Source organism: Juglans regia, chromosome 4 (genome assembly GCF_001411555.2).
Source record: "Juglans regia cultivar Chandler chromosome 4, Walnut 2.0, whole genome shotgun sequence".
NCBI classification, from domain to species: domain Eukaryota; kingdom Viridiplantae; phylum Streptophyta; class Magnoliopsida; order Fagales; family Juglandaceae; genus Juglans; species Juglans regia.
The window spans coordinates 27456269-27517216 of record NC_049904.1 but is presented as its reverse complement, the minus strand read 5'-3'; the positions used below and the strand labels follow the sequence as shown (position 1 = coordinate 27517216).

At 36.6% G+C, this 60948-nt stretch overlaps 6 protein-coding genes across 6 annotated transcripts; 4 read left to right on the top strand and 2 right to left on the bottom strand.

The window, feature by feature from the left end:
* Nucleotides 1-402: 402 nt before the first annotated feature.
* Nucleotides 403-1703, bottom strand: LOC108995278. The gene is made up of 3 exons (XM_035689273.1): nt 1561-1703; nt 1122-1457; nt 403-1014 (listed from the first exon to the last, which is right to left on the bottom strand). The coding sequence occupies exons 2-3, from the start codon at nt 1446-1448 to the stop codon at nt 403-405; spliced, it is 939 nt and encodes a 312-aa protein (XP_035545166.1). The 5' UTR covers nt 1449-1457; nt 1561-1703.
* Nucleotides 1704-6316: 4613 nt separating this feature from the next.
* Nucleotides 6317-10626, top strand: LOC109019985 (L-ascorbate oxidase homolog). The gene is made up of 8 exons (XM_019002367.2): nt 6317-6606; nt 6784-6893; nt 8141-8411; nt 8534-8636; nt 8749-9094; nt 9572-9937; nt 10017-10095; nt 10178-10626. Exons 1-8 carry the CDS (start codon nt 6466-6468, stop codon nt 10397-10399), a joined length of 1638 nt encoding a protein of 545 aa, XP_018857912.1. The 5' UTR covers nt 6317-6465; the 3' UTR covers nt 10400-10626.
* A 15847-nt stretch (nt 10627-26473) lies between these two features.
* LOC109012570 lies at nt 26474-29395 on the top strand. The gene is made up of 6 exons (XM_018994275.2): nt 26474-26718; nt 26886-26962; nt 27067-27103; nt 28196-28412; nt 28904-29048; nt 29180-29395. The coding sequence occupies exons 1-6, from the start codon at nt 26481-26483 to the stop codon at nt 29393-29395; spliced, it is 930 nt and encodes a 309-aa protein (XP_018849820.1). The 5' UTR covers nt 26474-26480.
* Nucleotides 29396-46796: 17401 nt separating this feature from the next.
* Nucleotides 46797-47219, top strand: LOC109012565 (glycine-rich protein 23-like). Its single transcript, XM_018994271.1, has one exon. The coding sequence runs from the start codon at nt 46797-46799 to the stop codon at nt 47217-47219; it is 423 nt and encodes a 140-aa protein (XP_018849816.1).
* A 6525-nt stretch (nt 47220-53744) lies between these two features.
* LOC109012567 (glycine-rich cell wall structural protein 1-like) lies at nt 53745-54929 on the top strand. Its single transcript, XM_035689272.1, has one exon. It carries the CDS (start codon nt 53745-53747, stop codon nt 54927-54929), a length of 1185 nt encoding a protein of 394 aa, XP_035545165.1.
* Nucleotides 54930-55997: 1068 nt separating this feature from the next.
* LOC118348225 lies at nt 55998-57974 on the bottom strand. The gene is made up of 6 exons (XM_035689271.1): nt 57970-57974; nt 57594-57690; nt 57353-57511; nt 56856-57028; nt 56315-56418; nt 55998-56029 (listed from the first exon to the last, which is right to left on the bottom strand). Exons 1-6 carry the CDS (start codon nt 57972-57974, stop codon nt 55998-56000), a joined length of 570 nt encoding a protein of 189 aa, XP_035545164.1.
* Between the last annotated feature and the right edge of the window lie 2974 nt (nt 57975-60948).

The following is a 60948-nucleotide window of genomic DNA, read 5'->3' as shown; positions in this document are numbered from 1 at the left end:
TGTCTCAAGATCCTCAGTTGCAAGGTCATCTTCACTACTATCAGTCAAACACACATTAGGGAACGTATCATCTGAATCTCGATTCACGTTCATCGAGTACCTTCCGGCTGACCAATTCCCAGTGTGCACAGTGGGTTAATTCGTACTATTTTAAGAAAACAACCATTGTAAATAATCTGTCACAAGTTAACAAAATAATAAGGAGGTACTACGATCTTAATATAATATATTAAACATAATCCAATATAATCATACAGAACCCGAACATAGCCTAAAACAGGTCCTCCATAATCCGTCCTCATTTCAATCAGATTACAACAAAGGAATACGAATAGTCTCATGAAAAATAAAGGGTGACAATGCCATCGAAAATATAGCCTAAGAATTAAAAATGAGCCTACTTTAACAATTACGGGCCCAATCGTCCCTCCTTGCAGCATCCAAGGACAAGAAAAACAATCGCATCTCTGGGTTCAGTAATCTCTCGATTGCGCGAACAAGTTGGGATGGCTCCAACGGAGGGGAAAGCTCGCTGAGCAACGTCGCACAATGACTAATCGGATCATACCCCGCATTGGTCCCATCACTAGGCACTGTCTCTTTGCTGCGCTTCGATGATGCCACAGCTTCTGCATCCTCATATCGTTTACGCCTCGCTCTCTGCGTCAGTTTAACCTCCTCGACGGCCTCAGAAAGCTGCACCTCAAAATCGCTCTTTTTTCTTGGCTTCGGCCTGCGTGATGACCCAGTCACGGCATCCTCTGATGGTGACCCGATCCCCATCAAGTCAATAAAGTCATCATTGCCAATGGGCAAGTCCTGTCGATGGCCTAGTGCGGGAGGGCGTCGAGCTCGCATCTCCTCATCCAGGCGCCGCTCGTCGTCGCTATTTGCGGTTAGCTGTGTTGATGCGTGTTGCATAGTCCCGTATGCAACGGACGCGCCAAATATGGTGCACAGCTCCTCGTACTTTGGGCAGCCAAAAGTACGAAACCTCCCCCATTTCGATTTAACCTAACAATTATAGAAGAAACATACGCAGTTAATAATCAAACATCAAGTGCTCAAACAACAAATTTGAGCGGTGCAATAAAGATGGTTAACTTTAATTAAAATTTTACCCTAATGGCATTCTCCCAGCACTCGTCACTCGCGACAACTGTCTTTGTGTCGGGATCCCAACCCATACCAGTTTGGCTCAACAAATCGGTAAACAAGCGCTGCATCCCCTTCAACCTCGTCAATTTTCCACGAACCTGGTTCCCGTCAAACACTTTCTTCCCAACAGCAGTGAGTCGCTGTGCATAAACTCCATGCTCTCTAAACGTTATCTTTCCGCCCTTTAATCTACCTTGAAGCGCGTCCTGGTAGAGCATGTCGATGAATATCTCCTCCATGGCATCGCCCCAAAGCACATTATCCCGGCTCGTATCTTCGGGGTCATCCATTTCGAATAGCTAAAATGGTCATATAAGGAAAAAAAAAAAAGATTTTGCATGTCAACTAAGCAACAATATGCGTTAATATGAGTAACGACCCGGAATTATTTATGACCCATACCTGTTGATACGGCTGATGTCTAGCAGATGAGCGTAAGGAGTATCGCTATGGGAACATGGATGACGGAAGTTTATTAATCCCCATATATATTTATTAAATATAAGTACACAACAGTAGTAGAGGAAAATTGACAAAAATCTAAACATCCCACTACCACATTCAACCACATGCGTACCACAATAACAACCCAAGAAACATAACATTAATAAATACACAGGGCCATGATAGAAATTAACATATTTGGAAGCATTGCAGATTTTTTGGTTATTTTATTAATGGTCAGTGTGTATAAAAATAAGAATTTAAACAGATGCTTGTAAAAAACACATTAGGGAACAAATACCCGAGCCCCAATACCCGAGCTCTGTAGCACTCAAAAGTCTCAATATAGATGGTCTATCACTGCGACTAATTGGCTCCAATACCCGAGCCAAGTAGCACTCAAAAGTCTCAAATTTTGTTCATACAAACTACAACCCCTCAAAACAGTGTGAAGTTGGAGAAATGCACAGGAAATATGTGATCAGTGCAGCAACTTCACGCGGAGCAGCAGTGAAGTGCCAAGCCCCGAACACACCGAAGGTGGTTACGGTGGATTCGAGTTCTTGAGGTTGGGTTTGAAATCAATATGGATTGGGTATAGAATGAAAAGTGCCAATTTTTCTATTCATAATTCATGGATGGATTTGAGTCATAATATTAAGCCTAATCATTCCCAACAATTTATAAAACAAGCGATTTGTTCAAGTAAAATACCCTCAAAGTTCAAATCCATCACATGTATTACTTCTCTTCAGGGCCGTGTAAATACGCAAGAGGTTTTTGGTCTATCCAACTCTGATTTAGTCCCAGGAAAATATGAAGGTTTGTTAGAATTCTTCCTTCTTTGCTTCATTTTAACTTGTATTTTTTGTAGTAACTGTTATTTAAATGTAGTTTTCGTATTCATAACTGAACTATTTTGACATCATTGTAATGCACATATTGACATAATTGTGGATACATGTGCTTGCTTTTGGGGTACAGGGGGACTGAAGTTATGGGAAGGTTCACTGGATCTAGTTAAAGCCCTTTGCTCAGAAGTAAAAAATGGCAATTTGTCATTCTGCGGAAAGCGAGTTTTAGAGGTGGGCTCCTAATTTACAGGTGATTCTGTACTGTTCAAAAATGCTTACACATGCTGATACTTGGGATGATAGATCTCATTGCTTTTCATCTTTAACTGAAAATGGAACTGCAATCCCATTGGCCTTTATGACTACTTTTTGATGCAGCAGCTAAATTTCATCATTGATTGCTATTATTTACAACTTACATTTTCCCTTCTAAATGCCCGTGCTCATGTTACATAGCAAGGAAATTCATGTTGGTTTTGTTCATCTAAATGATTCCAGTGGCATGGATGGTTGTTATTGAAGGAATAAGTCTATTGTTTCTATATGATATACTCTCTAATAATACCCAACGTAGTGATCATATTTTCAATTTTTATGAGCTTGTGTGCTGAAATGATTAGATGTAGGCTGTAGGCCAAAGTTATAAAACCTCTCTTTTGATGCTCTAGATGTCAAGATAAGTTGGTTGGAAAGAGAATTTGAGGAGAGGTTGTGGTGCAAGCCCTAAATTGTGATAATGCCCCATGGCCTAATGGATTATTCTCTTTTGGTTTTTTTTTTTTTTTCCAAACTTGTCGGGAAGTTGTAAAAGAAGATGTTATGAAGCTATTTCAAGCTTTCCATGCTAATGGTAAATAGATTAGAATCCTCAAATCAACCTTTCTCACTTTTATTAAAAAAAGAAGAAAAACTATGGGCTATGGATATGAGATTTTAGTCTTATTAGTCTAGTAGGAAGGGTCTACAATTTTATTTAAAATGCTTGCTAATATAGACTTACAAATGCTGTTGGACAAGATAATATTCAGGCCCCAAAGTACTTTCACTAGGGAACAAAAAAATTGGATTCACTCCTCATTGCAAATGAGGGTCTTGATTCAAGACGTGTTTCAAGTGGGTCAAGTGATGTAATACCTCAGTCCCACATTGGGAACATGAATAACTCACATTGAGTGGATAGGTTATAAAGGTAGTTATAGGAGCTAAGTCCCATATTGGCTACTTACTAGGTGAATTTGGGCGTTATAAATTATTTTATGAAAGTTTCAAACTAACTAGTCCTTTTGGGGTTATTGCCCTGTACCTAGTGGTATCTTTGGATCATTATATATTCAGCTTAGATTGTAAAACCAGCCATTAGAAACTAGAGCATTTCATGACTTGGCTTGAGAAGGTTGTCAGGAATTTAAGATGGGGACGCATCCACAGAGATTTGTGAGCAACCAAACATGAAACATTCATCTAATCTAAGGATAACATCCATTCTATTATTCATAATAATCTCGGTCAATAACCACAAGCCGAACCAAATTAGGCTCAAATTCATGTTCAAAAAACAAGAGTAATGCCCAGAAAAATTTACACATTTCGCATAAGGGACACGGCAGTAGATGCATTGAGATGAGATACACATACTTGGAAGGATCGTGTCCTTGGAGCCGTGGTGGTGATACGGGTACCCCGAAGGTGGTTACGGTGGATTCGAGTTCTTGAGGTTGGGTGTTTGGTGGTTTTCGGAATTGTGGCCTTCATTGAGTGGGGGACACAATGAATTTGTAATGTAAAATCCCACGGGAACCGACCCCTAAATCTACCCTGTTTGATGGGAATCTATCATGAAAACCCTAGACAAAGGGTCGCAGCGTTTGGGTCAGGGGCAGGGGAATCTCTGTAATGGAAGAGGGACGTGATTGGGTATGGTGTACAGGAATGGAAGAGCAACTGATTCTCGGTTGCTTGGACTGAGATGTGTACGGGCTGACCTCCCTGGGTTGCCTCTGGAAGCGGAGTCTTTTCGCCCAGTCTCAGTGAGTCGCCTTCGAACACGCCAAGTTGGGCTGATTCCAGATGAGAGGCATTCGGTCTGGTGTTGATGATGGCAGGGAATATGACTACGAAGCGTTGAGACGAGCTCTGCGCGGAGCCATAGCTGAGCCTGAGGAGCTTCGGTGAGGGCGATTCGTGTCTTGCACCAGGAGTCTGCGTGAACCGAATGGGTGAAGGGTGGGTGGGAGGGCCTTGAAGAGCCATTACACCCTCTCTGTCTTGCCCAGTCAAAAGGCATAAAGCAACGGTCATAAAAGGCTGGGCACGTCTCCTTTGTCTTATGCGAAAGTTTCTTGACATGAGACCGCTTGGACAGACAACTTGTACCGTACGAAATCAACTTCAAATATTCGAAATCATCTTCATATATTCGAAGTCACATTCGAATCCAAACGAGGGCTAAGAGTGTTAGAATTCTAGAGAATATGATATTTCTATATATATTCTCATTAAGTGTGTGGAGGGACAAAATATCATAGTCCATAATTGGACCCAGCCCACCACTAAAATAAGAAGACAAACAATTAGAAAGAAACAATGAGAGATATGAGAACATATAAGTGTCAGATGAATCAAAAGGAAAGTAAGAAGATAAGGGAAACTGACACACGCAAAAGAAACCAACACCTCATGGCATGCTAGCATGTACAGTGAAGGGTCAGACATGCAACTATCAATAGTTGCAGGAAGATGATCATATAAAAGGCGATGCCCAAATAACTTCAACTGGGGTGGGATCATATCATCTTCTTCTTCAGCAAACCTCTTGAAGAAGATAATATCTCCAACAAGAAGAGGTCCAACCTTCTTTGTACAATGAGATATGAGGAACCATGAGATTGTAAACAAATATATTATAATGAAAACTCTCTTCTTCAAACCTTGTGGACATAAGCCAATTGCCAAACCACGTAAATTTTAGTGTCCATCTATCTTTACTTTCTCTGCACTTATTTTCTATTCACCGCCATAAACGTACGCATCGCTATCATACAGTTGCACCAAAACACTACTGGGGATTCCAAACAACACCGATTGAGACCCAGTCGACTTACTGTGTAAGAAATGAATCTTTCTTTCCTTCCGACTAATTGTGCGCTTTTTCCGGCATCAACAAAGTGTATGATTATTCCATACAAAATGTTTAAAAACTCAATATAAATAACAAAACATAAAAAGTAGATATTAGTTTTATTTTTCTTTCATTTTCCAAGATATAAATAGTATATAATGTATAAATATTCTTATGTCTAACAAAATAAAACCTGTTCATTACAAAATCAAATAATTTTTAATGTTTCAAATAAATACAAACTAAGTAGTTAAAGAATAATCGAATGCATGTTTAACCATTTAAAAAACACATTCCTAAAGGTGATGGAAATGTGGAAAAGGAACAAAATTAACTTTATGACCTTATCCTCCTTTTTATTTATTATTTATTTTTGAGAACTTTGACCTTATGGACTTGTGAGTAGTTGTGACTGCGAGTCTAGGACTAGATTAGAGTCGTATAATCGAAAGTCCTTAATTAATCAATGAATAAAACTATATATTTATGTTTTTAGGTAGCAATAGGACTATAAAATATAAATATCCACCGAATTTTACTGATAGCAGCAAGTGGGAAGAGGATAGGATGTGGGGGAGAATCTCTGCATTAATCTCACTCGCCTCTGAGGACAACCCAACAGCCTGCACGTGAAAGGAGTTAACCCTGACAGCTCACAAGCCCATCTTGCTCTGCTCTTTTGCTTGTCACAAAAAAAAAAAAAAAAACTACAAAACTGAGCTCTGCTCAAGGAGAGCACAACCAAACATAAAGTTGAGAAAGTGCTAGATATATATATATATATATATAGAGAGAGAGAGAGAGAGAGAGAGAGAGAGATTCTAGTCTGATTTGGAGTGAGTACTGGGAGACCCAGAAAGCTCCATCTGATTAGAAACAGAAACAAGAACAATGAGGGAATGCAGGGTCCTTTGTTTTCTCACTGCTTTGGTTCTTGTTGCTGTTCATGGCGTTAATGGTGAAGACCCGTATAGATTCCTCACGTGGAAAGTCACCTACGGTGATATCTACCCTCTTGGAGTTAAGCAACAGGTGCTTGAACTTGTTCATTTTACTTGCTCTGCCTTTGCAACCCTGTTTCTTTGCTTGGCTGCTCTTTGCAAAATGCTTTTCTTTTCTTGTTTGGAAGCAAGGAAAGTTGCTCTCTCTCTCTCTCTCTCTCTCTCTCGGTATTTTTGGGTTGCGTGGTGATAGAGAGAAATGTTGCAGGGAATATTGATAAATGGGCAATTCCCAGGACCTCAGATCGACGCTGTTACGAATGATAACTTGGTCATCAATGTGTTCAACTACCTGAGGGAGCCATTCCTCATCTCATGGTAAAATGCGTCGAATTTCCGTTAGCATTACTTTATGTTCTTTAGATCTGGGAAAATGCAAGAAAATGAAAACGGAGAGCAAAATGTTAAAGCGTATTATTTTATCAGTAACCCAGTAAGGAGCTAAGCTTCCACTAATAGCAGTTCAGAGTCGTATTCTTCTTTCTTAAAATACTGGATAATCTCTAGCCAACATACACTCTCTAGTGAAAGTTAATTTGGGGAACTTTTGGGGCTCCTTTGGAGAGTGTTTTTTTCACGAGAATGAATCTAAGAAAAGTATGTTTTGCCTTTACAGTCACTTTTGTCGGGCTGGGTCTTGTTAAGTCACATCTAACATATTCCTTTTCAAATGGTTGGATCTTATGTTCTGAGTCAACACACCTCTCCTATCAGGACTCTCTCATTGATTGGCTATTTAAAATCTATGATATTAAAAAATTGCCCTTTTAGCAGCTGGCATCATATGACTAATTTCTATTTCCACATGCAAGATCTGTGCATGCCGACATCTACTTTGCATTACTTTATTAATTACAATGGTTTTGTGCTTTGTTTCAGAGTAAAATGGATAAACTAGAGTTGATTCATAACCCTTTTAAGATCAAGTCAACATCTGGTCTTGAATCTTGGCCGATTTACTAAATGGGCTATTCCGGAGTGTCATGGGTGCATTATGATATGGATGGTTTAGCATCATTCATTAAGCTCCATTATTTATTTGTTTTTTTTTAAAGCAAGCTCCATTAGTACTTGTAGTCAGATAGCCCAGATCTATTATTTAATGAGAATATTTACGGATTAGAAGGGACATGTTTCTTAGTTACTTAACAAAGGAAAAAAAAAAAAACAGAGACATCTTTATCAGTTGGATGTGTCAATTTTTTGCTTCTGGGAAAGCTTCATAGTCTTTCCGGTTGCAGAGGTGTGGTAGCCTCCACGCTGAAGGTGATTAAGCGAATTTAAACTTGTAAGGAAACCATGACACGCTTATCTTCTGACTCATGGATTTGTTGTATATGGTAATGTGTAAAAAGTTCCTCTCACCTTTAAGCAGGATAATTATCCGCTCGAATGATTTCTCAAGGCCACTTTATTTTGGTAAACTTGCATTGAAGAAATCAGCCAAGATGGCATATGAGCCATTTCTTTTCAGCAGTTGATTGTGTGCACATTTGTGACGGCTGATATGGATGCTGAGCAACTGATATTGAGTTTATCTACTTTGTGTTATCGTTTAAAAACAGGAATGGCATACAGCAGAGGAGGAACTCATGGCAAGATGGAGTGTATGGTACTAACTGTCCAATCCGACCAGGAAAGAATTTCACTTATATTCTCCAAGTGAAGGACCAGATTGGTAGCTATTTCTACTTCCCATCATTTGGATTTCAAAAAGCTGCTGGAGGCTTCGGTGGCTTCAGAATCTGGAGCCGCCCAGGGATTCCTGTTCCTTTCCCTTCTCCTGCTGGGGACTTCACCCTACTAGCTGGGGACTGGTTCAAGACAAACCACTACGTAAGTATCTCAACATAGGCATGTTCAGGGGAAACAGAACAGAACCTTGATGTTATCCCACTTTCTTGTTTTACATATCTTGTAAGCCTTAGTATTTATTGTGGTATCCCTTTGGTTTATAGGTACTGAGACGACTCTTGGACAGCGGTCGCAACCTTCCTTTCCCTGATGGGCTTCTCATCAATGGTCGTGGCTGGAATGGTTACACATTTACTGTTGATCAAGGTATCTGTCTATTAATGTACTTTTCTGTCTCTCTGGCTGCAAATTCTCTTAACCATTGAAACTTATAGTGACTATTGCCCTTGTCCCCATTGCTATCCACATTTTTTTTCAGGTAAGACGTATAGGTTCAGGATATCAAATGTGGGGCTTACAACTTCGATCAATTTCAGAATTCAGGGGCACAGTATGAAGCTGGTAGAGGTAGAAGGGTCTCACACGCTCCAAAATACCTACACTTCCCTTGATATTCATCTTGGGCAGTCATATTCTGTCCTGGTCACAGCTGATCAGCCTGTCCAGGATTACTACATTGTAGTTTCTTCACGCTTCACCACTCGGGTATTGACAACAACAGCCATTCTTCACTACAGCTATTCAAGCAAGGGAGTTTCTGGTCCTGTCCCAATTGGGCCTACCACTCAGATTGCTTCATCCCTTAGCCAAGCCCGATCTATTCGGTATGTGCGTGTGTATAATACTTAATTTCTTTCAGAATCTTACTTTTCTGGCTTCATTTTCAATGACTTGTAAAGCCAAAATCGTCATCTTGCAGTCGTGAAAAACTTCTGGATTTCTGTTTTTTCCAAATGTACTACAATTAATAAGAAGGAACCACGCTACAAATTAGCATTAAGATCATTCTGCCCAAGCTTATTTTTCTAACATGCCAAAAGCTCCATCAATAATCTGGACATACGTCAGTCAACTCCAAACATATTAGGGACCATATACCACACCATCCTCTTGCCGAACTACCATATTTCCTATCAATCCCCTGTTGCCAGAAAAGGCTCAGCTCCTATATCCAAGTTTCATTTCCTCCCATAACATTCTTTCTATAAAAAATGTTGCAGCAGAATATTGCCTGCCGTGCATGTTTTGATGCAGTGTTTGATTATTTGACATATATACGTATGTTAATTGTTTCTGCTCAGTTGGAACCTGACTGCGAGTGGGCCGAGACCCAATCCCCAAGGCTCTTATCACTATGGAATGATCAAAACTAGCCGCACAATCATGCTTGCGAACTCTGCTCCTTATATTAATGGCAAGCAGAGATACGCAGTAAATAGCGTCTCATTTGTCCCGGCAGACACCCCACTAAAACTTGCTGACTACTTCAAGATCCCTGGAGTTTTTAGTGTTGGAACCATTTCTAGTGTTCCCACAGGGGGAAATGCCTACCTCCAGACCTCTGTTATGGGTGCTAATTTCCGAGAATATGTTGAGATTGTGTTCCAAAATTGGGAAGACACTGTGCAGTCATGGCATATTGATGGCTATTCTTTCTTTGTCATGGGGTAAGCATCTCTTTCTCTCAGTAGTAATTATATACTTGCCAAAGTATGTCAATATATTGGCAATTTGTTGGATGATCAGGATGGATGGAGGGCAATGGACACCTGCAAGTAGAACACGCTACAATTTGAGAGACACTGTTGCCCGTTACACCATTCAGGTATAACAAAAGTTTGTACTTTGAGGGAAATTTCATAGTACTCATTTACTGTCGTGTGGATGTGCATGACTATTGAATGCAGGTGTATCCTAGAGCATGGACTGCAATATACATGGCTTTGGACAACGTGGGAATGTGGAACATAAGATCAGAGAACTGGGCTAGGCAGTACTTGGGTCAGCAGTTCTATCTCCGGGTCTTCTCCCCTTCAAACTCTTGGAGAGATGAAAATCCAATCCCAAAGAATGCTCTTCTTTGTGGTCGGGCAAGAGGTCGCCGCACACGACCTCTTCGAGCCAAATAGACATAAACTACTGTCTGTCTGGAGAGGATCATGATGACATGATTCTTGGGGGGAGAAGTAGACTGTTCTTTGCGGTAAATCAATGCAAGAGCTCAACTTGAGCTCTGAATTTTTTGTAGAATTTACTCGGGTGTCTTCACCGTTCTTCTGAACAGTGAACACCATTATTGGTTGAATTCAGAACCTTGTTGTTGGTAAGAATAATATCTGGTTGAATCTCTTCAGTATGACCATGATTAAAAAAAAAAAAAAAAAAAGGCTGCCTCCGGTACTGCCCCAAAGCTTGATAGATCCCTTTGAGTTCTTTAAAAATGCACTTCATAAATCATGAAAGGATTCCAAATATAAATATTCTTTGGGGATAAGTGTTCCAAAAAGCAAATTATAAATTAGATTTATATGTTTCAAGCGAATATTTATTTATTTATTTAGTTATATTCTTTCATATTTGGTTTCAAGATGATCTCCTCCAATGTTTGAAAAAGAACCATTAAATACCCAAAAATTCTACCGCAGAAAAACGTGAAACAAATGTGATTGCACGATGCACATTGAAGGTGTGATCTGCAATAGTAAAAAATAGAAAAAGTATTGGTATCAGTCGGAAGTTGCCGCACACTCAACGTAATGAATGAAAATATATATATATATATATATATATATATATATATATATATATATATACCCGTGAGGTGTGCTGCGGCTTCCGGCTGATGCGCAGCATACCTCTAAAAAATAATGCCACGGAACCCACTACTAAGTAAAAAATAATTACATTTATACTGTTATGGTAAAATGAGCTACAGTGTAAACTACGGCCCGATTTGGATTAAAAATTCATTCAATCTCATTTTATTTTATTATTATATATTTTTTTTAAATTTGTATATAAAACATAATAAATAATTTAATTTTTTTAAATACTAAAAAAATAATAATATTAAAAAATAATATTTTATTTAACTTTTACCTTTTTATCTAAAATCATCTTATTTCATTTTACTATCCAAACCCACCTAAAAACCACTAAAATTGAAAGATTTGAAGAAACCCACTATGTTACTATGGAAGAAAGAAAGAGAATATCTGACAAAGACATAGAGTTGATTGGATATAAAATAAGAAAAATGTTACTTTGTCTATTTCATTTGCCCCTCATGTATTTTTTTTTCTTTATTTAATGGTTAAATAGTGTATTGATACTTTTTTATATATTTTTTAAAAATGTTATAAAATGATAAAAAAAGTATAAATAAAAAAATTGAAGAAAAATAAAATAAAAATTTTGAACTAGCGATAAAAATGAGCGGTACACTTTGAGTGGCAGAATAGCACCGCCAATGAAATAAGGAGGTAAGATAAAATTGAAGGAATGAGATATAAAACAAGGAAATAGACTAGAAGTGGATGGCCGAGAGTTTGCAGAAGAGATAAGATTCATGACTTCATTTGAGAAAAGGAGGAAAGGGAATAATAAGATAACTCCGAGATCATTTTTCTTAGAGGAAACTCCATGGTAACAATTGTAGAGAGCTTGAATAGCGAGGATGGAGATATTCTATCAAACTCTATTTGTAGTGAATTTACATCCTAGACCTGTGGATGTAGGTTTTAGTGTTGTTAGTGTTGAACTTTACAGTGGCGGAATTAGGAATTTGTTATTGGGGGTCGAGCAAAGCTAAAACTATAATAAAATATTTTTTATTCTATTTCTAGATTAAAATCATCTGTAAGATTAAAATAATTTTATAAAGAGAGCCAAGATAATTTAGACAACACAAGATAAAATTAATATAATCTTATTAAATCAAGTCATGAATGAACATCTCAAACATACTACTATCACGAATAATCGCGTGAAAGTAATTAAAGAGTCATTTAATCATACTGCTGAAACTAGAAAATGCACCAATATATCCTTTTGTATATGTTTGTTCATTTGAAATTTTAAAACCATATTAAGCAGTTTAATTTTGATGGTATGCTCCGTTTAGATCTAATATTCGAATCTTCTTGAGTGTAAATAATTCCTAGCGGAATTATCTGTTAAATTATCTGATGTGCATTTGCAAAAAACTGATCTTTACCAATAGCCTATACACTCTCAAAATTAATCAAGAAGCTGTTCTTGAACATTGGATGCCAATAAAAAAAAAGCTAATACCATCGTCACCCTTTGAAAATCTGTATTGCTATCACTACTAACTTCATAGGTGTAGATCACCAAGGCCATTTTCGACGTCTCGTTTTTGTTACCAAAATCATTTCAGATTTATCTTTCTCTTCAACATTGCTGGTGGAATTTCATATATATTTTCTACATCTTATCATGAAAAGTGTGATATATCATATATGGTGTCGGCCACCGACCCTTCAACCAATGTTTATACCGATCGGTAGAAATACACAGAAAATTACCAATAAAAAAATTATACTATTCGATAAGCATTTTTTTTTTCCAAATATTTTTTAAACATTTTAATCATTTTTAAAAATAAAAAAAATCACAAACTCATTAAAATTAACTATTAAGTAAAAATAAATAAATAAATAAATAATTCAATATAAAATGTCGGTGGATTTACCATTTCTCATCATATGTATATATATGAATAATTTATTTATTTATTTAAAGAGTAATGCTACATACAGTTGTAGAATGTACAAGTGTCGTGCTTTCGCTTTGAAAAAGAGTAGAGTATATTATTAAAAAATTAATTTTTTTCACGTGGATCTCGTATTTATTCACTTTTTTCAAAGTGATTGCACATTGCTTGTACAATTACAACTACAATTAGCATTTCTTTTATTTGAAAATCCTTACTTCATATATTATTCAGGTAGTATAATTTGATTTGAAACATAAAATTTAAAATTTAAAATTTAAAATCTTATAAATTAAATTATGATATGTGAATAATGTGTATTAGTACACGTTCACCTTTTAGTATATTATATATGTACAAGTTGACAACTCTCCTCTCTGTGTTTTAGTATTCCACGTTCACTTTTGTTCTTCCTCTATAGCCATATATCACAATAACACAATTGAGTTTTTGTGACAGTTTTTTATTTGTGACAGTCTTGAAATCGTCACAAAAAATTATTTTCTGTTACGGTTTCAGGAAACTGTCACTAGAGGTGGACGAGAAGTGGTTATACGTTCAAACTATATTAATGTTTCGTTCGAACGTAACTCAGACGATGTTGTTTTCAAATGAGTACATGCGAACATATAAAATGTTACATTCGAATGATTCATGTATAACAATAAGCCCACTTCCGTGTGAACGTATAAGTTATTAATTCGAACATTCGAACGATAGCCATTAACGTTCAAACGTAAATTGTTTTAAAATTAAAAATGGAATTTCAAATTAAAAAATATTGAGAATTGAAATACAAAAACACTAGATATATTAAATGATATTGTTCATTACATAAAGTCTACAAAAATAATTAATATATTAAAATAGAAATATAAAATACGATAAAAGTGCAAAACACTTCGAATGAGTTGTTTACAAATGCATGAAATTCCCCAGTCAATGTGTTGACCTTTTCATTTAGAATATTTAAACGATGGACAACTTCGGTGACACTCTGTTGTATTGACGCGATTTTTTGATAGATGTGTGTAGTAATATTCGAGACCATCATATCAACCCAAGCAGCGAGCATCCCCTGCAAATGTACCTATTGATTGCAGACTAGTACTCCCACTATGGGGAGCAACTCCGGCCCTAGGCTGGGTCGAGGAACAAGATTTGGTGTAGGCCCAGGCTTAGCCGAGCACGCCCCCTTACTTGTCCAATGCTCTGACGATGTGAGATCATGTCTAGGGAGTTCATCTACTCAGTCAACCACTCCTCTGCTTAGGGTGGCACTCTCCCGCCTAGTAATAGCTGAGTAATGATTACCTCATATGATAAGTTGTCAGTGGAGATGATGCTCGCCTTGTAACGGATCATCTCAAATATTCACAGTAGTGGCAAGTCGATGGGCTCTCCACGTGTCACTCGTATGAGGAATTGTGCACGAGTCTGACTGAAGGTGGCCTTATGTGCCACAGGATCCACGTTTGTTGTAGCTATGAGATGCAACATACAAAGAAATGGTAGCAGCAATGTCTGAGAGAATGCTTCTTCTTATCGGACGGTGTGTGGTATCTCCCAGTGAGGACGAAGAAATCCTCATTGTGGTCGTCATCTTGAGGCTGATCAGTCCTCTCGCCCTCTGGCTGGTCTACATCTCTGGCCAGACTCGATTGAGCCAGTAGATGATGCAGATGTGCCTACATTTGGTGCATCCTCAACTGTAATCACGCCCTTCATCTGGTGCGTCCTCAGCTGCAATCACGTTCGTAGTAGATGATATGTGTAGGTATTCACGTTTGAACCTTAGGAGTCAAAAGACCTACGAAACGTTATATTCAAACATTTCATGTAATACGTTTGAACGTGTGAGTGTATTCAAACGTATTTAACTTAACGTTTAAGGCTGTAAATGGACCAGTCTGTTTGATAGCCCGCTCGGTACTCGTTCGGTTAAACTCAAATCGAACTGGACTTGTGAAAAAAAAAGCTCGTTCATGAAAGTAAATACCCGCTCGATTTGTAAATGATACATACTCGACAAAATTTGACTCGACTCGGCTAAGGCTCGCTCGTTTATGCTCGAGTCGACTCGTTAGCTCGACTCGATTAAAACTCATTCATATATTGATAAATATATACATACATCTATGTATATATATATATATGTATTAGCTAATAATATAAGCATACCACTTTTATAATTAAATATATAATATGTAATCTAATTAGTCATGTCTATATAGTGAATATACTTTATAGTTATATTTTATAATTTGTATAATAATTAATCGATAAAATTTAATAATTTCATATACTAGTATGTGAGAACCATATATGAAATAGATATATGCTATCATATTAAGTATATGTATTAATAATATATGTATGCATATAATATATTATTATTTTGGATAAATATCAACTAGTTAGATATTTTAATTATTTATAAATTTTTTAAGATTTTATAATTCAATAGAGGTTCTACTTGTTAGTTGTATAAATTCAATATTAGATCTTTTATTTATTTATTATTAAATCTTACTCAAAAAAAAAAAAAAACAATTCGAGCTCGAGCTCGTCTAAACTCGTTTGTGGGACGAGCTCGAGCTCGAGTTCGAGTTGAGAGTTTAGCTTATTGAGTCGAGCTCGAACAAAAAAAAAAAAAAATCTCGAGTTCATGTATTTTGAGTCAAGCCGAGCTCGACAAGCTAAAAGCCGGTTTGGCTAGGCTCGATTACAGCCCTAGCCGTGATCATTAATTTAATCATAGCGTCATCATTTGCATATTGATCATACATCCTTTGGAACTCAGTGACTCAGAAGTCGATGCAAATTATGGTCTTGAGTTAGTGCAGTGAGTGGACTCGGTCCTACATACATGTGTGTGTGTATGGCTTCATTTACTCATACCATTCTAATACCAATTAAATAAAATCATATTTTGCAAGAAATTAATAAATTAACGTTCGAACTTATGCAATTCTACGTTCAAACGATAGGACTAAAATGTCCCACGAGACTTTACATTCGAACGTTTGATGTATACAGTTCGAACGTAAATATAAACGTTCAAACTATAGAAATGTTACGTTTGAACGTTAGGATTCAAATGGCCAGGAAAACTTTGCATTCGAACTTAGATTAACATACGTCGGAGTACAGATCATAGTTCTAACGTTGCCAATAGGACGCTCGGACGTTTAAACCTAGAAATGGCTGAGTCGACTCAGTTATTTTCGATTTCCTTAAATAGGATGTTTATCTTGAATTGGTCACCGTAGAAATGAAATATATATTGAGCGTAGACTATCTACGGTGGCCATTTGGCCATTGGCCACTTATGGTGGCTGGAAAATCAAATTACAAATCTGGCTCCGAATGAGTTTCGGTTCATACCGAAACCCCATAAGAAGGTTAAAAAAAATACAATAAAATGGAGAGAGATGTACACTAACTTTTTCTGTGACGGTTGTGGTGGTGATTGATAGCGGTGTGTGACAAATTCGATGGTTGAGTGTGACGGTTCGAATTTTGGATGTGGGTGGAAATGCCGTTCGACGTTTGGATACACAACATATATACAAGTAACGTGCGAACGTTACAACTATTATGTTCGAATGTTACGTTATTTCCCGCACCTTATGAACGTGTGTTGTAAATGTTCGAATATAAAATGAATGAATTTTTTATATATAGTATATTTATATGTAAATATTATAGATAGTATATTTTTCCAAATATAGATCAACTGGAAAAATACTATATGGAGTTAGTATATAGAGTAATATAGTAATATATACTATATATATATTATTTTAATATTGTAGTATATAGTAATACAATATATAGTAATATATATAGTAATTTGTATAGTTTTATAGATTACTATACTAACTATATAGATTAACTATATATACGATATACTAGATTATTAACTACATAGATTACTATATACTATCTAATTTAATATAGTAACTATATAGATTAATATATACTATATAGATTACTATACTTACCATATATATACTATATGTAAGGGTCAAATTAGTAGCCTATAATTTAGTTTCGAAATAAGATAAAAAATCAAGTTAAGAGATAAATCCAATAAGAGACAGGTCAAGTGGACTCAGACTCCTAAAAGGAAGTGAACTCAAGCTCCTAAAAAGAAAGTGATTCAGACTCCTAAAAGGAAAATATTTCACAAGGTAGTCAGTCTAAGGAAATAGACCTCTCTCTCTATATCTATATATATGAGGAGATATCCCACAAAATGAACAGACTCTCCACAGACTTTCTACACAAAAGCTTCCTATGCCCAAACTCTACGACACATAGTGACTTCAAAGGATCTTCTCTAAATTTCTCTATTGTATTGTGTGATATGTGATATCATGAGAGATTGTAAAAATACTTATTATAGTAGATTTTGCTCCCTAACAACCGATAGACGTAGGCTTTATGCCGAACTACGTAAATCTTTATGTCTCTCTATATTTATTTCTATTTGCTTATTTACTATTTATTTCATGGATGAATGCGAAGTGCACTGTATTGAATCCCGAATTACCAACGTGGGCTAGAGATAATTCTTTCCTCCATTCCGACCTGTTATACGAATTTAGGCATTAACTGCTAGCGCCGTCTGTAGGATCGACAATATCTTCTAGACTAGAATTGGGAGAAGGACATTCTCCTACTCATGAGATCTTCTCCAAAAAAACTCAGATAAGTTCCTAAACCTTGCACCTATTATTTTATTTCATAGAACAAATTAATATATATTTATATATGGAGGGACCCACAAAATGTGGTGTGCACTGAGAATGTGCACCGAGCACTGGGCGACATATGCCATGCACGTTACGTGCTCGTGCATGGCACAGAGCACCTCCACGGCCCCTTTAAGGATCGCCGTGCATGGCAGACTTGTTGCCCACCGACTCCATTTGTGGCGCGGCACAGTCCCGGCTACTATGCTGAGAACCAGGACAGAGCCGACGGGGGTTTCCCTGCAGGTATCTCACTACCAAGAAATCAAACATTGACGAGAAGCTACCCTCTAACTGCTTAGATACTATTAGGGTCGCTGGATGCCACGTGCCGATGTTGCCTGTTGTCGAAAGTGTTTCCCTCCTGTTGGCATGCCCAAATCCGACGAAAGGAGACGGACAGAGGATTTGTGCGTGATGCACACTGCAGGCAGCTTCACCCGCTGGCAACATGCTTGCCAACGACCACCACCTGCCTCTATCACAAGCTCAAGGGTCCTCTACCCCGTAGCTCCGCCCATCGTAGCACTCCACAAGCAATTGGCGAGCTTAACTGCACCATGCACGCTGTAGAAGGCCTAGAAGCGAAGTTTTCGTGTGTCAACAACCACCACCTGCATCGCCGGCATTTTTGGCCGTCGGCAAAGGAGGTCTTAGACCACATAAGAATTGTTGGCTGGTTTCTCCTCGCCGGATGACCACCGTCAAAGTTCTAGTGCTCGCCACTGAGTTCCTTGCCACCCGTGCTCGCCATTAAGTTCCTCACCACCAGTGTTCACTACTGAAATTCCCTCGCCACCAAAGTTCTAGTTCCTCGCTAGTGCTAGCCCACGGAAGCTCCCCTGCCCACGGAGACAATATCGAGCAGTTCACATGGCGAGCGACGTTGCACGGCAGGCAACAACTTACGACAATCTCCCTTGGCGAGCACTTATCCTCCGAGCAACTAGGCCAACGTTTCTGCCAAACTCTACTCTAAGTCACAGACTCACAACCAATGAAGACAAAATTACCACTGAGAGGCACACAACTTGAACACCCACACTTAACTTTGCCATGAGCAACGCATTTGTACAAAATGACTATGAATCAAATAGTTTGATTGAAGATAGAGGAATTGATGAACAATGCAACTTGGTCTCATGTCAACCACGAGTCCTGAAGAATAGAAAGCGATAGCTAAATTGCTTTGGTTTGTCTCAAACTTGATATTTTTTTTTTACTATCGAATTTGATTTTTGGAAGAATTTCCTTGCAAAGCTCCTCGAGATTCCACAAGAAACATAGTGATTGTACACCCTGAGAATATAATTCGTTGGGAATCACTTGCGTGGCACGAACCACCGACTACGAAGGCCCTCTCAAGCATTGCACGCCATCTTAATTTGTTGTCATCAGAACAGACCATTCGGTATTGTGGGCATCCCGTGTCCTCATCATTGGCAAAGCATGGTAGACTTAGACTCTTAAAAGGAAAGAGACTCAAACTTCTAAAAGGAAAAAGGCTTCACAAGGCAATCACTTTAAGGAAATAGACCTCTATATATATGAGGAGATCCCCCACAAAACGAACAGACTCTCCACAAGCTATCTACACAAAAGCTCCATACGCCCAAACTCCACCACACACAGTGACTCAAAAGGATCTTCCCTAAATTTCTCTATTGTATTGTGCGATATGTGAGGCCATGAGAGATTGTAAAAGCACCCATTATAATGGATTTCACCCCCAAACAACCAATGGGCATAGGATTTATGCCAAATCACGTAAAGTTTTGTCTCTCTTTATTTATTTCTATTTGCTTATTTGTTATTTATTTCATGGATGAATGCGAAGAGCACCATATTGAAGCCTGAATCACCAACGTGGGCCAGAGATAATTCTTTCCTCCAGTCCTAGTCTGTTATGCGAATTTAGGTATTAACACTATATACTAAATTACTCTATATACCATATACTAGATTACTATATTATACTATACCATATACTAGATTACTATATTATACTATATATACCACATACTAGATTTATATATATATACTATATACTGGATTACTAACTAACTATATAGATTACTATACTATATTATATGTAATATATACTATATACATTACTATACTATATATTTATATTATATATACTATATAACTATATAATATATACTAAGATTAAAACAAATAACTAATTAATAATATATACTAAGATTAAAAAAATAAGTAATTAATAATCTATACTAAGGTTAAAACAAATAAGTAATTAATAATCTATACTAAGGTTAAAACAGATAAGTAATTAATAATCTATACCAAGATTAAAACAAATAAGTAATTAATAATATATACTTAGATTAAGAAAAATAAGTAATTAATAATATAAAACACAACTTACATATCTAATTTAAATCTACATCTTAGATTGATAAGTAACTATATGAATTTAATTAATGGTAATATTTAAATGTTAGGAAATTAAAACAATAACCAATAAAACAAATAACGAGCTCCACATACTATACTTAGGAAAAAACATACTGAACTTCTTCGAATCCCTCAGTTAAGACCCAACAATGAATTATTTACTGAGGGTTTTGATGAAGTTCAGTATGAATATATACATTATTTAAATTTATAACCTTATCTATTTGGAATCAAATTCACATTAAACACAACTCACATATATATAATTTAAATCTACATCTTAGACTGATATATAATTATATCTAACTTAATTAATGATAATTTTAAAATTCTAGGAAATTATAACAATAACAAATAACCAACTCCACATACTATACTTAGAAAAAAACATACTAAACTTCTTCGGAATCCTCAGTTAAGACCCAACAATTGATTTTTTATTGAGGATTTTGAAGAAATTTAGTATGAATATACATTACTTATATGTTATAACTTGTGTTATAGCTATATGTTATATGCTATAGCTTGTGTGTGTGACATTAGATGAATAACTTTAGACTCGTTTAGGAATTAGTGTATATTAGGGTGTTCACTAATTCCTAAATTATCTAGTGTGGACAGTTTGAGATTATATTTTCTATATTGTACATTTTCATTACTCTTTCTTTACAAGTCCATGATGGAAATTTCGGTGTTTTCTTCATTTGTTCTTCGGGTATATGGTTTGCAGGGTGACAATCCCTCTCTGCGACCATGTACACTTGGAGAATTATGGAGATGTGCTGCTGAAATTTTTACTGACATGCAGAGTACAAGAGTGACGAAACTTGTGCAATATAGATGATATAATTTGATGGGAGAGTGAAAGACAGAATTACTCCAAATGAGTTGTCTGGAGATGAGATAGTGGAACAATTAATGGAACTTGGAGCGAACAATTTTGGCAAAGGTCGGGGAAAGAACAAGAGAAAACGAGGTGCAACGGAATTAAATTGGACAAAGTGGAGTATTTTATTTTTTACTTTCCATATTGGTCGTCATACATGTTGTGACATAATTTGGATGCACTGCATATAAAGAAGAATATTTGTGATAATATACTGGGGACATTGATGAACATTAACAAAAAGATAAATTGCAAGATTAAGACGAGGAAAGATCTTGAGATCTTGAGAGAATGAGAATTAAACATAATTTTCATTTGCAGGTGAAAGACAATAGGGTTGTTATGTCGCATGCATGTTTTACGATGACAACGGATGAGAGGATGGACTTTTACAAATGGTTGCAAAGTGTGAAGTTGTCAAACGGTTAAATCTCAGTAGATGCGTGAGCCCTGATGAATGAAAAATATGTAGATTGAAAAGTCATAATTGTCACGTATTTTTGCAGAAATTGTTATCGGTAGGAATTTGTAAGAAGCTGACTTCTAATGCATGCGTCACCATAATTGGTACGAAGATGATACTGCATGTACGTGTCTCCATACCGGTGGTCGGGTATCGATACATAGTGATAGCCACTTTTCGAGTGTAAATACTACATGTAAATGGTACGAAGATGCTCCGTTCATATTGGCTTGTCAAGCGACCCAAGTCTATTACTTGATTGATCCAATGAAAGAGGCTGATGAAGCTAGTAGAGAGATAACTTGGCAAGTTGCACATAACTTTTTTCCTCAAAATATTTATGATGCATGATTGGTAGTAGATCACGATTATATTAGAAATGAAGATGACACTTCGATTATAGAGGCCTACTAGAAAAATGGAAAGGGTATTAATTTATTTGTTAACCTTGGTGCACTTGAACTAATCCCCTTATTTAGAGATGACATCTCACCTGTACATCTTAACCCGTTTGTATTAAATGATCGTTGAGTTGAAGATTTTGACGAATAAGAAGAATCAAAACAAGGAGAAGAAGAAGAAGAGGAAGAAGAAGTCGATGAAGAAGACGAAGAAGAAAATGATGATAAAGAAGGAGATTACAAAGATGTTATTGAAGGATATTCTGCAACAAATATGGAAAATACATCTGGAGATGAAGATTAAAAGTACTAAATATTTTATTTACATAAATTAGGCTATTACATTTTTCATAATTATTTCTAAACTAGTTCATTGAAAAAAATAATGCTTTTCAAGGATGCCACCAAAATGACAACAAAGAAATATGCCTCCTCCGCCAAGTCCCGAATCGTTGAGGACTCCCCAACTGAGAACTTTGCTCCTGATCAAGTTGATACGCAAGAAGCAGACGGCCAGTCCACACCTACCAGTAAGTAAATTCTTGTTGATAATTAATTATATTTGAATACTTGGGGATACTGGTTTTAATAATTTTAAATATTTTATCTGATGCATTGTCACGTCGCGATCGTGACTTAACACGTGGTCTGGCTTTGGGAAAAAATAGAAGGTACTAGAAAATCAAGGTCACATCCACAATAACTCCACTGGGAGTGTGGATGATAGTGTGACATTGCTTTCCTCTTATGTTAGAACAATACTAGTCCGAGCTTATGCGTCATTTTATGTGTGGTCATGGCAAGATTTTCTAAATGAGGTTAATGATCATATTCAGAGTCGTGTACTGGTGATTCTATATACCCTAGTTTTTTTTATAGATGTTTTAATTTCATATTTTTGACGTAATTCATTTCTTAGGATGAATTTGACCTAAATTTTGACCGTAGCGAAGAAGTACGAACTATGAATGAGTTGATGACTGCATTATTTCGGCGTCACAAGGGACGATGTCATGATCACTTCAAGAAATTTGAGATGTTGGAAGAGGCTGCCTAGTCCCTTTTTCAAAAAATGGAGTTAGAAGATTGAATGAAGTATTGTGATCTTTTCACAAGTCCAGATTATCAGGTATTTTAGATTTTCCCCTATAACTTATTTATATCTATATTGGTTTCATAGGTTATATTTAACATTGTCAATTTTTCCTGCAGCACTTAAGTTGTATCAATGCACAGAGTAGAACGTCTTTGACAATCCACCATCGCGCCGGTTCAAGGTCGTTCCAGCGCCTTGCTGATAAAATGATAATTACTTATTAAAATTCAATCATTTTTATCATATTTTTTTATTTAAGTACTAACATGATTTATTTAAAATTACTATTATGGCTTTGTTAGAAACGCGATAATCCTGAAAATTTCTCTCATTCATGTTTATGTTGCTACTCACACTGATGGGCATAACAAGTAGATTGATCATGTCGCTAAAGATGATTATGTAAGTGAAATCATTTTGTGTGAATAAATTATGCCAACATGTGAATATATATGATTTTTTCTTACTATTTCTTTGAATATGTTAGTTATTGTGTGCTTTCTTCCTAATTGTAGGAAAAAATGATTGAGATGCAGTCAGCCTCTTAAGAATCTTTTTCTAGTGACATGAACATATTTACGCAAGTCTTCTGGACGAAGTCTGGTTTGGTAAGAGGTTTGGGATGGTTCATCCTCCACGACCTCGACTTCAGAAGTTAATAATTTTACTAAGGATTTGGATGCTGCACCCTAAGAAATTGAGCAGATGAACTCAAGACAATAGGAGTTGGAGGCTCTCTTATCGCGACAGTACGATCTAGATATGCGTTTGTAGGAGCGGCAAAGAGACCAGAAGGAAAGAATACGCATTGAAGTTCAAGAACAAGTATAGAGGAAGATGTTGATCTAGATGGAACATGTTATATCATTGCAGTAGGATCGCGATAGGGGAGGAAAGAAGAAGAAATAAACTCTATCATTGTTCAAAACTTTTGTTATCTAATTTTGCAACTCTCTAAAACATTTTCATGAGATGATACTATTTGTGGTGTAATATAATACATTTTTTATGCTTTTTAATTTTATGAAATTATTAGTTTTGACCAATACGTTCGAATGTAAACAAAGAACGTTCGAACATTGCTTTACATTCGAATTAACGTTCAAACATAATTATATAGACGTGCGATATATATGTTCGAACGTATATACTTCACAAACGTTCGAACTTATTCTGTTACGATCGAACAAATATTTCTTAATATTCGAACATATTTATTAACCTTTTGAACTTTTAATCTTTGGTGTTCGAACAATTGTCAAATAACGTGCGAATGTAAAATTCAAACGTCACATCACAAATGTTTGAACGTGTGTACGTTCGAATGTAAAAATCAAACGTTCGAATATTATTTGATACGTTTGAATGTACTTTCTGTGACAAAACTCGACTTTCACAAAATCTCTTTACGTTCGAATATTGTATCTCACGACAGACTTCTAACCATCACAAAAAAAAAAAAAAAAAACTTTTAATAATAGTCGTACAATAAACCGTTATAAAATACTTTTTATGATGCCTTTTTAGTGACAGTTTTAAATTTGTCACCAAAAAATTTTTGTGACGATTTTCTTATTTTTTGTGATGAATAAATGAAATCTGTTATAGTATATATTAGCCATAGCTTACGATATCACAGAACACTTGTCCATGCTTCTGGCATTCCTTCCAGAGAATATTCCCCCAATTCGAAACCGCCCCCTCTCTCACTCTCTCTCTGCATTTCTGCTACTTCTGTCAGCAAAGGATGCAATATGGCCATGGAAGGCCACGCCCCGACATGCAAGTTTGGCTTTCTCCAGATCACTAACTTCGATTGCGTGCAACCAGATAAAACATATGCGCTTAAAACTACGTACGTACATGGCCACCAATGGAAGATCCCCGTGACGCTTCGAATGCTGACGTGTCCCCGTGAGAAGGAAGCCCGACATGCGAAGCATGTCTACGTGGCAACTCGTGTTGTCGACTGAGTGGTGATGTTCATGTGGTCGATGAGATTAATGTGAACGTACATGCATGTTTGAGTAGAAAGTCTAGACTTAGAGGTGCTTTTGTTCCGTGGAATGAGCCGGAGAGCTTTGAATTTATAGGGGTCTAATTTGGTATATTTCCTTCAAGACATTCATTGCTTATGTCATTTCAATGCTTTCAACGTCTGACTTTTTGTCTCTTTTCGGGTGAATGCATGTTATCTTTAATTTATTTCTTTTCTTGTAACGTTTGCAAAGTTAATTGATTTTGGTCAATTCTAAGAATTTGAACTTAAACATTCATTGATCCAACGTACGACTAGAGCTAGCTTTCACTAATTGTTAGCTGCTAGGCACGTATACAATATTGTAAACGTGGTTATATTAATTTAAGTCACACGTACTGTTCAAATTGTACATATATTAGGTAAATGTATTTGTGTAAATGATTACGAAAACCTAATCTTTTGACCATTCCTTCGCATGCAGATATCACAAATAATGCATGCATGTGGTTAATATCATGGCATGGATTCATACAAATTCTGACTGATAATCTAATTCAGATCATGAACAATCTTTCGTCGATGCTTTTCTTTTTCATTCTTTTATTTGTACCAAAAGTGGAGTTAACAGCTGGGCAAGCAAACACATGACTCCAGTACTTAATTAAGAGTTCTGTCGTATCTAGTTATTTTTGTATATTTTTTTTATGTATTTAACTGATATAATTGATTAAAACAATTATTTTATATTAAAAAAAAAATAATCAATTAAATTAATGGAATGTATAAAAAATATGCAAAAAATACAAAAAATACTGCACGTAAAATTAATTTTGCTTAATTAATCAACCAGAGAAAGCTAGTTCGCCTGCTGGAGTAGTACTACTGATCATGTTTATCATGTAGCTAGGTTAATACCGCGTAGAGCTGACGGATTCTTTCCAATATTTTCCTTTTTATATTTCTTGATTAATGTTTTTGCTGGGAACTAGCTAGTCGGCCAGCTAAATAATATTTTCCTTTTTATATTTCTTGATTAATGTTTTTGCTGGGAACTAGCTAGTCGGCCAGCTAAATAAGGTCAAAGAATGTCTAAGAAAAGACCCAATTGATTATTAGAATGTCTTGAAAAAATGGTATCATCAAGATTTTTTTTTAGCTAGCTGAAACTGAACTGCTTTTTCAGTTTCACTGGCCTTTCACTTTCACCCAATCATGAAGACATTTTTGAACCCAAAACCTAGCCTGAAATTGCGTGTCCAATTTTTTTCTCTTCTCCAATCGAAACTCCAAAGGACTAAACTGACCCTCTGATCAGACTGAGCTAAGGAAAAGCTGCACATAAGACCAAAACTATGTAACAGTCTCACTAATATTTATTCTCTTCTAGCTTGTTGCATCCCAGATCACCAATCCTTCCTCTCTCTCTCTCTCTCTCTCTCTCTCTCTCTCTCAGCTCTCAAGAAGCCATATATGAATATCAGCTCTCTTAAACGGTCTCCATCATCTTCTTTGGACAATGAAGATTGCCCCTCACAGCCATCTCATATGAGGGTTTCTAGGCCACGAATGGACGACAAGCTGCCAGAGAGAGGCTTGAAGTCCACTGCAGTTAGGCCTTATGTTCGATCGAAAATGCCTCGGCTTCGGTGGACGCCTGATCTTCATCACTGCTTCGTGCATGCCGTTCAACGGCTTGGAGGAGAAGACAGTAAGCCATGTTTTGTGTATATATATAATTTCGACCCTCTTTCACCTTAGTTAATCCTCTTATTAGAAAAAAGGAAAAAAAGAAAAGAAAATAAAGTCATGCTTTACTCTTAACGTACAATTAAAATAATCCTGATACGCTTATTATTTTCTTCTTCAATTATTTAGGAGCTACTCCAAAGATGGTTTTACAACTAATGAATGTGAAGGGCCTTACCATATCTCACGTAAAGAGCCATCTTCAGGTTTTGATCAAACCCTCAGTTTAGGTCATCAGCTAGCTAGAAATGTATGTATTCTTGTTAATATTTTTGATAATCTTCTAACAATTAGGTTGGCTAATTGACAGATGTATAGGAGTATGAAGCATGAGCAGATGATACAAGGTACGTACTATATAATATATACATGATGATCATGTAAATCGCTTACTCACTCATGCGTGCATGCCCCCAATATTGTAGAAAACACATGTATTTATGAGTTTTCTTAATACAGTAACACATTATTTTCTTTACCATTAAGCTTCATTGATGAACAATAAAGATCAGTTTGGTAAATCCCATTTCCCATCATGATCGAGGAGGTTTTGGCTCTTCACATATTTTTTTCTCGTATATTAGCCCTCTAATATTTATTATCTCGGCAAGATTATATACAGCAATTGATGGAGAATTAACCATCTGTGATGGTGATTAATTTAACTGATGGATGTACTTTTCTCTGTCCATCCGAGAAATAATTAGTTTTCTCATTTCCTAAAAAAATATTGCTTTTACTACGACAAATTTAATTTTTAGAGACAAAATTTATTAGGGACAAATTAAATTTCGTCTTTAAAAATACTTATTTGGGATGAAATTTATTTGAGACAATTTAGAGACGAATATTTTTTTGAGACGAAAATGGGGTTTTCTCTCGTAGTGTTTGTGCATGCTAACGTCATGACGTTGTAACGTTCTTAATCTGATAAGATTATTTTCAATCTCTAGCCCTCCTGTATAGTGTGCTTTCATAATTAAGGATATTGAATTGTGCACAAAAAACCATAGGGGTGTGCGAACTCTGCTCTTTATTTTTCTCAAGCAGGCCACGTCAAAAATCTTGGCGTGTCTTGTGTGGGTGTGTGGGCTTTTTTTGTTTTTTTTTTTTTATGTTGTTGTTTAAGATCCTGGGTGCAACAAGAGCATGAGCATGCTTCTCCTTCTCACATAATTATGCACTTATATTTGACTTTTGGATATCATTAAGTTGTCATCATCATCATCATGTTATATATAGTATCTTATAATTTTAGTTTCTGGTTTTACATGATTATATATATATCCTTCACAAGAACTTCAGCATCTAGATTTCACAGTACAGGAGTTGATCAAAAGCCTATAATTGATATACACATAGATAGGCACATCGATCCTTAATATGCATGGTTGCCGCGATCTTTGAAGTACGTGCGTGCGCGGTTGTTGTTGTTGCAGAAGCAGCTATGGCAGCAAAGAAGAATGATAAGGCACAGGGCATTCTACATTCAAACTATAACTTCTTATGCTTCAAACAGAGATATTTCCAACAGAGTGAAAAGTTCGCGGCCGTATTAATGATGGATAACAACTCATTCCAGGGCAGGAACAGTACTGGGACTGATCATTGCAATGAAGATCTTACTCCCAATAATACAAGCATGCCAGCCCGATGGTTTGTCTTTTTTTTCTTAATTATTTCTTACTCTATATCATGAACCGGTAATTAACTAATGATTGAACTCACAGCATAGGACGGAAACAAGAACTAAATTAGCATATATATGCAGCTTGAAGAGAGAGCTTAAAAGATCATGGATTTCGAAAATAACTGGAAGATGCATGAAGACACAGAAAAAAGACACCAAACTAATTAAACATGGGGAAAATTAATATGCTTCGCCAGTACTAGTACTAGTAGAAGCAAGTTAGCTAATAGATTATCAATTGGATCCCAAGTTGAGAGCATTTCTTCTTTTTCTTCACAATCATCATGACATGAAAAAGATACTGTACTAGGGTGACTTGGAGCTAGGAGCACTTTTACATGACCCCCACACGTCTTCTTAGAATGAGTAAAAAGAATCAGCTAAGAGTGGGAGATTCTAGTGGTATATAACCTTGGGCATCAATACGAATTTCAGTTTTTGGCTTCTTTTTTAGCAGGGTGGGGAAGCAAGAGATCATGCGGATTGGAAGGAAAATGACCGAGCCATCACCAATATCCCAAGAAATAACAAGCAAAGCATGGGAGCAGAAACCAAATTCTTACATCATCTTCAAAGATCTTCTCGAGAGCTGTGCCACTAGAGTACTCTCTCTCTCTCTCTCACACATAACACAATTATGAAAGACAAAAACAAACGTGTCCGTGTCCGTGTCCTTGTCCGTGTCATACATGATGAGACTAACTATTACCATATTTTTTACGTTTTCATGCAGGGGACAAATGAGCAAAAAAGAGTACCCTTACAAGATACTGCTGCCGGTTGCCAGAGCAATGATCGAACAAAAGAAACACCCGCAGAGAATATAGAGCGAGTGGATGATTATAAAATGTCTTTATCAATGAACTCAATAGGGTCCAGGTCATTGTTGAAGCTGCACAAAAGTGCAGATCATGTCAATGATGTTTCTCTTGAGCTCACTCTTGCTTGAAATTAAATAAGCACATAAACGATATATATATATATATATATATATATATATAGAGACGGTTTTGGGACCTTAAAAATTGTCTCGACCTTCTTTGATAATCCTAGAATTTAGATACCATGCATGATCATAAGTTGACACATGAAACTTAATTGCTTAGGGTAATTGGGTAAGGCGAGCTAGCTAGTTGATCTGGCACTGATCATCATCATGTGCATGCTAATGATGGCCGGCCTGTTGGCCCAGGGGCATGTGAAAATTGTTCCCATGCATGTAATTTATAGCCTCCTTGTGAGGTTTTGAACTTTTGAGTGTAAGGACTAAAACTAAAGGCCGGGCCCGTTGTAATTAGATATAGAAAAGCTTGACGTACTTTGCACCTAAAATTTTGTACATGCATGTAGTATTTTCTATATGAGGGTTACTATAGTCACAAAGAAATTATATAAAAATAATTTAAAAAACTGTCGTGATTTCATGTGATCCGTTAGATCTACTTAACAATAAAAATAATTTTACAATCTGATAAACTATATAAATATATGTCAGTTTGTGGGATTATTTTTATATAATTTATTTGTAACTAAAGTATTTCTCTTTCTATATCAATTACCATCTTCATTAATATTGGACCATATATATATATAGATTCCACATGCATGCAACTGCGTGTTGGAAAGAAGAGATATATGCTGGAAACTCTCTATTTTCATTGATAAACTTTGTCTATAGCAGACAATATTTATACATGATGTAAAAGAATAAACAAATAATTGAGTTGGTTACAAAAGCAACGTAGGGACTAGTAACAAATTCCTCTACTGTTAGTTTCTAGAACTTGCATTCGGTTGTGTAGTGCTCTGCTAGTTGTGTGGTGCTCTGCTGATGTAAATTACGATGGCTCTGTAGGTGTCCTCCATTTCTCGCTGTAGTGTCATGCCGAGTGCTCTCATTCTGTTTGTGAAAAGGTGGTATAGAGTCATTTATTTCAATACGCCCCCTTGAGTTCAAGAGGGTATCTACCACGTTGAGACTCGCTCTAAAAAGTGTAGATTTCTCTGCAACTAGTGGCTTTGTTAGGACATCTGCAATCTGTTCTTTGGAGCTGCAAAATTGAACTTGTAGTGCACGAGTAGCAACTCTATCCCTCACAAAGTGATAATCGATGTACATATGTTTTGTTTTGGAGTGATAGATTGGGTTGACAAACAGATATGTGGCTCCAATATTGTCACACCAAAAGATTGGAGCCTTAGAAAGAGAAATACCAAGTTCTCTAAGAACTGATTGAAGCCATATGCACTACAACAGAATGTGCCTTTTGTGACAGAGGAAACTGTCACCAAAAAAGGACAAACCGTCACTAAACATATTTGGTGACGGTTTCAACCGTCACCACAACCGTCACCTAAAGTGCGTCACAGAAAATATTTGGTGACGCTTTACTGTTCAACCGTCACAAAAAATATTTTTAGTGACGGTTGGAAGTGTTCCGTTCGGTACAACGTTCAAACGTTCATGTTTTTGTGACGGTTATAAACTATCACAGAAAATAACGTTCGGACGTTATACCCGATCGATTGGCGTTCGAATGAGATAATTTGACGTTCGCTGAATATCGTTCAAACGTATCATATTTACATTCGGACGTTCACCCGACCGATTGGCGTTCGAATGAGTGAATTTTACGTTCGTTGAAAATCGTTCGAACGCAATATATTTACGTTCGAATGTTAATGCGTCCGAACGTTAACTACAATAAACGTTCGAATATTTGTTCGAACGTAAACGTAAATGTTCAAACGTAGTGCGTATAATGTTTGGACGTTATTTCGAATGTAAACGAATGAGCGTTTGAATGCAAGTTCCTTGTTCGAACGTTAATCGCTTTACCGTTTGAACGGTTTGTTCGTTTTAGCATGAATACGTTCGAACGTATAGTTTGACGTTCGAACGATCAAATTGTATTTACGTTCGAACGTTTGTTCTGTGAACCAACATTCGAACGATTTTTATTTACATTCGAACGTACAGATCAGAAATATTAATTTCATAAAATTTAAAAACATAATACCAATGTTATATCATATTACATACCCAATTAATAATAACAATGTCTTATAAAAGCACAAAATTAGATATTAAAACTAGTCAGAAATATTGATAAAATTTATTTCTTCTTTTTCTCTTGCCCACGGGGATTCTGTTGCAACGACATAACACGCTCCATTTGCATCATCATCTCTCCTTGCACTTGCTCTTGCACTTCACTGTGAGTAACAAAAATGTACAATACAGATAATATAATCTCAAACTGTCCATACTGGACAATTCAGGAATCAGTGGACACATAAATGTACACTGATTCCTAAACGGGTCTAAGGGTATTTATGCAATGTCACACGCATCTAGCAAAAAATCATACTAACAATATCTCCACATTGTTTACATTAACAATGTCACCTTCAAGTAGTGTTATATTGTTAAATTAAAGAGAGATGAAAGATTATGTGACCCTAAGTTTCGTGTCTTGTACACAACGAAGGAGAATTATCTTGAAGAAATGTTTAAATTTTAGTCTAATTACTTAACCGTTACAAACTGTCCGACCTTGACAACTCTCAAGGCCGAAGAGACTATGACAGTCTAGCAATTAAATTAAAATTCTAACATTTCTTCAAGATAATATTCCCTCGTTGTGTACAAGATCATCATTCTTAAAGTATAATTTTAATTGTTATACTTAATTTCAAAAGTTATACTATAATTTTAATTATATTAAATTGTAAATAGTTATTTTTATTTGTTATTACTTAATTTCAAATTATATTATTACATTTTAGTTATGACAGTCAAGCAATTAGACTAAAATTTAGAGATTATAATTGATATATATAATTTTAAAGGTTATTATATAATTTTCATTATTATAATTTTAATTATTATTCACAAAACATGTATTAACAAAGATTAAGGACAATATATTTGTAACAATTTAAACATATTCAAACGTCATTCACAAAATATGTTGTGACCCTAAGTTTCGTGTCTTGTACACAACGAGGGAGAATAATCTTGAAGAAATGTTGAAATTTTAGTCTAATTACTTAACCGTCACAAACTGTCCGACCTTGACAACTCTCAAGGCTGGAGAGACTATGACAGTCAAGCAATTAAATTAAAATTTCAACATTTCTTCAAGATTATATTCCCTCGTTGTGTACAAGACCATCATTCTTAAAGTATAATTTTAATTGTTATACTTAATTTCAAAGATTATACTATAATTGTTATATATAATTTTTGAGATTATTAAATAATTTTATTTATTATCATTTCACAATTATAATCATAATTGTTATACTTAATTGAGTGAGTTATTTATTTATTATAGACAATAAGTATATAATTTTTATATAAGCATCTATTTGATCCTTATTTTCTTTCTCTTTAGTTTATAATAAATAAGTATATTTACTTAATTCCAACTCTACTTATTTAGTAGGTTCAAGACTTTTTTATTGAAGAGTATTTTAAAGGTTATATTAAAATTTTAATTATTATCATTCTTAAAGTATAATTTTAATTGTTATACTTAAATTTCAAAAGTTTTAATACAATTTTAAATATTATAATTCTTAAAGAGATACTTTTATTTGTTATTACTTAATTTGAAATATTATTATCACAATATTTCAAATTCATACTTCAAGATATTCCCAATAATTCACAAACTATTTACAAACTATACAAACAATAATCACAATATATTCACAATAACATTGTATATATTCACAAAATATGTATTAACAAAGCTTAAGGACAATATATTTGTAACAATGTAAACATATTCAAACATCATTCACAAATAATAATTTCAATTGCTCAAGTTCATATCACAATATATTCACAATAACACAATATATTCACATAATATATTGTCACATGTATTAACATATTCACAAAATAATATGCCACATGTATTAACATATTCCATATCACAACAAACTTTACAATAATTCACAAACTATTTACAAACTATACAAACAATAATCACATTATTCACAATAACACACAATATATTCACAAAATAATATGTCACGAGCATGTATTAACATATTCACAAAATAATATGCCACATGTATTAACATATTCCATATCACAACAAACTTTACAATAATTCACAAACTATACAAACAATAATCACATTATTTCAAGAGTAAGCATAAAATCACATGCAACAACATATTGATAAAGTTTAGAAATATACCTAGCACTCACAATGTTCTAGCCTCTTACAAATCAAAATCTTCCAACTTCCCAAAACAACCAATCCTTCAAAAAAATACAATATTAATTTATTAGAAATATTCTATAACAAAAACACAATATAAATATCATAAAATTCATAAAATGACAATAAATTAAAGTTTTTTCTTACCAAGACTCAACTCTCTCTCACTCTCTAACTCAACTCTCTCTCACTCTAATCCTCTCTCTCTCTCTCTCTCCTGCAGAGCCTCGGGCCATAAGGAATTTCTAACCCTCTCACTCTCTGTTGCGCGCACGGGAGAAGAAGAAATGATCTGTTTCTCCCGTGCGCGTACTGATTATGTTCTAATATATAAGTTCATACGTTCGAACGTTTAAGTTGTACGTCCGAACGTTATATTTTAAAATTTTCCCGCCCAGAACGTTTGGACGTTTAAAATACACGTTCGAACGTAACCTTCTTCTAATGTAACATAAAATGTAGCGGAAAGTTCCCGCACTTTCCTTCCCTATGTTCGAATGTAGCACAATTTTCCGTTCGAACGTTCTAAGATTTTCAGATGAACGTTCGAACGTCTAACTAAGACGTCCGAACTTACATTTCATCAAAGTGTTGCCATATTTGAGCGGGAAATATCCCGCACTAATTTAACTAACGTTCGGACGTTAACAGATTTGGCGTTCGGATGTACATAATTTTCTGGTGATTTTCATTAATTAACGTTCGAACGTATAGTATAAACGTCCGAACGTCTGAATAATCACGCAGATACCTTAATCGAGCGGGAAATTTCCCGCTCTTGGTTTAACGTTCGAACGTTAACTTGAAAGGTTCGAACGTACTATTCCTACTATACTTATTAAATGAGAACATAAATCATGTATATAATATATAAACTATACCATATATATATATAAATCTTAATGATATATATTAAATTGTTATTTATTAAATTCTAACTTATATACTAACTTATAATATAATATATATATTACATTGTATATATCTATAACTATATACTACATTGTATAGTATGATAGCATAATACTTTAAATGAGAACATAAGTGTATATAATATATAAACTATACTATATATATAAATCTTAAGGATATATATTAAATTGTTACTTATTAAATTCTAACTTATATACTAACTTATAATATAATATATATATTACATTATATATATCTATAACTATATACTACATTGTATAGTATGATAGCATAATACTTTAAATGAGAACATAAGTGTATATAATAAATAAACTATACTATATATATAAATCTTAAGGATATATATTAAATTGTTACATATTAAATTCTAACTTATATACTAACTTATAATATAATATATATATTACATTGTATAGTATGATAGAATAATACTTTAAATGAGAACATAAGTGTATATAATATATAAACTATACTATATATATAAATCTTAAGGATATATATTAAATTGTTACTTATTAAATTCTAACGTATATACTAACTTATAATATAATATATATATTATATTGTATATATCTATAACTATATACTACATTGTATAGTATGATATCATAATACTTTAAATGAGAACATAAATGTATATAATAAAGAATATTTATGTATTAAATCCATATCACAGAATTCGGGCACAATATTCTTACAACAATATTTATACACATATTAATTCATCAATAAACACCATAAACTCATAAACTATTCACAAAATTTACAAACAATAATCACAATTATTTCAAGAGTAAGCATAAAATCACAACAACATATATAAACATATTGCTAAACTTTATAAGTATAACAAGTACTCACGAACGTTAAACCAATTTGGCTTAATTGTCAATAATATTATATAACATCTTAATATAATACATAAACATTTATAATATAATATATTATAGATATTATTTTTGAAATTAAATTGACAAACGTTCGAACGTAATTATTATTACGTTCGAATGTTATGTGTATATAAGGCCAAAACCGAACGTCAAAACGACATTTCCAAAACTATTCATCAACAAATGTCCGTTACATTGCACGCCGCCACGCCTCCGTCACCACCGCCGTCAACTTCGCCACAACCGTCACAAAAAGGTAGGCATTTATCTTTTATTCAAATAACATATATTTTATTGAGATTTGGATTGAGTTTTGTTTAAAATCGGATAAGTGGTGGCCGGATATTCAACTTTATTTTCCGGTCACCACGGCCAGCCATTGGCCGAATAGTCACCGTAGAAATGTTTCTTGAAGTGTATACTTCATTTTTACGGTGACATTTCGGCATTTAGAACCTTGTAGAGAAATTTTCGAGATTTCAATAATGGTTGAGTCGACTCAGCTCTGCGTCGTAACGTTCGAACGTACGACGTTTAAATTACAGAGCCGTTACGACTTCTATGTTCGAACGTAACCTTCTTACATTCGGACGTTTTATTCATTAATTTTCATAAACGTTTAATGTATACTCTAAATATTATTAAACGACATACGTTCGAACGTTAATATTTTACTTTCGAACGTAAATCACATACGGTCGGAAGTTTAATTATAACGTCCGAACGTAGTGATTTTCTACGTTATTCATGCTTCGACATTCGGATGTTCGTATTTACGTTTACACGTAAAACAAATATGTTTGAACGTAAAACATAAACGTCCGAACGTACTTCAGCCAATATTTATCTACTGTTTATGTTCGAACGTCTATGTTTTACATTTGAACGTATATGTTTTACGTTCGAACATCAATTTATTTACATTATTGATCGTGCGAACGTATAAACTAATGTTCGAACGTTTATCTTTACCGTTCGAACGTGAAAGACAAAATGTTCGAACGTTAATGCAGATCAGCTTCAAATTAATACAAAAAAAATGCATTAATGTAAATAATTTTTTTTCCTTTTCTATTTTCAGGATATGGCTCTTCCACTGCATACTAGGAAACGAGGGAGGGAAGGAGCCATGTCGGACACTGCCCGTATCGGAGCTCGTACTGTTATGGTAGAGAGAGTGGCACGTGGAGATCCTATAGATTTGCCACTGCACATCTTTGAGAGGATCCGTTACGAGGCGAGCATCGTCTCCACGGATAATCTCCCATACGGTGTCCTCATCAGCCGACTATTACTTGCACGGGGAGTGCCGACCCAGCCAGAGGAGCGGGTCAAAGATCAGATGAGCCCCCTCGACATGACCACGCATCGAAGTAACATTGGACAGGCGAGGGGACGTCAGCCACCCCTTGTAGAGGATCTAGTTCCTCCAACGCAGCCTGAGCCAGGTCATGTCAGGAATAGTAGTCAGCATACGTCGAGCTCATCTGCAGGAGATGTGCGGCCTGCTTGGGTTGATGCGGTCATCTCACAGCTGACTGCGCATATCGATCATAAGATCGATCGATCGCTCGAGGCTATATCGGCGTCTATTGTCGAACTCTCTCATCGTGTAACTATCCTCAACGACAATGTTGATACCTTGACTGAGGAGGTACGAAGTTCGACTTTTGCGGATAACGTTATCATCTGACTGTTGTTTACTACATTTTATTAAATATTGTATTTTATTTTTAATATTTGTAATGAAAAATATTATTGAATATTTCTATCGTTTGTTAATTTCAATTTTTAATCTTCTTTGATGTTATATTTTTCAACTTTAATACTAAATCATTGCATTTCAAATATATATAAACATAAATATATATTTATATATTACAAATTGTGTATATATAAATATATACAATTCAATTTTTTAGACTTGTTCACAAATTATGCACAATAAAAATCACATAATTTTTAAATTAAAGTCATTTAATTTAAATTTACAATGAACGTTCGAACGTTATTACTTAACGTTCGAATATTGGCGGAAACTTTTTACGTTCGAACGGTAATTAATAACGTGCGAACGGTTGCGCCAAAACATTTTACATTCAAACGTAAATAGACATAACGTTCGAACATATATGTGACGTTCGAACGTATATTTCCCATACGTTGGAACGTAAAAAAATCTCATTCTATCTTTAGTGACGGTTTCCAGAAACTGTCACAGAAAATGCCTTTTAGTGACGGTCTATGGACTGTCACAATTTCTCAACCGTCACTAAAAAGCAATTGTGTTATAGTGATGGTCTCAGCAGCTGATGATGCGAGTGATTTGTACTCGGTTTTTGTTGTTGATCACGCAACAGTTCGTTGTTTCTTCAAGCTCCAAGAGATGAGATGATTTCCGAGGTAGATGCAAAATCCTCCAGTTGACCGTCGATCGTCTAGACATCCTCCCCAATCAGAGTCCGAGTATGACTGAAGTGTGAAAGTGGACTGCCTTTTAAAGAGTAAGCCATAGTTGATTGTGGCGTTGAGGTACTTGAGGACTTGTTTAACAGCACTCCAGTGAGAAATTTTTGGAGAGTGCATGAATTGGCAGATTTTATTCACTACAAATGAGATGTTTGGCCTAGTGAGGTAGAGATATTGCAAACCACCAACTATGCTTCTGTGGAGAGTTAGATCATCAAAATCTGGATAGTCAAATTTTGATAACTTGAGAGATGCTGCCATTGGAGAGGAGACTGGTTTTGCATTGATCATTTGACTTCGAAGAAGCAAGCTCTTGATGTATTATCGTTGAGTGAGCAAAAGGCTTGCGGTTGTGTAGTCAACTTCCATACAAGAAAAAAAGAAAGTTGACACAAGTCTTTTATTGGAAATGCAGAGCCTAAGTCACGAAGGAGGAGATTAATGGCTGAGGAGTTTAAGCCTGTGACAACTATGTCATCCAAGTACAATAAAAGATAGAGAGTAACATTAGAATGCTGCAAGATGAACAAAGAAGGATATGCCTTTGAAGCTGTAAAACCATATGAAAGTAAACATGAGCTAAGTTGGAAAAACCAAGCACGAGGTGCTTGTTTTAAACGTATAGAGTCTTATGCAATTTGCACACATATGTGGGATGTAGTGGATCTACAAATCCCTGAGGTTGCAGCATGAAAACATCATCGGGTAATGAACCATGCAAAAATGCATTTGCAATATCAAGTTGGCGCAAGGGCCATGATCGAGTGATAGCAATGGATAAAATAAGTCGTATTGTGGAAGGCTTCACCGTTGGAAAAAAAGTCTCATTGTAGTCTAAGCCATGCTATTGATGATACCCTTTAGCCATAGGAAGAGCTTTCATTTGTTGAAAAGAGCCATCGGCGTTTGTTTTGGTGATAAACACCCACCTACATCTGAGAATGTTAGCTACGGGTGTGGGAGGTACAAGGGACCAGGTGCAGTTTTGTTGAAGTACAACATATTCCTTGGCCATAGCCTCTCTCCATTCCGAAAATTTTGAAGCGGCTGAATAACTAGAAAGCTCGTCTGGGATAGTCAAAGCCGTGGTGAGACAAAATCGGGTGGAGTAGAGAATGGTTCCATCTGTGAACTGCCTGGGTCTAGATGAATTTGTCTGGGCACGTGTAATGATAGGACACCGAGGTGGTTGTAAAATTACTGGAGGAGAACGAAGGATAGGAGCAGAGGATAGTGCTGAAGAAGTCGGTGTCAGCAAATCAGAGGGTGTGTAAGGGCTCAAGGTAGATGATGAAGGAATAGAGTTGTGTGGGTTTGAGTTTGGATCGAGCCCAAGGACAGACGGAGAGAGTAAAGGCAGAGGCCCTATTTTTGACTGGGGCGGAGGAGATGGATGAATGGGTCAAGATTTTCAGTTTTAAAATGCAAAGTATTATACGTGCAAAATTGCAAATAGCATTATATGTTATTATTATTATTATTATGCTACAAATTAAGGCCAGGGATAAAACTAATTATTAAATTAAGTGCAATACATATACTATATATATACGCGCGTTAATACATCCTAAAAATTAATTAGATAGGAGGTAATTTTGTAATTTCAAAATATAAGTACATGTGACACATGTACAAACGTTATGATCATCATGTGATCTCGTTCGGATCCACCTAAAAGCTAGCTTTTGATTCCCGAGATCAGGATCGGTCGACCGAAAATGGTACCTCATGAACACTAAATTTCGTACTTGTTTAAGAAAGTGACCAGGAGCCATTAATTTCCAAGATCGATCCTTTCATGTGATCCGTTTATACATCATGAATTAATAACCACCGGATTGAGAGTAAAATTAATGTTTTAGGAATTAGCTGCATGACGCTAATTATATATATATATATATATATATATATATATATTGAATGGTGAAGTAGTACTGATGATGTTGGTTTTTATTCACATGATATGGTCAACAGACAATATTTTTTTTTGAAATAATAACTCATTTCCATTCATTCAAACCAATGGGATACAATGAGGAAGGTCCTCCAAAGTTACAATATGATCATGATTGGATAGAGCATCTTTTGCTAACAAGTGAGCTATAGAGTTGCCATTTCTCCTTACATGAGAAACCTCCCACTTAGCAAAATTTCCTAAGAGCTGTTTAGCTTCACTAATAAACATGCTTGCACTGTTAAAGCCTTCCTTGCCACTTCTAAGCTGGTTAATAACTTGGATGGAGTCTCCTTCAATGATCACTAGTGTAAGGCCAAGCTCCATGCCAAATTGTGCAGTTTTAAGTGCACCGAATGCCTCAGCTAACAAAGGGTCCGGGAATAGGGGCTTCTTAGTCCTCAAGGTTGCAATTATCGAGCCTGAGCTGTTCCTCACAGCCACACCCACTCCAACAATTCCTCTAGCTTTATCCACTGCACTGTCCCAATTCATCTTGACCCAATTTGTTTGTGGAGCCTGCCAAACCTCTGCTGAGTTACATACCATACCAGCTCTGCATCTCTCCTCAACCAACTCATTCAAAATGAATCTAGCCTCTTGCACAATTACCTTCGGGTGAGCAAAAAAACCTTTAAAAATTAAAGTGTTCCTTCTCCACCATATTTTACTTGCCACCACAGCAAACTCCTGGATTATCTTGCTTTCCATGGTTTGAAATAAGGCTTCGAGGAGTTGTTTCATTGGCATGTATGGAAAATAGCACTTTTGTAACCTCTTTGAACATTGACTCCACACATCCTTGGCTGATTCACACCCCCAAATAGCATGAAACGAGTCTTCTTCCTCCACATTGCATATAGGGCAGAGAGTGTGTTTAACTACCTTCTTTTTGAAGAGATTAGACTGGGTTGGAAGAGCTTCTTGACATGCTCTCCAAAGGAAAACTTTAACACTAGGCTGCACTTTTAACTTCCATAGCTGCTGCCAAAAGTCTTTGTGAGATAAGCTACTGGATGCTTGACTAGAAACAGAGGGGCTTCTCGCAATCTCTTTGTGGTAGGCACTCCTAACTGAGAATTCACCATCTTTTGTACCATGCCAAACAAGTCTATCTCTGCTGTTAAAGTAGCTTATGGGGGTTTTGATTATGGACTCAGCTTCTCTATGGTTGAATATCTGGTGTACCAGTGCCAAATTCCATTGCTTTGTGATAGGGTCTATAAGAGAGGAGACTGTTGCATTGTTTTCCAGCACACTAATCGTACTCTGGGCCTTGCTAGGATTTGAGGAGGCTATCCATTTGTCTTCCCATACCTTGACTTGATTACCATTACCTATTCTCCAAAAGGACCCTGCCTTTACTAATGGCCTAGCTGCTAAGAAACTCCTCCAGATAAAAGAAGGTTTGGATCCTAATTTTGCCTCTTGAAAAGTTGAGCTTGGATAATATTTTGCTTTTATGACCTGAGCAGCAAGGGACTCGGGTTGTTGGATCAACCTCCAACATTGTTTGGCCAGCAATGCTGTGTTGAAAGCTTCGAAGTCCCTCAAACCCATACCCCCATCAGCTTTAGCCTTTCCCATATTTTTCCAAGAGATCCAATGAATCTTGTGTTCCCTACCTTGCTGTCCCCACCAGAAGTTGCTGATGATCCTGTTGATTCCTTGGAGCAGTGAGTTGGGGAGCTTAAAAACCGACATTGTGTAGGTTGGAAGTGCTTGGATGACAGCTTTGATAAATATCTCCTTCCCTGCTTGGGATAGCATTTTAACTCTATGATTGCTGACTTTAGCTCTAATGTTATCCAATATTCCTTTAAAAGTCTTGGCTTTATTCTTTCCAACTACTGAAGGTAACCCCAAGTATTTCTCATATGACATGCCATTCCTTACCCCAGCAATAGAAAGGATGAACTGCTGTGTTTCCCTTCTTGTATTTTTGCTGAAAATAATAGAGGTTTTCTCCAAATTAAGCCTTTGTCCCGATGCTGATTCATAGACTTTTAGTAACCCAAAAAGACTGCCCCACTCAATGGCATTAGCTTTGCAAAAAAGAAGGCAATCATCAGCAAAAAATAGATGAGAAATTCTTGAGCCTATCTTTAGCAATAGGAACTCCATGAATCAGTCCCTCTCCTTCAGCTTTACTGATCATACTACTAAGTGCCTCAGCACACATGATAAAAATATAGGGGGAGAGGGGATCTCCTTGCCTAATCCCTCTAGATGGATGGAAGGACTCTTGAGGGGATCCATTAACCAAAATGGAATAGGTAACTGACTCTACGCATCTCATCACCATTTCTATCCACTGATTGCAAAAACCCATCTTGGTGAGCACAGCTTTGATGAAACTCCATTCTAGCCTATCATAGGCTTTGCTCATATCTAGTTTCAAAGCAATGTAGCCCTCCTTCCCTGTCATTTTAGCCTTCATCGTATGTAGAGCTTCAAATGCCACTATCACATTATCAGAGATGAGTCTATTGGGAATAAAGGCAGACTGAGAATTAGAGATGATAACAGGCAATACATTCTTAAGTCTATTGGCCACTACTTTTGAGATGAGCTTGTACATGACATTGCATAAAGATATGGGTCTGAATTCTGTGACTTTAGTGGGATTCTTTTTCTTGGGAATTAAGGCAATGAAGGTATCATTAATAGCAGTGAGATTACCTCCTGAATTCAGTACCTGTAAAATGGATTCACTGACTTGATTACCAATGAGGGACCAATGCTTTTGGTAATAGGCTGCTGGGAATCCATTTGGGTCAGGAGAACTGAGGCCCTCCATTTGAAACAAAGCCTCTTCAATCTCTTGTTGTGTGTATGGCCTTGTGAGAGTAGCATTCTGTGCCTCTGTTACTCGAGTTTCCATAGAGTTTAAACATACTGAGATGTTTTCTGGAGAGGAAGAGTTGAAGAGGTCTTTGAAATATTTTTGAAAGAGTGAATTAATAGCCTCTTTGGATTGCACCTCTTGCCCATCTTCATCAATCAGCATCTTGATCATATTATTTTTCCTCCTGAGGGATGCACATTGGTGGAAAAATTTAGTGTTTCTATCACCCTCTCTTAGCCATCTTTGCTTTGATCTCTGCTGCCATCTCAGATTATCTTCCTCTAGCAGTCTGTTTATAGCCATTTGAGTCTGCTTGACTTGTTCAGTCAGGTGTCCTTCGTTTTCTTTTTGCAAAACATTCAAAAGAGCTAGTTGATCAGTCATCTGTTGTTTGGGATTGCCTCCTGCGCCTTTGTTCCATTGCATGAGTTTTTGTTTGCATAGGTTGAGGCTCTCAGTAATAACCTGCAAATTGTTTTCAGGTTCCCTTGTGCTAAGCCATGCCTCCTCCACCAATTTGAGATAATCCTCCCTTTGGAACCAGCTAGCTTCCCACCTAAAAATTCTGTTCCTCCTGGCACCATGAGTTTGGCTCTCCTTCCAAGTTACTAGCAAAGGGCAGTGGTCTGAACTCACAGCAGGGAGGGTGTAGACCCTCGAATTAGGGAAGGACTCATTCCAAAGTGAGTTACAAAATGCTCTATCAAGCCTTTCTTTGGTAAAGGCTCCCCCTTGCCTCCCATTAGTCCAAGTGAATTTGTTACCTGTGGATCCCATATCACATAGTTCACAGGTCTCCACTGCAGTTCTAAAAGCCTCAATCTGAGCACCAGATCTCACAGCCCCTCCCCATTTCTCTCCAACACTGAGTATTTCATTAAAGTCTCCAACACATATCCACCCTTTTGGCCTCTCTGGTTTAATAGCTTGGAGTAAATGCCAACTGTCCTTCCTCTTAGTAGTGATGGGGTGTCCATAGAACCCAGTCAACAACCATTCCTCCCTCTTTTCATTCCCCTTAATCAATAGAGAAATATGATGTTTAGTAAATGTGTGCACTGCTGCCTCAATGTCCTATTTCCAAAGAAAAGCAATTTCCCCACTCCTTCCTTTGCAGTCAATAACAAAGCTGTTTTCAAACCCCAACCTAGTTTTGAGGGCTTCAATCTTTTCTCTTCTACTCTTTGTTTCCATCAAGAAAACAAAGGATGGGATCTTTTTAACCACCATTTGGTGTAAATCATGAACTGTCTGGGGGTTCCCAAGCCCCCGACAGTTCCAACTGAGGCAGCTCATTGGATTTGGTGGGGCTGATCATCAGCCTCCACCATATCAGATTGTGTGAGATTTGAACTATCTTTTCCCTCAGTTTTGATTTTTTTACTGGATATAAGCCTGTCATTGGCCAAAGTATGGTTTCTTCCTCTCTTGTTACTAGTAGGTATGTTGGATCTACCTCCCACTCCCAAGGAGGTATTTCCATGACAGATATCTCGGGCCCTTCTTTTCCAGCTGGTGGTTTTCTTGGCTTGTTCAAGAACTTTAACCTGGTTTGAGATAAACTGGTCAAAGGATTGAATCTGGTTCATTAGATCATTCGACATCTCAGACTCTTTTGGATTTCTGTTTTTCAAGCTAGGGTCAAAGTTGTCATCTATAATAACAGTGTTTTTGTTGCTATATGTTGACTTCACCACTCCAACCATGTCGCATGTCTTCTCAACAGGGATAGCAGGAGCAGTTGCTGTCTCAGTCAAGCTTTCCATGCCTACTCTTTCTAACTTTATTTTTGACTTCATCACCTCCCCTAGCTCCTGATCTTTTCCAATGCCATCACCTTTTGCTTTGGGAAAGTCAGTTTCCTTTCCAATCCTCTGACATCCCTCCCTGAATTATGCTGTGCCAGCAGAAGTGTCTTCTTTGTCTGCTGCTGTCTTCCTCCATGGACGAGGTTCAGTCTGAGCCTCCTGGTAATGGTCTTCACCATATCTTTTCTGTTGTAGTTCACTCTCCTTTACACTTGGAGCTCTTAGCCAGGATCCATATTGGTCCTGCCCCTCTCCACTCCTGCCACTGGAGCACAAAGAAAAGGAGTGTTTGATGATCCCACACTTAAAACAAATTGAAGGCAACCTCTCATATTTAAAATACACCCAGGATTTCTTCCCCTCTATTGTGATGAACATTCCTCTCAGTAAAGCTTTTGTGATATCGAGCTCCACTCTTATTCTAAGAAGCTTTCCCCAGCCAATGCCTCTGTCATCTACATGAACTTTAATGAACTTTCCCAATCTGATAACCCACTTCCTGGTTCATGCAATCAAAAGGTAGATTGTAAGCTTGAATCCAAAATTCCTCTGTGGTGAACTGCACTTCATTGATAGATTTTGAACCACTAAAAGCTTGAAAACACAGTAGCCATCTGTCGAATGACCATGGTCTACCATTGATCACCCTCTCCAGGTCCTTTTTGCTGTGGAACTCAATGATGAATTTGTTAGAACCAACTTCTGAGAATTGTATCCAACTCTCACATTTCCAGACTTTTGACATAGTGCTCTTGAATGCTTCCCTGTTGATCGTTTTTTCTGCCACGATCATGACAAGCAAACAAAGGTGTTCTGTTTTCACAGAAGTCCCTGATGTTGTCTGTTGTAGAGCTAGATCCTCCTTCTCCTTCTCTGTTAGACTTAGTTTCTCCCATTGTTTCGATAACTTCTCTTCCATGATCACCTCTCTCTCAGACCAGCACAGGCTAACCCGAAAGACTCACTCTACACTAGAGAGAAAACTCACTTGCATGCAAGCAAGACTCCGTTACGTGGTCAACGGACAATATGGTTGGTAATTGGTTGGGAGGAGAACAATATATAGTTAAAAGTCATATACTTGATGATGATGAGGCCATTGCATATAATTAAGGAACTCCGCGCATCATTCATGTCACGTGGTTACCATTTTTTTTTTTTTTTTAAATCTCATCTTTTTTGGGCAGGAGGCATGCGCGCAGCAGCTAGCTAGGGGTCATTTTTTAATTTGGATGTATAGTAAGCTGGTATATATCTTTTGTCCTTTTGTGTAGGGTACTGCATGTTATGTCACGAGAGGTATCAATATTAATTGGTTTCATGTTATGTTAGTATATTTAATCTTTTGCCTTAATAATTAATTAATTTTTTGTCAACTTAGAATTAGATGCATGCATTAAAATTAGTAATAATCGGGCGTTACAACCAATAATATAACAACTCATATATAGATACATTTTTTTCCTATTTGCAATAATGAAATTAACTGCTTATTTACGATCAATTATTTTTAATTAAAATGAGTATATTTTCGTTACAAATAATCATTTTCATCGCAAAACAATAGATACAAATACCCGTTTTTAATTAAATTAAGCAGCTATCAGCATATTATAAAAAATTCTATTTACATTACAAACTTATAAACTTATAAAAAATGACATGATTTCATAGGATATTTTAATTAATCTACTTTATAATAAAAATAACTTTACAATCTAATATGCCACATCAAACTACGTCAATTTGTAGATTTATTTTTATTAAATTATTTTGTGATTGAAGTATTTTTCAATTATAAAATACTAAACTATTGCAACGTATATATATACCCTACGACTCATCATGTATACTTGCCGCCGCGATAGTACTGTGTCATGCCCTGTAAGACTCGATGATCGGGAAAAAGAATTTAAAAGTAGTTTTTTTTTTCTCTGAAAAAAAGCCAAAGAATATGAGCAAATCCAGGTAATTGCTCATCAACATGGAATTATGGGTCTCAGCTTTTTCACTGGTGGCCGCAGCTGGCTCCATTTGCTGTGGAAGCACGGATTATAGATGACATGAGTATGTGCAAATTTAAGACCTTCACAACCGTCATCTTTCCTCACTTTGATCAGTTCCCAAATTCCTATATATGCTCCCTTTCCGAACCTCGTTTCTCATCATATATCTTTGGTACGAACGTACGTAGTATATATCTCAGTAATGGAGGCTTCTAAGCTTCTTTTGGTGGTGCTTCTCGGTGTAGTACTTATTTGCACCAGTACTCATGCTAGGCATCTTATGAGTCAAAATGATGCATTTAATGAGGAGAAAGAATTCTTCCACAGCTCCCCTAGTTATGGTGGTGGGCTAGGTGGCGGAGCTGGTGGAGGGTTTGGTGGGGGTTCTGGCTTGGGTGGAGGTGGAGGTGGAGGGTTTGGTGGTGGTGGTGGCAGCGGCGGAATAGGTGGTGGATCTGGTTTTGGAGGTGGAGGTGGAGGTGGTTTTGGGTCTGGAGCTGGAGGGCTAGGAGGTGGAGGTGGTGGAGGATTTGGCGGTGGCGGTGGTAGCGACTTAGTTGGTGTTGTACCTGGCGGTGGCTATGGTGCAGGAGCTGGTGGTGGAATTGGGGGAGGATTGCCTTAAGAGTTCAAAACCTATATATCCTACCACCATTATTATTAATGCTGCTGGTACTGATCATCATGTCAAGTTATAAGGATGCTAAAGCTTGTTTATGTACAAGCTAGTCACCTATTTCATCATCTGATTCTAGTGAGGAATATTAATAATGAGGAAATAAGTGAAATTCTCTTATTTCCCTTGTAATTTAATTTGCTCTTCATGAATTGATGAACAATATTAATGTCTAATAAGGCATTGTTTGATTCAAATTAAGCTTGTAGCCCATGATATATTCTGATCAGTTAATATTATTATAATATACGTGAAATTAATCCATTAATTAAGCCAGTTAAATAAAGTTTACTTCTCATTTGCATTGGAAATTAACATGGAATTATGATAGGAATTAACGCAATAAAAACTCAATGTATAGTTATTTTTGCATGCATACTTTTTACGCACTCTACTAATATGATTGGTTGCGTCATTTTTTTTAATATAAAATAATTATTTTGATCAATCACATCAGTAGAGTGTACAATAAATATATAAAAGTGACTGTATGTAGCAAAACTCGATTGAGACAATTAGCTTATTGCTAGCTAGCTATGTTCATGTTGTGAGACATAGGTACGTACGCATCATGAGTAGTAAGCTACTGAAGTTGGTTTTTTGATGCCTAAATTGTCAACTTGGAATGATAATTCTGATTTAATCTAAAGTAGGAGGGATATTATTAATTCTTAGCATGCACATGCATATATATATATATATATATCATAAATTTCTGAAGAAGTACTTAAATATATCGTTGGCTAGCTATATATATATTGCTGATCAGTGATTCAGTGCCCCCAAATTAAAGGTCACGTCATATAGATCATGATATATATATATATATATATATATATATATATATATACCAATTAAGGCCGTTCAATAACATTGCCTGAATTATACCATCAGTACATAAAAGGTTAAGAATGAGAGACAAACAGCTAGCAATATTATTGGATATATAGATCATCACATGCATAAATGCGAATCATATACATATAATATATGGTCACGGTGACCATGCATAGATCAACGCGTCCATTAATTTAGACCATGTTGGATTAATCAATATATATATATATATATATTAATGATGTAACGCAGATATATATAATATATATACGTACGTATGTATATATGCATGGTAATATCGGAAATTAACAATGAATGGAATGCCTTTATACATAACATATTCCCCGCGGGGACAGATATTCATCAAGAAGACGTACCAAAATAACCACCCCACAATAAAAGTTTGAAGAAGTACCAAAATTCTCAAATCTGTCATATGACATGATATTGCATGTTTGGCCAACTTGAGTCTTGATTGATGAGTACTCGTCACGAGCTGTATGGGTGGGGTAGTTGAAACTAATTGAAAGCCGCCGCTCGATCGATATATGCATGCATGCATATATGGGAGGAAAGGACTGGAAATTATCTCATAATTAATTAAAGTAGTGCAATAATATATATATATATATAGTTGGTGGTTCGATCAATTAATCAAATTCGCAGCAAATAACTAGCCATAAAGAAGCAATTTTCTTGTAGCTTTTTTCCTGTCAATATTACTCTTCTCCCGGCCAGATGCATTATTCCTCTCTTTTCCAACACATGATCAGATTGTTTTCTTACAACACTACCATGCAGCACGCACGCATCATTTGTGATGATTAAATCTATGGCTTCTTCTATTTTATTTTCATAATTTTAAATAACGTGTCAGCTTATTATATGGATATGTATACGTACGTATCTAGGGCCTACATATCTTATGACTGTATATATCATTTATCATATAAGTATTCGAAGAAACTAATTAATAATATTAAAACTAAGATATTTTGCAGATAAAAGTATTGCAATTAAGTTCAAGGCGTTCCGAATTTCATTTGGCCAAAAGCTAAATTTATAGTACAAATTAGGAGAGATTTAGATTCAGAGATGAGTTGAGATGGTTTGTGAATAGTAGAATAAAAGTTGAATTATTTATTATATTTTATGTGAGAATTTGATAAAGTTGTTTTGAGATTAATTTTAAAAAATTGAATTGTTTATTATATTTTGTATGAAAATTTGAAAAATGTGTAATGATAAGATGAGATGAATTGAGATGAGTTTCGAATTTAAATCTCTCCCAATGATCTTATTATATATATATATATATATATATATATCTATCAAAATTCCAAGTTTTAGAGTATGCATGAGAGAAATAAAATCATGTCTATATGATCATCAGGCCGTGGTTCTTAAAATATTTATTAACAATTAATTAAAGGGTGTAATATTGTCCCCAACTATCAATTAATTAATTATATTAATGTTTCCTTTTTCGCATGATTGATGTTTCTGTACATGCATGTAACTAGAAACTGCTTTGTAAATTAGTACTAGAAATTTCTTTTGTTCGTACGTCTGTCTTGATTGGCCCGATCATCGAGCTAGCTTCATGACTACGTACGTAGCACTAATTTGTTCACATTATTAAATAAAGAATCCGTGCTTATAATAATATACTTTCATTAATTAGAGTACTCAATGGCATGTGTGAGGTGACATATACAAATCCTTATCCGAATTGGTAATTAGTACTACTACTGCTTGGAAATATAATACATACATTGATTTTATTCTACATTGATAGTACTATCTAGGCCTATGCAAAAAAAGTTAGAACCCGGCCCGTCTGTGTGGCCCGACCCGACCCGACCCGACCAAAAAAGCGGGTGGAGTAACTTGCGGGTCGAATCCGTTGAAACCGATATTATAAATTTATAAGAAATATCAAATTCATTTCAAATCGTCAAATTTGAACCCGTAGAACTCTCGAGAAAACACTTTCTCGCCCTTTCCTATCTGCCAAACAACCACCTATTCCCATGGCCTCTCCTCAAATCTTCTCCTCTTTCAAGTACTCCGATAGCCTCACCGTCGTGGCCAAGAAGCTGGAGATGATGAAAATCGAACACTCCACCAAGATCGCCTAGAAATCTAAGACCAAAAAAATGGAACGCGTCAAGACCAGCCTCAAGGAGTCGAGCCGCGACCTCTCCCTCTTCAAGTTCAAGTTCGGCACCGTTGTCGCCCTTGTCCTCTTCGTTGTCTTCGATCTTCTTTACTCGCACTTCTTAGGGTTTTCCCCACCATGCGGCGCCAGCTATTTCCATAATATTTTCAACCAATAAAAAAAGATGGGTCTTGAGAGAGGACCAACCATATGAAGCAACCAAGAGAGGACCTAAGACGAGGAAGCTAGCCCAGAGACTAAAAGCAAGAGCAACACGATTCGTGCTGTTTCTGCTTAGAAATTGAAGCGGTCTAACAGCATTAGCATTCATGGAATTTTAATGGAGTGGTTTAAGGTTTCTATTCATGGGATTTGTAATTTTTGCCTGATTGTGTATTTATCCATGAATTCTTGAGAAAATGGGCTCTGTTTGTATCGGCAGATGTTGGGTTTTGATCGGATGTATAGGGATAGTGGGATTTGTAAGGTTTTTGTTCGATCTGTTTGTATACGATTTGGGTTCCCTTTCGATCTCGGGTCGGGTCGGCTCATATCGGATTGGTCCGTATTTAAGACGGGTCGGATCGGTTCGGGCCAATACATGAGTCGGATTGGTCGGGTTGCAGCCCTAGTACTATCTGATATTCTACATTCATTTTAATACGGAATATTCAATGATAAAACAAAATATTAATTTAAAAAAAAAAGATTTGTAAAGTTAATTTGCAAAAAAAAAATCTCCAATAAAAAAAAATTCTAAAACTTCAATCCATTGGAGTATATGTAAGTACTTTTTGGTTAAGAACCAAATATATGTAATTACACTATTATACTATTATATTATTATACTCATGATGAGATGAAAATCCTTTAGAACTCATAATATTATACAAGTAAATGTCTCTAATTAATTCCAATAATTGTTTTGAAATTCAGTAGTATGGTTTTAACTTTTCTATCACATTAATATTTGATTTTTTCACTTTCAGATTTAATAATAGATATTCAAGAAATTAATAAAAATCTAACTACAGCTATGCTAGGGGCCGGAGTGTGTCCCATTTTTCTGTACTCATGATATCCATTCGAGTAATGTTAGATATAGTTATGTATAGATTAATATGTAAGCGTCGCATATTCATTTTAAAAAAAAATGAGATCTATCATTAAAAAATTAATTTTTTTATATAAATTTTATATTTACTCTCTTTTTTTTAAAAAAAAGTATGCGACGCTTGTACATTTTATGATTACAAATATTATTTCTCTAATTCATTATTAATCCCAGGAATGAATGCCCGAATTCCATAACATGCATATATGCATTTATAATAGGAGCCTTATCCCGCAGAATCTTTCAAATTAATTAAAAAGCTCGCAGCTTTTTGGTGGGAGCAGCTAGCTCGGGTTTCGGAAAATATAACGATGCTAGAGCTTTTTAAAGATTAAATCAAAGAGAAAATATATTTATAAGTCTTATTTTGTACATACTCAATATATTGCTGATGTAGAAGCTTATGATCACATATATCAGCTATGTTAAAAAGTGATTGGTACGTATTTTAATTTTTTTTAAGTTATAAATTAGGATCCCACTATATATAAATGGTGTATCATCAAGCTAACTTATGTGTAGCAAAATTCCTCAAACAATATCGAGAACAGAAAGATATATATATATATATATATATATATATATGTGACGTTACATGCATGCTGCATCTTAATTGATTGTAAGCATAGGAGACAAGTCCATGGTAGGGGTTGCTAAAGTGGGAGTAGTTAGTATTTGGGTGCGTTAATACGTTTATGGGACAAAGACAAGATCATTAGAAAAGAGGGAAAAAAAAAAATCTTCAAAACACAAGAAATTAATGTACGTATCTTTTTAAAGTTTTGTGGTGCATTATTCAGCTTTTTATTCTGTATATATCTATTAATTCGCTATTCGATCCGTACAGTACCGCACTCGTTTAAGATCAATTAAATATCTCATTATTAATACCAATTTATAAAAATGTATACCATTTCAATAGTGGAGTTTCTTATAAGAGAATAATGAAGTAATTATTAAGCATCTCGATCGTCAATATATAAGATTGAATTCATTTGAAAAATAACTGAAACTAATCTGAATATAAATATAGCTTAATGATAAGCTTGAACTTGAGTACTATTGTTCGCATAGACATGATTAATTACTATCTTACTTAGTGGAGAGGACATTCCTCTCGCCGATACAGTATGGGTCTGGGTTTTCACCTATTTATGATTTGAGTCTCAATATTGAAAGGGCTCATTAAATCCGAGAAGGGTCCAGCCCATTTCTCATTGCCGACTAAATAACCACACAGCGGCGATAAAGGATCGGAAGGGCAGTTATTGTATCAATCCATTAGAGCAAGAACTCTTATCCCCAAGTTTAAATTTAAATAATAGATATATCTATTATAATTTCAGCAATAGAATGGTTCAGAGGCTCTCTATATGAGAAGAATCCAGGTACGTAAAAGGAATCGAATTCTTGGAGATTATTATTCTCATATTATTATTGACTTAAGTATCGGAAGCTTCCCATCAAACCAAGAAATCATCTAATCTTTGGTTACAGATGGTTGCGAGGTGGCGGCGGTGAAACACATCCACAACACTTAGTTTTTATACCGGATTTTTTGTCACACTTATATAGAATCAGTGATCATGACTAATTGCATTACCTTTTCTTTTAAAAAAGAAAACATACACTTTATCACCTCGAACTATCTTGTAATATGATTACTAAACTACCGATTAAAGTTTTCAGTTTGCCCTTTCTAAACCACCATATATGCAGCACACTTTTTGTAATTTGATCCCTTATTTAAAATCCAACGGTTAAAATATTAACAAATCTTAATATATATATATATATTTATTAGTTTTAATTAACGACGTCACAATATTACAAATATTGACAAATTAAATTACTCTCCTTATACGAGGTGTATATAATATATAGATCATTAATTAGTGCTAAAATGACGAAAAGAGACCGGATACATGATCAGGGTAATTAGGACATGAGCTGTTATTAATTAAGTTGGGTGATGTTCCATGAATATATAGGAAAGTTGGACTCCACATGATAGATTATGAATTATGAAACGTGGATTGATTTCTCGATGTATATTAATTGTTAATGTTGGCCAGGATTTTTGCAGCATAATGGTTCTGATCTCTTTCTCTAGGAATATGTTGTCACCTACTCCACCTTCTCTAGCTGGTAGATTATAATAATGTTAGAATTAAGTGTCGTCATTACATTATTGCCATAGTTGACCACACAAGACATGATTATCTTGACCTTTTTTTTTTACTTGGATCGATGCATTATATAACACGACACTATATAAAGAGCGGATATCAGAGACAAGGAGTGGAAGCACGTAGTAGGTTTGGGTTGGCGCACTAAGCTTTGCTTGTTCAAAGAGCGAGCCATGGCCATGGGTGCAAACTCTAAATTTGATCTCTATGTAGCATTTATTTTTGTGAGTATTGCTTTCACTTTGAGTGTTAATGCTGGCCATGGAGGGTATGCTGAAGAAAGCAACTTTGGTGGTTCTCGTGGGTGGAGGTATGATAATGGTGGCAATATTGATGATTGTTCTTTTGGAAGTTGGAGGAGATGTGAGAGTTTTGGAAGGGGTGCTAGAAGTTTTGGCGTGGGGAGTAAAGGAGGAGGAGGAAGGTCTGGCAATGGTGGAGGCCATGCAGGTGATGGTGGTAGTGGTGCTAAAGGAAGTGGGTTAGGTCAAGGTGCAGGTTATGGAGTTGGTGGTGGTATAGATGGTAGTGGTGGTGTTGGGGGAGGAGGAGGAGGTGGTGGTGGTGGAGGTGGTGCTGGGGGTGAAGGATCAGGTCATGGTAATGGATATGGATATGGCTCGGGTGTAGGAATAGGTGTTGGAGGAGGAGGCGGTGGCGGTGGTGGAGAAGGTGGAGGCCTTGGAGGAAGTTTAGGATATGGGGGTGGATCTGGTGCAGGTGCTGGTTTTAGTGGTGGTACGGATGAAGAGAGTGGAGGTTCTGGAGGAGGTGGTGGTGGAGGTGGAGGTGGAGGTGGTGGGGGTGAGGGTGAAGGATTAGGTCATGGCAATGGATATGGCTCGGGTGCAGGGGTAGGGATAGGAGGCGTTGGAGGAGGAGGAGGTGGTGGCGGTGGAGGTGGTGCTAGGGGTGAAGGATCAAGTCATGGTAATGGATATGGCTCGGGTGCAGGAATCGGGATTGGAGGCGCTGGAGGAGGAGGAGGTGGTGGCGGCGGTGGTAGTAGTAGTAGTTTTGGTGGAGGGTCAGGACATGGTAGTGGTTTTGGTTTTGGTTTTGGTGTAGGTGTTGGCGGAATTGGAGGAGGTGGTGGTGGCGGGAGTGGTGGGGGTGGTGAAGGAGAGGGACATGGACATGGTGAGGGTGGTGGCTTTGGTGTTGGCTGGGGTGTAACTGTTGGTTCTAATGGTGATAGTGGTGGCAAAGGGGCAGGCACAGGACAAGGTGCTGGCAAAGGCTACGGTGGCACTAATGGGATGGGCATGGGATTCGGAATGGGCATTGGATTTGGGTTTGGCAACATGGGATGCTTTTCCAAAATGCTTCAAAAGAACCTATGCTTTGTGGTAATTTAAAATACAAAATTATAATGCCGATCATCTCAATGTCCTGTTTCAAAATAAATGTTACTAATTATTTCTTCCATTGAAATTCTATAAACTCAGCTTTGGGGTTCTTCCATCAAGTCCGAAAACTACCGAGATGTTTGCCAAAACCATGACAATGAACTTGTGATCACTGCTATTATTAATCGGTCATGAGAGTAGTTTGTTTTGTCGCCAATCGTTTCCCAATTCCATTTGTAAATGGAGAGAAGCATGCATGAACTCGGGAATTGGAGTGATCTAAACTTGGCGCTAATGAATAGAAGTGAACAATACATGGTGATATATATATACTACTCTGAGGGATCTGTCAAATGTGAGCATAGGTTCAAGCACAAGCACAGAAATCTAACAAATAATTAAAAAAAACATACACTTTTATAAATAACTAAAAAAAAAACATACACTTTTATGCTAACTGATGCGACAGACTTCGATCGACATCAATCATATATATTTTGTATGTTAAACCTACCATTTTAGATGCAGGTATCAATGCAAAAGCAATGGTTATTGCAATTTCCCACTTGCAGTCCTAGGTGGCCAAACTTCCTAAAATGGTAGGTTTAACACACCACTGGTGCACACGTGCAGACACAGGTTGATGTGTTTCTGCTCGTAAATAAATGATAACTAGAGAGAGAGAGAGAGAGAGAGAGAGAGATTCATTCGGTCATAAGAAAATCAGCAGTACATGTAACATTTTCGGTAGCCCTGCAGTAAATACAAGCTTGTACGAAATATTATATGCATGTTGAACTTATATACTTGCAGAAAGGACTGGCTACACCTGGTCTTTGGAATGAAAATTAGAGTAGTTCTACATCTACTTATAAGTCGATGCAGAGAACACACTCTTTACACCGTTGACATGACATGATTTAATTTATTAGAGATTTGAATTTGAAATTTCTCTTACAAATCAAGTACACACCGGCTTACAAATAGAATTTTCCAGAAAATTATGATTGGCAAATTTACAACTTCAATTGGAAACAGAAGCACATGAGTTCTAGGAAAAAGGAAAATACTGTTTAACTATACACTAGGCCACTGGGGACTCACCACCTGCACAAGCCAATCAATTCATCAACTTCACATTTGATGTCTTCAATAACAAACAGCATAATTGATTTTGAAGCACAAAATAGAAATTTGAGGGAGATTGAAATGAAGATAAGGTCCATAATCCTCCAGAAAGCAACTTCTAATATTATGAACAAAACCAGGAGATAGATTAGTGACATACAGAACCATTTATGTCTTGATATTTCTCCTCAAAGACAGTAGATTTAAATGGCATTATTGATCTTTTCCATCTGTTCATTGGAAAATCGTTAATAGAAAGCGAATCTCAAGTGTGCTAAACACTAATCTCATTCTGCTAGCAACAATTGAGGGTTCCTCAGCTTGTCCCTCTACTGCCATTTGCTCTAGTTGAAGAGTCTTTACTGGAAGCCTTCATTAATCATACGAAATAATTAGCTAAAAGGTGTGAGGAGATTTTAGTGCTTGACATGTGAACATAGGTCAACACTGCTTGAAAGCAAGATTTAAATCTACAGGAGGAATTAAACACATATTTTCACAGCATGAACAAATGAGATATATTAATCAATGAGTCAGGCTGTTGGGAAGTTAGCAGAGTTGCAATTTACACAAGTGAAAAAAATATCAAAGAGGCAGGTTTATGTACAAATGTAATAAAAACATTCAAGTAACGAGTAGGTAAGTAGTATTGTCATATTTGAGAAGAATGGTAACTCAAGTTTCATTGACAAAGATGGCAGGCTTCATCCATTACCGGAATCTGACTGCCTTCATATCACTATACAAACACACTTGAAAATACTCTTGCAACTAAAATAAAAACATAATATGCTAAGAGCACCTCACCATGTCATTCCCCTCAAAAAGTATGCATTTGCTATAATAGCACAAAAGCCTTTCCACTGAAGCCTCACTTCATCTGACACTGAGGGTGTAGCTGACCATCTAACAATAGTGGGCTGCGGTGTACACAAGATGGTGATGAATATAATACTCAACCACAGAATGCACTCATCAACCTGTATTGTGAATTAGAGAAAAAAAAAATGAGATTATAATTCTCAAACCATTTAGCAGATGTAGTGACCGCCAAAAATCATACCATATACAGAGGTAGTTTGCATCTAGCATACAAGCTCATGATCAAGTTTGTAAATGACAACTGCTTCTATAGTCCACATTCTACAGAGATGAACCTATTTGCTTCAAATAAGACTGACTAAAAGCTACTACAAAGTTCACAACCATAATCATCGGAAGATAATGCAAATTGTAAAAGTAATTATGCTCAAGAGTCGCACAATGACAAATAATTCAGGCTGAACCATGTAGAAGTGACTTACCTCTTCTGAGATAATTTTAGATTTCAAGTTAGTCGTTCCACCATAATTTTGCATTGCTTCTATTTCAACACTAGATTCCTTCATATCATTAAGTTCTTTTCTTAATCCTTCATCGGTACAGCCCAGTGCATGGGCATTCACCCCAGCATGGATAAACTCCTGGTACAATTAACTAAACACTTTATTCCGAACAAGACAATAGACTATTGTAATAAACAACAGAGCAATACAATAAATATACTTTTAAGTTGTCACCTCCTCCGCGGCCAACAGCCATCTTGTATCGCTTAAACAGACTGATTGCTATGTGGCGTGATGATCGGTAAACGTATTCAATGCTAAACGTATCAAGCGTGTAAAAGACCACAGAACTTACAGGGGGAAAAAGAAATCAGTTCAGTCAGCCTACCAGCCATCTCTTTGATGCTACATGGTGCGATACATGATGGGTCTTAAGTTGATCACGGCCTTTCAAAGAAAATGAGGAATTATATAGTGCATCACTACACGGATTCCATAATAGGCTGGGAAAGATTGAAGTACTATTAACCGAAAAATTGACATGGGTAATCTTGCATGAAGATGCTTCGTGAATTGTCATAGCCCGCGGAGCATACGGCATCTGTTAGGGAAATCAACACAGCGGAAGGGATAAAAGCGGTAATAAAAGAGTACACTCATGCACTCAGTGACACCAAAAATTTAACGTGGTTCGGCAACTGCCTACATCCACAGAAAAGAGCTTCACTAATAAATAGTGGCACACAAGAAAATATTACAGAGGAGGAGGATCACACTCTACTCAACTCAACTCTCTTCTTTTCTCTCAGAGCTCTCTCGGCTCTCTCTCTTTTCTTTTCTTTGGGTGTATCTGAGACTCTCGCCAGAAGCCTCAATTTATAGATGCATTGTTTTACGTATGAATGCATTTATTGTTGCATTCAATGGACAGTTGAGAGTTGGGCGTTAGGGGTTAAGCAGCAAGCAGTCAACAATGACTGCTTGCTTGGGCAGGGACTCAACAATTCTCCCCCTCCATGCCCATTTATCTAGATGCTCTCCATCCCAGCTATGTCTCTGCATAGCTCAAGCTTCTCACTTGTAACCACCTTCGTCAGCATGTCCACTGGATTCTCTTTCGTATGGATCTTCACAAGCTTCAACAACTGTTGTTCCATCGCTTCGCGTATCCAATGATAGCGGATGTCAATATGCTTGGTGCGGGAGTGGTACATTGAATTCTTGCTCAAGTCTAGAGCACTTTGACTATCACAATGTACCTTGTAGTCCTCTTGACTAACTCCTAGTTCTTGGAGAAAACGTTTCATCCACAACATCTCTTTTCCAGCTTCTGCTGCGGCAATGTACTCTGCCTCCGTTGTGGATAAAGCAACACACTTTTGCAACTTGGACTGCCAAGAGACAGCTCCTCCTGCAAAGGTGAAGAGAAATCCTGAAGTAGATCTCCTGCCATATCTGAATCTGTATAGCCTTCCAAAACTGGTTTAGCTCCCCCAAAACACAAGCACATATTCGATGTACCTTTCAGGTACTTGAGAATCCACTTGACTGCTTCCCAATGATCCTTTCCTGGATTTGAAAGGAATCTGCTCACCATGCCTACAGCATGAGCAATATCTGGTCTGGTACAAACCATTGCATACATCAGGCTTCCTACTGCTGAAGAGTAGGGGACTGCTTCCATTTCTTCAATCTCTTTCTTTGAAGAAGGACACGAGCTCTTGCTCAACTTGAAGTGGTTTGCAAGTGGAGTTTTGACTAGCTTAGCATCTCCCATGTTGAAACGTCTAATGACCTGTTCAACATATTTTTGTTGTGATAGCCACACCCTTTTGACTTTCCTATCACGAACAATCTTCATGCCCAAAATTTGCTGTGCTGGGCCTAAGTCCTTCATGTCAAAGGACTTGGATAGTTCCTTATTTAGTTTGTTAATCATGGACCTATCCTCACCAACGATTAACATATCATCAACGTAAAGAAGGAGTATGACAAACTTGTCATTCTGGAACCTTCGAACATAGACACACTGATCTGCAACAAGTCTCTTGTAACCATGACTCATCATGAATGAGTCGAACTTCTTGTACCATTGCCTCGGCGCTTGCTTGAGGCCATAGAGACTCTTCTTCAGCCTGCAGACTAAGTGATCTTTTCCTGGAGCTGCAAACCCTTCTGGTTGCTCCATATAGATTTCCTCCTCCAAATTTCCATGGAGAAAGGCTGTCTTCACATCCATCTGTTCGAGTTCCAAATTCAAGCTGGCTACCAATCCGAGTATGACTCGAATTGACATCATTTTCACTACTGGAGAAAATATCTCGTCAAAATCGATTCCCTTCTTCTGCTGGAATCCTTTGACAACCAATCTGGCCTTGTGCTTTATCAGCTTTCCTTGACCATCTTTCTTCAGCTTGAACACCCATTTGTTCTTTAGGGCTTTCTTTCCTTCAGGAAGTTTCACCAACTCATAGGTCTGATTTTTCTGCAAAGAACTCATCTCTTCTTGCATTGCCTGCACCCATAGGCTTTTATCAGCATGAGTTTGAACTTCCTGGAAGCTCTCTGGCTCCCCCTCATCAGTAAGCAGAATATAGTCTGATTCCGAATATCTCCTCGACGGAATCAGTAGGCGGCCTCTTGCCGATCTTCTTGGTTCATCAACCAAAGGAGGTTCATCACCATCTATCCCTTGTGGTGGTACACCAGCTGCTGGTGGAGAGGATTCTTGCTCCCCCTGCTCGACACCCTGAGCTTCTTCTTCTGCTTCTGGATCTCGATCCTGCATTTCCTCATTATCTGTGGCGGACTGTAATGGTGCAGGGTTTGGAGTATCGGAACTAAGCTCTCTTGATGAAGCTTCAGTTCCTATGTTCTGGTTTTCATGGAACACAACGTCCCTACTTCTGACAATTCTCTTTGTCACTGGATCCCATAACTTGTATCCGAATTCTTCATCTCCATATCCAACAAAGATACATGGAGTTGACTTGACATCGAGCTTCTGTCTCAGCTCATTGGATACGTGTGCAAAGGCTTTGCACCCAAACACTCTCAGGTGAGAGTAAGAGACATCTTTTCCAGACCAAACCTTCTTAGGAATTTCAAATTCCAGTGGTGCAGAAGGTGATCTGTTGATCAGGTAACAGACAGCTAGAACAGCTTCACCCCATAATGGCTTTGGTAACTTGGCCATACTGAGCATGCATCTTGTTCTTTCAATGATAGTCCGGTTCATTCTTTCGGCTACACCATTGTGCTGAGGGGTATATGGGACCGTCTTCTCATGTCGAATACCGCGATCAGCGCAGTATGCAGCGAACCTTTTGGAGACATATTCTCCTCCGTTGTCCGTTCGCAAGCACTTCAACTTCTTTCCCGTCTCTCTTTCCACTAGGGTGTGGAAATTCTTGAAGTGCTCGAAGACCTGATCCTTTGACTTCAAAACATATACCCAGACTTTTCGTGAAGCATCATCAATGAATGTCACGAAATATCTATTACCTCCCAATGACTCTTCTTCCATGGGACCACATACATCAGAGTGTACCAGACTCAACAACTCTGATCTTCTC

Excerpts from the sequence above, each read along its gene's own strand:
- LOC109012570 (XM_018994275.2), top strand. The coding sequence starts at position 26,481 with ATGAATATCAGCTCTCTTAAACGGTCTCCATCATCTTCTTTGGACAAT. Across the intron at positions 28,413-28,903 it reads ACAAGCATGCCAGCCCGATG|GGTGGGGAAGCAAGAGATCA; the intron begins GTTTGTCTTTTT and ends CTTTTTTAGCAG. Across the intron at positions 29,049-29,179 it reads TCGAGAGCTGTGCCACTAGA|GGGACAAATGAGCAAAAAAG; the intron begins GTACTCTCTCTC and ends GTTTTCATGCAG.
- LOC109012565 (XM_018994271.1), top strand. The coding sequence starts at position 46,797 with ATGGAGGCTTCTAAGCTTCTTTTGGTGGTGCTTCTCGGTGTAGTACTT.
- LOC109019985 (XM_019002367.2), top strand. The coding sequence starts at position 6,466 with ATGAGGGAATGCAGGGTCCTTTGTTTTCTCACTGCTTTGGTTCTTGTT. Across the intron at positions 6,894-8,140 it reads GAGCCATTCCTCATCTCATG|GAATGGCATACAGCAGAGGA; the intron begins GTAAAATGCGTC and ends GTTTAAAAACAG. Across the intron at positions 10,096-10,177 it reads TTGCCCGTTACACCATTCAG|GTGTATCCTAGAGCATGGAC; the intron begins GTATAACAAAAG and ends TATTGAATGCAG.
- LOC108995278 (XM_035689273.1), bottom strand. The coding sequence starts at position 1,448 with ATGGATGACCCCGAAGATACGAGCCGGGATAATGTGCTTTGGGGCGAT. Across the intron at positions 1,015-1,121 it reads GCTGGGAGAATGCCATTAGG|GTTAAATCGAAATGGGGGAG; the intron begins GTAAAATTTTAA and ends TATAATTGTTAG.
- LOC109012567 (XM_035689272.1), top strand. The coding sequence starts at position 53,745 with ATGGCCATGGGTGCAAACTCTAAATTTGATCTCTATGTAGCATTTATT.
- LOC118348225 (XM_035689271.1), bottom strand. Across the intron at positions 57,512-57,593 it reads GAGGAGGTGACAACTTAAAA|GAGTTTATCCATGCTGGGGT; the intron begins GTATATTTATTG and ends TAATTGTACCAG. Across the intron at positions 56,419-56,855 it reads TTTTTGAGGGGAATGACATG|GCTTCCAGTAAAGACTCTTC; the intron begins GTGAGGTGCTCT and ends TGATTAATGAAG.